Raw genomic sequence first — 69,842 nt, 5'->3', positions numbered from 1 at the left:
TGGTCTATTTATATTTTTGAGCGACCTAAAAATCCGTTAGTATAAATTTACGAATAGTGGATAAATGGATCAACCCTAGCCATTCCCATCCTGACATCCAAGTAAATTCGATTCTACTAGAAAATATTATTGGTTATTTTAGCCTTATTTTAAGTCAAACTTTTTACAATCAATTTCTAGAAATATGTATAATTTAACATCATAAGATTTATATTTTTAAATTTACCATCAGAAATATTTTCATAATGCATAATTCACTTGTCGTTAAAGTAGATGAATTTCACGGTCAAAGATAGAAGCGTTTAACTTAAGACAGCTATATATGGTGATAAGTAATTTGAAACCAAGGTATTATTGAACTTCTGAATCCTAGAATAATTGTTTAGAGTTTCTTCCAATTAGCTTACTTCCATCCTTTATGTCTTCTCATCATTGTGCTATACCAGAACGGCCTTCCTGATAAAGTGATAAGACCATGCAACCAAACTAATCAAGCAGACCCCTCTAAGGTTTCTAAAGAACACTTGATCAATACTAACCTCTTTGCAGGCTATTAAAGTTTCTGGCAAACCATCTCATCATCTTAATTTCTCCCATGCAGGTCACTGTTGGCATGCGGTTTGTCGAAATGTAGGCTTGCTTATGCAGCAACCGGCAATCGCATACTCCCTGCTTGGTATTTGAGTAGTAGTAATTTTAATCGTTGATTTTATGAGTTCTACTAATAGTATAAAAAGCCGTTTATCTACTAATAATATTTGAGGTGTTGGATTATAAAATATAAACAATTTATAGATTGATTTCTACTATCTCTTTCACTTTCACTTAGTACTATTGTTTAAGGATGGGTTCTTTCCCCAACTCACCTCCCTCGCTTTCTGCGCGCATATTTTTCAAATTGCTAAATGGAGTGATTTTTGTAAAAAAAATTCTTTACAAAAGTTGCTTAAAAATCATATTAATCTATTTTTCAAAAAATTGCAAACACTTAATTGATCATAGGAAAATGTGTCGCTTCGTTTTGCATGTACGGGAGAACCTCACCTCCCGAACACGGCCTAAGGATGTTAACTGGCCTCCCATACATATATTTATCTTTGTTTTTTACAAATAAATTGAATATATAGATATATACAAATATCCAAAAAGAAAGTACTTCTCATGGCAAATATACTAATAAAATTTTCTACATCAAGTTAATATATTTTATGTATATTTAAATTTAAAATGTTGATTTTTTTAACAAGTTAAAATTTGATATTTGATTGTATGCATCAAAATCAATATACATTTGTGAACTGAGGGATAATTAGGAAAGATCCCAGACTTATGCTGAAATAGGAGAAATTTTAGAGTAAATTTGCACGAATTAAGACAAAAGTTAGAAGTTCTCGGTAGGAGTGAAGACAAATTTGTCGAAGGGTTGTAACCGACAATGGTATTTATAGGATATGAGAATCGTTGGTACTAAGATATACACGGATTATAGTAACTAGATGGGAGACATGTTTTTATACTGGTTTGGGTCCTTAGGATGAGTAATAGCTCTACTTCAGTTTATATGTATATATTTGGTAAGTACTGCACTAATTACAACGGGGGAGAAAGTTAGTTAATATAATCCACTAGCTATGATCCGCCGAGAATTATCCAGCGACTTGTGATCGACAGCTAGCAACTATCTTCCTCCTGGTTGTCTCTCAATGTGGCTTATGGCTATGGGTAGTGATTCAATGCTCTCCCTTTTAAGGGGGTCTTCTATTTATACAGTTAGGCAACTTCCTCTCTAAGTAGAACTCAAAGAATCCGTGTAGGATACGGGCCGAGTAAACCTTGCCTCCTCCGACCAAACTCTTACGTCTTTCTATTCCCACGGAAGCAATTTTCTTTCTAATCTATTTTATTTTCATATTTGAATATATCTTACCGTATAATATTAGATATGTTGTATTTTTTTGACTGAATAGATATGCTGTATTTTTGGATGTTATGGATTCAAGTATAGGAGGTATGTCTTATCCGTAATACTCACAAAATTCCCATATTATTAAGGAGCTCTGGAACACAATGATGCATTTTCTTACCGGCAGTTGAGAGGCAGTGTCCAATTTGGGCTTCAGAACAAATAAAGAACAGAAGCTCACCTAGGAAAAGGGGCAAATTTCTTATGTGCACATGAGTTTTCATTCAACCCCTTATATGCCTCTAAATTTCATCCCATTCCTTACATACCCCTGAGCCTTTATATTCTGAAGCCTTCTATACCTGCTCTCTTCCTTGACCGTTAGATTTTTCTTAAATAGTCATATTGCCCATCTATTGATCTCATACTTATGTGATACTTACTGTAAAAACGTATAAATGTCAATGTGATAACTTTAATTTATAATAATGCCAAATAAGACATAATTATTTGATGGTAAATTTGAAAAATAGAATTTCAATTTTCATACACAACTAATTTTTTATTAAATTCATACAAGAGTTTCACCAGAAGTTGAAAATCAAAATTATTTTTTCTCAGGTTTAAATTTTGGTGAAAATGCTATATGAATTTCATCAAATTTGATTTGAAGTTTATTTTTATAAAGTAATTTTTTGTTTTCAATTTTTCAGTCTAATAATTCCATCCCCTTCATTTTTCTTACAAACAAATCTTTTTCATATTCAGAATTGTATTTTTAAAGCTAACACGCGAGTACAAGAGAGGGCAATATCATCACTTTGAACAAAGAGTTAACGGTCATCTCACAATCAATTAGCCGAATGTGTATAGAGGAGATTAAAAGTAAAACTCAAAGACATACAGTGAATGTACAAAATTCAGGGGTATAGAACGAATTGAGTGAAAACTCGTGGGAACGTGAGAAAATTTCTCTAGGAAAAATATCTGCCCATATGAACTGCTTTCACCGTCATTTGGGGTGACGAAACAGCACCATGCCAATTGCCAGTTTCTTCAGAGTATAATTACGTATGCAAAAGATAATCTTTTCCAATTAGCGTGTGCATGTCATGAGCTCATCTCACCAAACGCAGGATCAGAAGAAAAGGAATTCTTTTGGTCTTCGGCCCGTACGGTTCCGTATGATGTGTTTGTGTCGGTGTTACAATAATACCAAGCCCTGTCAGATATCTGGAGTTCTGCTAATGTTAATTATAGAAGCATTCTTGCTAGATTCTTGTTATACAGTGCTGCAAACTCATATGCAATCATACCGGCTCAAATATACATCAAGTTAATATAACTGATTTTTGGCGTGGTCTAGAATTTTTTTTTATTCCTAATTGATTTGCGAGTGTGGAGGTCTTTTTTCTTTGGGACAAGGTTTTGTTTTGAGGAACAATTTCATTAGATTTAGGTCATGTAAGACTTTGTTGTGCCCTTCGCTTGAGGGTTTCTCTCTGTCAGAAAATATAGCTATTTGCAGTGTCATATTTATTTAAGAAGTTGGAGACTACGGTTATGTAACTTTTTGTCAATTATGGTTGGAGATTTACAAATAGACTTCAATAATTGTGATCTCCTTACGTTAGGCTGGATTCTTTGTTATTATCTATGGTGTGTTCTATTCATTTAGATTTACACTCTGTTCTTGAGTGCTACTATGTAATAATTGGCTATAGCTCCTTTGAGTAAAGGCCGAGATATTTTATTCCATTATCTAAAAAATTTAAGAAGATATTTTCAGCTTGTTCCCACTCTACAATTCTCACAAAAAAACTCATGTTTTTTAAATGTTTATAATGGTATTTACTGATAGTAAAATCTGTCTAGACCATTTATATTTTCTACTGGCATTAAACTCGTAAATTAATGGTTAATGGTTGAGATCACATCTACTTAGTCATAACACTCCTGTACGTTTTAAGCCGAGCACTACCAAGGTTGTTTGTATCTCGATCCATATCCTAATATCTCACGATACTACGATTTTATTAAGTCAAAAATATACCGATCCCATCTAGTGTCATAATTTTAATAAAAATCTCAATCTTACTATTCATTTCCACACAATCCTATAATATAAAGTATCCCGATTATACGATCCTATAAAATATTATTTAAAATAAGGTAGATTGAAAATAATGTGAATAAATATGCTCAAGTTTACATAAAACCAATTAAACTATCAAAATCAATATTATATGTTTTAATTTCTACAACATATTATATATTTTGTATAAAAATATGTCTAAAATTGAAGATGTTTTTGCAAGTATTTTGGTACATCATCCATGTATGAGTCATTTTTTAACTTCGTTCACTTTTGAAAATACAGATCTGTATTTGAGTCAGGTTAAATCTCTTAAAAAACTCGCACATGTTAATTTGAGATGATTGGACTCCTAATTGCAGCTCATGATTTTCTAGAAAAATATATATCCAACCAAATTCTCAGAGTGAATTTTACCTTAACTAAATTATATACAATAATAAAATTAAAATAACATTCACTCGTTGCAACATACGGATATTTTTTTTTCTAGTCATAGTACAAATAAAAAACGATCCTATATCCAAATAGATAGCGGATTACCTTGAGCACTACTCCAACAGTCCTACTCCCTCTGTCCCAAAAAAAGACAAACCCTGGATTTCCGTGTCCAATGTTTGACTGTCCGTCTTATATGAAATTTTTTATAATTAGTATTTTCATTGTTGTTAGATGATAAAACATGATTAATACTTTATGCGTGACTTGTCTTTTTAATTTTTTTCATAATTTTTTCAAATAAGACGGACAGTCAAACGTTGGACACGAAAATTCAGAGTTTGTTTTTTTTGGGACGGAGGAAGTACTATGTTATTAGCTTCAGGTGTAGAGTTTTGAAAAATCAGAGCCAGGAAGCATGGGACAAAGGCGGTCGATGAACGCAGCTAGCCCCATCATGTAAGACCCTGTTTAGATGAGACTAAAATTTTTAAGTCCCTATCACATTGGATGTTTGGACACTAATTATAAATATTAAACGTAGACTATTAATAAAACCCATCTATAATCTTGGACTAATTCGCGAGACGAATCTATTCAACCTAATTAATCCATGATTAGCCTATGTGATGCTACAGTAAACATTCTCTAATTATGGATTAATTAGGCTTAAAAAATTTGTCTCACGAATTAGCTTTCATTTATGTAATTAGTTTTGTAAGTAGTCTATATTTAATGCACTAAATTAGTATCTAAATATAGAGACTAAAGTTAAGTCCCTAGATCCAAACACCACCTAAGAACGACCATGAGTGCACGGCATCAAAGCGTGACTCACGAGGAAAGTCAGTGGAAGAATGGAAAGCCAGAGGTGTCCGTACTCTTCTTCTACCATTTGAATACTTTGATCACCTCCATGGCCATGGCCACAGTGAACAGCGAATGGCAACACCAGTCAAGATCTCCTATATGAAATTGAACTTATTTTTACAAAAAAAATAAACAAATTATTGCAAAACAAACACCTTTGAGATTCCTTATGTTACACAAAGCCTGAAAGTTGAGGGGCAAAAAAGGGAAGAAGCTCACACTAGGCAAGACACATGTGTTCTTCCCCTCTGTTCATGTGATCTGTTTTGCCTCGCAAGTGACAGATTACCAGAAAAAAACCCACTCTGAAAGTCTGAAACACGCATCGAGTTCATAGCTCCTGCCTGTATGGACAACACGTACTGGTGAGCGAATGACAGATATCGGTACAAGTCCATGATCGAAAGGCCCCATTTTCAAGACCCAAAAAATGAAAAGAAAGGAAATTTGATTCATAACTTCATATCAAGCTCAAGGAAGATCAGCTGAGTTTCATCCAAAAGCTTAAGCTTTTTTTTTTTCCTCTTCTCTCACGAACAGTCAAGTCAAATAAACACAGGCGATTACACGGATGATATATATATATATATATATATATATATCACTTCATCCACAAACACTGTAAACAATTCTTCGTGGAATCTCCTGACGAACAGCAAAATTTCAGTAACTGTTTTGATGGGATTCTCCGCATCTATAACAACATAGTAAATACTGTCGCTTGAATGTTTCGATGTTGGCGATGATCAATATAACAACATAAATATATATTTTGTTTGCTTAATTGGATTCTCGATGGTGATGAACTGATGAATCAGAAATCAGAAGGCGAGGAAGAAGCGCTTGTTGCGGCGGCCGATGGAGTCGGCGGCGACGAGGTTCTTGGCGATGAGCTTCTGCGCCTGCCTGCTCCTGATCTCCACCCTCATGCTCTCCGTCTTGTCCATCTTGTCGTACGTCATCATCGCCGCCGCCTCCTTCTTCCTCCCCGTCTTCCTCCCTCCGCCGCGACGAAGCTTCGACTTGATCCCGTCCATGAACCTCCCCAGCTGCCCCATCACCACCATCTCCTGCAAAATTTTAAGAAACACACAAGTCGATGAACTACATGTACACTTCGAAATTTTGATTAACTAACTGCTAAGTTCATCGGAATTATAGTTACCTGAGCTGAGCAGGACGAGCAGCTGCACGGAGCTGAAGACAATTTAGTTAAATTCAGAGACAAGATGGAGTAGGTCCGTCTGTACCGCAGTGGTGGCCTTTATATATGTACATGTACAGGGCTGGACTGAAGTAGTGATGATGCAAAGCTGAGGTCGCCATCTGAAAACGACGTGAAAACTGAAACCTTGGCTTTTAGTTCCAGCTGAAGGGTGCGATTTTGGATTCGAGGTTTGACGAAATGGTGATCACGAGAGCGTGCCTGATTGCATGAGAGGGATAACAGGTACTGCTAATATATAGATTACGATCGTTGCGTGAGGAATTTGGTTTGGTTTGGTTGCGGTCAAACGGATGCGTCCGCCTGAAACCGGGGGGGTGCATGGAGCTTTTGATCGTCTGTATGTCTCGATCTTCTCGTGCGAAATGGCTGGATTCTGGTTGATTTCTGCAGCTGGGTTCGAATCGAACGGTCGCGTTCTGGACCGGGCTCGATGGGTGCTTCTCGGTGCAGCAGATTCACTAGTCCGGCAGCGATTGCAGTGGCAAGAGCTTTGTGGTGGAGACGAAAAGGGAGGGGCTTTTGATCCCTGAAAATTCGCTGGTTTGAGGTTTCAGATCACGAGTTCTTTTGGTAGTCCAGTGACTGATTTCATTTCGCTGGTTCCATTTGCATTATGTGCTCTCACTTTTCCTAACCCATTTTCCTCGATTTTAGCGCGCACGTTTTTCAAACTGCTAAACGATGCGTTTTTTTAAAAAAAAAATCTATACGAAAGTTGCTTAAAAAATCAAATTAATTTATTTTTGAAAATATTTAATTAATCACGCGCTAATAGACCGCTCCGTTTCCGTGCATACAGTTCGTTTGGGAACAAGCAATATCGAACAAGCCCTTATATCTAACCACAGAGTTATTGTTCAGCACATCTAAAATAGACTACTGGGTGCGTTCGGAGGTGAAGGTGAAGAACTTCACTTCATTGCACGCAAAATGACGCGATTCATTACCACATAATTAATTAAGTATTAGCTAAAATAAACTTAAAATAAATTAATATGATTTTTTTAAAAATAACTTTTCTATAATTAAAAAAGCATATATATATATATATATATATTAGTTGTTTGGGAAAACGTGCACGTGAAAAGCAGGGAAATAAGTTGGAAAGAGGTGGTAAAGAACACGTGTATGATTGTTCAGAGTTACTATGTATGAATCTATTGTTTAGAGCTTTGCTGATGTGAACATGATTGCACTGAGTTTTTATCATCAAAATACCATACACTTACACTGAGATTCTTGCTTGAAAATAAGCCATATTAAAGCATTCTTTCACATGAATCACTTTATAATTCCAAGTTAGAAAATTACGTGCATAAGACCCAAGGGGTATAAAGGAGATATGATGCGGTGGCAAATCGAAACAGGAGCGTCAAGACGATGTGATGCATATAGCACTCTGTTGGAAGTGTTCCAGGCTCTTTCTGGTAGGTGATTGGGACAAGCTAGACAAATTGGCACTAAAATTTGTCCAAAATAAACATTGGATCAATGACACAACCAACAAAGGCTATATCATATACACACTCTTTTGTCTATCATCACTGCCCGTGTCTATCTGACTTGAGATCCTCACATGCGTCGTGGCCGGCCTCATGTTACTTTGTACTAGTTCTTAAAGTTGTTCCACAACATGTCATGTATTATGATGTGTATGCGAGAACAAACGAATGCAATTTCCTATTGTTGTTTGATTTCTCCCTGCAAACTGTTTTTCATCATGGGGGACTTCTTTTGAGAATGATCATTCATTGTTGAGTATGTTTGCTATAGTTTTTTTTTCTTTTGTATTTTAGGAACAAGAGCCACTAGAACGGATACTATCATCTCAATCGGGCGGTAAGCCCCATCTTAATCGGGTACGGTGTCCGTCACAGGTTAGAAGTCACAGATGTGAAGAGTTATCTCAATCGGGCAAACGGCCGTCACGGATAAATCTATCTCAATCGGGCCCTAATTAAAGCCCGTCACCGATAGCTTTGACCCAGACGACTAGTCAAACTATAGCCTGTCACAGATGACCTATCTCAATCGGGCCACAACTAGCGTCTGTCGCAGATGACCCTTATCTGTAATGGGCATTAACTATAGCCCGTCACAGATGATTTTTTTTTGGCTAGCCTCAGGCCTCCCAGGCCAGTCTTTTTTGAAAATAAATTTTATTTTTTTTTGGCTAGCCTCAGGCCTCCTTGGCCAGTCTTTTTTGTCCTCACTCGTGTGCATCTAGGAAGAACTTTTCGGTCGGTCACCCATCCCGAAATTGCTCCAGGCTAAGCACGCTTAGCATCAAAGTTTTTTGGAGATCGGCTTCCAAAAAAGTAGTTGTAACTTGTTGGTACGAGTTTTCTATTAATCCTATTAAGCCCTAGGCCAGGATGTCACACCCCAACATCCCCCATTCATATACATTCATTCACATACACAACCATCAATATATTTAACACAATCACATTCACATAACATCCATTTTGATCACATATTTCATATCCATTCACATATTTCACTAGTAAAACCGAGTTAATTGGATCAAATATATATTTAGCAAGTACTATCATGAAGAGGAAGCAAATCAGACTTCTAGAAAAAATGAATTTTGAATTGAATTTTATAATACTAAATAAACTCATATGAAAAAGCTGTCAAAAACAAAGTTATAGAACTCATAAGATCTGTCAAAAATAAAGCCCGTCACAGATGAGAACTTTAAATTTAATTTTAGGCCGATTTTTGTGTGTCAAATGCAAAAATTATAAACAACAAAATTGTATAACTCATCGAGATGTACAACTATTGTATCGGTCCTTTGTACAAATAAGTTCATTTGAACAATCCAAATTTTGAATTTTCAAAACTTGACAACTTCGAACAAAAATTAGGGTTATTAAATGATTTCAAATGGAAAAGTCACCAAAACCAAAGTTGTAGAACTCATCGAGGTGCAAAATTTTTATTTTGGTCATTTCTCCATCTGACTCTATTTAAACAATTTGAAATTTGAAATTCAAAGTTTGAAAAATTCAAATAGAATTTTAGATCAACGAACGACTTCAACTGAAAAAATCATCGATAACAAAGTTGTATAGCTCATTAAGATCTATAACTTTTATTTTGGTCATTTTTCTATATAACATTTTTTGGACCGTTTGAATTTGAATTTGAAAATATGACCACTTCAAACAACATTTTCAAATACTAAATGATATCAACTGAAAAAGTCATCAACAACAAAGTTGAATAACTCATCAACATTTAAAACTTTTATTTTGATTATTTCTTCATACTACAAAGTGATAGTAACATTATTCACAAAATTGACATATCTCTTATCTGGTTTTATAAACTATAACACATATATGTAAAATTTATGAATAATTTTCTAACATTTTGTCGGATGAAGAAATAACAAAAATAAAAGTTTTAGATCTTGATGAGTTATTCAACTTTGTTGTTGATGACTTTTTCAATTGAAATCATTTAGTATTTGAAAATATTGTTTGAAGTTGTCATATTTTCAAATTCAAATTCAAACTGTTCAAAAAATGTTATATAGAAAAATGGCCAAACTAAAAGTTGTAAATCTTGATAAGTTATACAACTCGGTTTTTGACATTTTTTCCATTTGAAATCATTTACTACCCGTAAAATTATTTTGACTAATAAAATAAATTATTATACTGCACTGAATTATTTTGCTATAGTTCAACTTACAAATATAAAGATTTTATATGAAAAATGGAAAAATATTCATCGGTGTCGGGCTTTAGTTAATGCCCGATAGAGATTAAGTATATAGCCGTCACTGATGAGTCATCTGTGACGGGCCAAGTTGTTATCTCAAACGGGCCTGAAGTTGGTGCCTGTCAAAGATGATGGTCATCTGTGACGGGCCGCAACTTTAGGCCCATTTGATATATGGAATGCTATCTCAATCGGGCCTAAACTACGGCCCGTCACTGATAGGTGTCATCTGTGACGGCTTAAGTTTTATGCCCATCTAACATGTCTGTGCGACCATATTTCAATTGGGCACTTTTCGGTCCGATTGAGATGACTTCCTTGTGACGACCCGCTATTTCTAGGCATGTTAGAGGCCGTCACATATAGAAGGATCTGTACTAGTGAGCTAACAACAATGTTGCAAATTAGAATAATTTATGGAGCATTGCTACATAATTTCATCCCTTGTTTTACTTGGAGTTAACCACCTCGGCCTCAATCCACGTCCTATTATACGGTAGTCATTATGGGCTTATGGCTAGCTCTAATATTAATTTGTACATACTAGTTCAAGAGCAAATATGGTACCCTCACAAACTATACCTTTTTTTCTGGAGAAAGGTCTAAAAAAAAGTTACCATATATAAGGGGCTGATATTATACAAGCAAGCAAAGTTTCAAGATCAAATTCAATGACATATTGAATATATAAAATTCACAAGTAGCCAACAGAATACTGCTAAAATTCAAAGATAAATTGAATATATAGCACATAGATTAAGTATTATTATTTTAAAGTTTGAAATAATAATACTTGACACCAGATTGAAATACTTTTATAACTATTAATGGTATTGCCACAAAACAAAATAACAAGCCAATTTTCCCATATTTGAAACATATGCAAATTTATATGGATAAAAGTGTTATACACATTTCAAAGTCATACCATTTTTGTAACATGTCAAAATCAATAATTGAATAATTCCGATATTATGTTTCCATCTTACACATCAACCTATAGTTGCTTGTTACGTAGGAAGAAGGGGAGGAAGTTATGGTTGTCCTAGTCAAAGGGAGAGAGATTGAGTGAATTTAACACAAAGATAAACCAATACGAAATTTTGGAATTTTTTCCACCTCGTGCATGAATTACCTATCAGAGAGAGGTGAATGAATAGCAGTTACTCATCAATATGTTCTTCTTTTGGAATTGGCTATATGGTATTATGACTTGTGAATATTTTATATCCCCAAATCATTTCAATAGTGGACCGTTCGATCTTAGTCCGATGCTAATTCAGATAGTCCTCCCAATCTATATAAAGAAGGAAACATGAACCCTAGCACTCTACTCACCTCGCCGCCACCCCTTTTCTTCCTTCCCCAAACTCAAGCCCCCTCTCCTCTTGCCTTTACTCGTTGGTGGCCTCTCTTCTAGGCTCTGGCAAGATCGATCCCCTGATGGCCTCTTCTCTAACGAGATCCACTCTTGACGGCTTCCTCTCCAGCAAGATCCGCTGCCCCCGATTGGTATGCCCTTTCATAAGATCCACCCATTATGGCCTTATTTCCGATAATATGTGCACCGATGACCTCCTCTATGACTAGATCTGCCCCTATAACTGTCCTATCTAATAAGATCTTCCCTCGACGGCCTTCCCTACGGTGAGATCTGTACTCAACGGCCTCCCCCCCACCCCCCACCCCCCCCCTCCCCGGCAAGAAGATTTGCCCCCGACATACTCTCCGACAAGATCTGGCTCCAACAGCCTTCCCCTTGGTGAGATACACCTCCCTAACAACCTCCTCTCCAACGAGATCCATGCGAGTTTCCTATCTTATGTGTAAAATATTAATTGCGTCAATGCATACTCTTTTCTAATTAGGTTTTGTCCTCCATAGTCATATCTCTCCCCCAATGTCGATCCTACCTCTCATGAAATCAATCGTTCTACAATCGGCATTATGGTCACCTATAGCTCATCCATTATTTTCCCACCCTCTACCTCCCATGCTCCTAAATGATGGTTTCTCTTCTCACACTTGTAATTAGCATTGCCACTTGTGCTGGAATCGTCATCATAGCCTCAAGTATAATATAAGGTTTTTCCTCTATAGTACTTAGGAATAGGTCTATTATGACTCCCTCATCTTTTTCCCTTGTTTGAATTGCATTCCTCAACCGCAAAATCGGATATAACGCCTCCCCCAACTTAAAAAACCGGTGCAAATTGACTCCTTCGGTGGTTTGAGAAGAGGTTTTTGCCGATGTTATAGTTGACTTGGTCCAAGTGTGCTGATGTGGCAGCCTAGTCTTCAATGGAATTAAAAATAGAAGTGGGTCCCACATGATAAAAATATGGTGGGGGCTAGTTGTCAGCCCCACCCCTCCTCCTCTTCTTCTTCCCTTTTATTTCCCCACCGAGCTGGTGGTGGTCTCAAATTGGGTTGAGAAGGAGGCGGAGCATCGCGAGCACCAGCAGTCGCGCCTATTATTCCCAAGCCACCATCACCACGAGCCATTCAGCAGCAATGACACGTCACCCCTGACAGCTGCGCGAAGCCGCAGGTGGACTCGAGCGATGGGGCCACGCCCAAGCCACGCGGTGCAGGAGAGGCACGCACGAGGACGATGCCGATGAAGCAGACGACGAGATGGGCTAGGGGTGGAAGGATGGGATGAGGAGGTGTGGTAGGGAGGGGAGGTACGATGAGAGGTATACCCCAATGGCGAGGGAGATGAAGAGAGCACGAGAAAAGAAGAGCACCTTGTTCCGGTTGTGGTGCTAGCCGGCGAGCCCCATGGGCATGAACAACAACATGTATGCTGCAGCAGAAACCATCGGTCGACAGGGTCCCCGTCCCACGCGCGAGTGCACCGACGTGCGCCAATAGATCTGGGCTTGCGCGGGATGATGGGAGGCGAGTTCACGATTAGACAGGTGGGGGAGCGAAGAGTTGGAGAAGATCAACCCCTTGCCCCACCCCATCCCACTGTCACAGAGAGGAGGCGAAGGTGTGGGGGGCGTGAGCAGGCGGATCAGCCGCCATCGCAAACATTTCCCTCTCTCCTTCTTCGTCGGTGTTGCAAGAGGCAAAGGATGGGAGGATCAAGTGTTGCCCCGTCCAAGCCGATCCCGTCTCCTCCCACTGTCGCACCCTTTGGCGTCTTGGCCTTTGTTGGCTTCTCGCCGCGCTCCATTTGCGCACCATTTCTAGCCACTCCACTCACCTCACCATAACACGACTAATGGGGCGACAACCAGTGCCTGTGCCGTCGTGAACGAAGACGAACATGGGAGGCTCTGAGTATTTGTGCTCCGTCCCACTGCGGCCGCCATTCGTCGTAAGTCATTGCCCCGCGCTCCTTTGCCAACATCTATCCCCTATCACCCGCGGAGAAGAAGTGGAGACTAAGGAGATAGAATCAGAGAAAAGGGTTGAGAGAGAGAGTGAGAAAGGGTAACTTGCACATGGGCCTGATATTTGTTTTTATTTTTTTTACCCACTGACATGTGGACCCCATTTAGGTTTTATTTTTTAGTGCCATGTAAGCGTCACGTTGATGTCACATGGGATAAAAACCAAGTCAACCCGCCACATAAATATCACGTAGGATGAAACCGCTACTAAAACCGCCGAGGGACTCTATTTACACCGGTATTGCGGTTCAGGGAGGCGATTCAAAGGCTAGAGGTAGGCGAAATAAACTTATATGCAGTACTTATGGTCCAGGAAAAAGTACACCGGAGGTCCCTCAACTTGTCATCGAGTTACAACATCATCCCTCAACCGCAAAACCAGATATCCGGTGTCCCTCTACTTCCAAAACCGTTCACTTTAGGTCCTTCGGTGGTTTTGACTCTGGTTTTATCTGATGTGGCGGCTGAGTCAGCGTGGGACCCACGTGGGTCCCACCTATCAGGATGCCACGTGTCACCCTCTCTCCTTCCCCTCGTTTCACTTCCTCCTCTCTCTCTCTGTCTCTCGCTTTTCTCCTCTACCAGGCCAGCCGGCGGGTCGTGAGGTCGCCGGGGCGAGAAGGGAGAGGAGAAGGCCCGACGGCTGGCGATAGGCGACGAGGCGGCGGCGGCGGCGGCGGCGGCGACGCGGGAGTAGGCCGGTTGGGAGGAGGCCAGCGACACAGAGGCCGTAGGCCGTGCGGGCCGCCGCCAGGGACATCTCCACGGCCGCCGTCGTCTGGGCGCTCACGCACGTCGTCCAGCACGGCGACACCATCCTGCTCCTCGCCGTCATGCCGCCGCAGCACAACTCTGGTATACATGGCCATGCCTTCCTCTTGAACAGCTTGCCAATTTACGATGCCATTTTTATACTGTATGATTGGGCTCTTTGGATTTGTCTTCATGGATGAACTTTCACTAGTCCAATCATGGATTTGTCTTCATGGAGGTCGCCGGTTGCAGAGGGGGAGCAACGGCGAGCGAGCGCGGCAGTGGGCTATGGCGAGCGGCTGGAGCAGGAAGACGGAGCGGGCAGAGAGCGGAGCCGGCCGAGCGGAGCGGCGGGCGAGCTCTCGCACGAGGATGTCGAGGTCGACATCGTCCTCGACCGGCCGCAGCGGCGCCGCCTCCGCTTGCGCTGGGACGGAGCGTAGGATGGCCCGAGGAGGTGGGTGAGCGCGCGGCGGCCGACGGAGTGGAGCGAAGCAGCAGCGGGCGCGCTCTCGCACGAGGATGTCGAGGTCGACATCGTCCTCGACCGGCCGCAGCGGCGCCGCCTCCGCTTGCGCTGGGACGGAGCGTAGGATGGCCCGAGGAGGTGGGTGAGCGCGCGGCGGCCGACGGAGTGGAGCGAAGCAGCAGCGGGCGCGCACGCGCAGCGGGCGAGCACTGCATCGAGCGGGCGACCGGCAGAGCGGAGCGCCGACGACGACAAGCAAGCGCGCGGCCGGCGAGCAAGCGGCCGCGAGCCAGCCGCTGGACCTTCTCCTCTCTCTCGTCGCCCCGCCGACCTCCTCTCGACCCGCTGGCCTCCTCCCTTCTCTATGGTCGCCGCCGTCACCGCCACCGCGTCGCCTGTCGCTGGCCGCCGACGCCCGTTCGTCTCCACGTTCGTCGTGGCGCCACTGCAGGGCCAGGTTGAACCTGCAGCCGGCGGCGGTGCGGCTATTCGGCGCGGCGATGCGGGCGGGGCTGAAGGACACACTCTTTCCCGACGACCCGTTCCGCGGGCTCGGCGGGATGCCACCCGCGTGGCGCGCGTGGCGGGTGGCGAGGTACTTCGTCGGCGGCCACGTCGTCACTGCTGGTGGCGTCCATCGTCGGTGGCAAGGTGAGGGCTTGCGACGACCCACGGCTGTACACGCAGCTCGTCTTCACGTCGGCCTTCTTCACCGGCGTCCTGTAGGCCGCTCTTGGATTCCTCAGGTAACGCGAGATCGATATGATCGATCTCTTCGATCTTTGTGTGTGTTCCTGAGATTTCCTTACTGGTATATATATCGATCTGTGTTTGCTGCAAGGCTGGGGATCCTGATGGATTTCATGTCACGGCCAGCCATCACCGGGTTCATGGGCGGCATGGCGGTCGTGATCATGCTGCAGCAGCTCAAGGGCATCCTCGGCATGACGCACTTCACCACAAAGAAAGTCTCCGCGTTCGTCGTCGGGGCCGTTGCGCTCATCGCCACGCCGTTCGCCGTCCCTTCCGCGTCGTTCACCCGTGACGTCGGGCGCGCCGTTGCCGAGCACGCGGAGCGTGACGGCGGCCATGGACGGGGAGAGGCGAAGGCGGCCCGCGAGGCGGGAGACCGCCGGGGGAGAAGTGGGACCCATGGCGGCGGCGAGGACGCGAAAGTGGAGGAGGAGGAGCGCGAGCACCGGGGAGGGAGGCGCGGCGGGGAGAGAGGAGAAAAGTGTGCGAGAGAGAGAGGAGGGGAAAGACAGGGTGATGACGTGGCAACGCTGACATGTGGGGCCCACGTGGGTCCCACGTTGACTCAGCTGCCACGAAGGATAAAACCGGGTCAAAACCACCAAAGAATCTAAAGTGAAAGGTTTTTGTAAATTGAGGGACATCTTGTATCTGGTTTTGCGGCTGGGAGATGATTTTGTAACTCGATGACAAGTTGAGGGACCTTCTGTGTACTTTTTCCTATGGTCCGCTCTCAATTGAGCCCAGCCTAGCCCAGCTCCTAGCCCAGTAAGGCCCATCAGTTCCTTCCAGAATTCCGACCCAGAGCCGTCTTCTCCTCCTCGATGGCTTCGATCGATCGATCACCATCCTGTACTAATACCCCCGGCCTCACAGGTCATACTCCTCACCCCGCCACCATGGCCGCCGTAGCGCCTCCTCCCGACGGCCTCGACCCGCCGCCGGCGACGCCCCCCACCGCCGCCGCGGGCACCCCGCCGCTCGCCGTCCCCGCCACCAACACGCCGCCGAACCCCGCGACGACTCCCACCCCACTCACGCCAAACCCTAACCCTAGCCCGACGCTGCCCCCGCCCCCGATGTCCACCCCTCCGGTGGTCGCGCCGCCGATGCACTCCTTCGCCCCCTCGTTCCGCCCGCTCGGCGCCCCGCCCCCGCCCCCGCCGCCGCAGCAGGTGCAGGTGCAGGTGCCGCCGCAGTACGGCGGCGTGCCGAACCCGGGGTACCCGATGGCGCAGCAGATGCAGCCGCCGGGGGTCCCCCACGTGATGCCGCCGGGCGCCGTGCGGCCGCCCGCCATGTACGCGCCCCAGCCTGGCGTGTACCTCCAGCAGCCAGGCGCTGCTCTTCCTCCCGGTGGGTCCCTCGATCTCCCAATCATCTCTCCGTGTATATACGTACGCGATGCTCTCGAGGGATTAATGAATGATGATAATATATGTTTATGCTTGGACCCTGAATTGTGTACGATATCAAGGCGATTCGTGGGCCGCGGTGTAGGGAAATCTCATCGATTTGTGTGGGGGGGAATTGGGAGGATTTGCCATCTGGCGTGGTTAAGTGGGAGGTGTTAGTGTTGAGGGGTTGGGTTTGTGAGATGTGGGATACGCTCGCTTGATAACGATGACCGGGTATTTCTATGCTACAGCGGTGCGCGCTCATGCCGGCCATTACTCCCTACCGCGAGAGGTGCTCGTTCATGTTTGATTCTGCAGCTCTAACTGAAGATCTAACCGATCATTCGCTCCCTCACTGCGTGTGGTATGCTGAATGCTTGAATTTGAACTGGTTATATTCTTCATTGTTTAATTGATTACATGCCTTAGTTCGGCTCACTGCTTAATTAGGTTCAGTTTCTTTATGTACTTAGATCCTTCAGCAATGGGTTGTGGCAAAAATGTGCCAAGGTATCATAATTTCCTATCGCTTAAATTTCTTGTCAAGTATTCCTTTTTTTTCTGCTGGCGTGTTTTAATTTTATCCTTAATAAGAAATTTAGACATAGTGACACGTTTTCTTAAGCTTTTATATCTGAGTAGTGCATTGCAATGGTGTGAGCTATCCCAAGTTTTGCAAATAACCAATACAAGTACATTATCCTGTCCATGGGATACTAAAAGGTAAGGCCAGCTTGACTTAGTTGTTTAATTCTTGTTTTATTTGGCAAGCATATTGCTTTTTTCAGTGTTGATTACTATTATTATGAGCTAGCAAACTTTTTTTCTGATCTTCTCTGTACCGTTCCTATTTATTTATCTTATGGTAACCTATTACTTTCTGTACTGCCGTTGCTTTTGACTCCACATTCTTAGAAAGGATCATTGTTTTCACCAAGCATGTTGTTTTCTGTACTGTTACTAATATGGTAGCATAGATGTTTGTTTGCTTGTTTCTGCAGGTATGCCTCGCTACCCTGGACCATACCCTATGATGCGCCCTGGCTTTCCGCCACGCCCGATGCCTCCAGTCGGTGTTATGCCGCTTCAACGACCACCAATTATTCCTGGGATTCGTGGTGCACCTCCTGTGGTTCCCCCTACTGCCCGACCACCTACTCCAGCTGTTACACCTCCTGACAAACCGCCAACTGCAGTTTATGTTGGCAAGATTGCTCCAACAGTGGACAATGAATTTCTCCTTTCACTTCTCCGTGTATGTCTCTTTTCTTGTATTCTCAGAAGATATTTATATTTATTGTTGAGTACATCTAATCAGTTCTGTTGGACTTTGCCTGTCTTAATTTTCTCCCATTGTCAGCTTTGTGGCCCTGTCAAGAGTTGGAAGCGTACGCAGAATCCAAGTAGTGGAAAGCCTGTATCATTTGGCTTTTGTGAGTTCGAATCTGCCGAAGGCATCCTTCGTGCAACGCGGCTGCTCAATAAATTGAGCATTGATGGACAAGAACTTGTGGTATGTGTATCATTATGTATTTCTGTTGTTTGGGGTATTTATGGTCATGTTTTCAGTTGTTATTGACTGATTTATATGCAAATAACTGGCAGCACTGACCTCAATTATTTTCTGATATCATTTGTTATGCATTTACCATCTTAATGTAATTACCAAATTTAGTGTGCTTTTGTGCCACAAACATGCCGTGCCTGAATTCTGTCAATATCTTTTTAGATAGGTTGGGAATGTTCATGGATCAAAACTTCTAAAGATTCTTGTATTAAAATGAACCAAAACACAAGGGAATTCCCCCCCCCCCCCCCCCCCCCCTTAAGTGAGGGCATCCTAGATTTCTAGCTATGTAGGAGTTATTATTAACTGATGGGGGAAGCATCAGGCATTTTTAGATTCATAAGGTTTTTACTTTCCATGCGCCCCTTATACCAACAGGCCCTAAAGAGATAATTGGGTGACACGGAACACCACTTAATGTTGAAATGGTAGTAGATCAACTAAATCTGTAGTGCACCATGTTTCAGTTTGCTGAGTCCTGGCTATGCATACAACCTACTAAGCTAACCATGCCTCTGTTGGCCTGCTACCTACATTTGAATTGAGCTTTAGCACTACTGGTTTCAACAGTATTCTCAAACTAGAAGTTCTGTGTTGCATAAATTCACTATTTGGATCAGGCACCCAGAAAATGAGTTTTTTTAATATATTTTTTCAGACGGTTTACCCTCTGTGGTTTCCTTTGAATAAATGTTTCTAGGTTTTGTAAAGTTTAAAAACAAGTAATAACTACTATGCATCCTTGTGTTCTATTTCAATGGCAAGGTTAACATTAATGATGCCACCAAAGAGTACCTGAAGAAACATGTTGAAGAAAAGAAGAAAGCACAAGAAAAGACCAAAGAAATGGAAGATGGAGGTGGTAGTGGGACTACTGCTGTCACTGGAAATGAATTGTCAAAGCCTGTTTCTGATGAAACAGAGACAGGGACAGGAGATGCTGGTGATAAGGGCAATGAAGAAAATCCTAAGAAATTTGGGATTGTTACAGAGGAAGATTCTAAGGCTGATAAGGATGTTGCTGAAAAAATTAGTAGTATGATTGAAGAGTGGTTAAAGACTAGACCACCACCGCCACCTCCCCCAGTTGAACAATCTGCTGACATCTCTTCCAAACACAAGAATGGAGAGTCTAGTGTAGATGTGACAAAAAATGGTATACTGCAGTTATAATTCCCTTTTATGCTAATTGCATTTGTACATTTGAATTGCCTTATATTCACATGTTGCTGCTGCAGATTCTGAAGATAAGAGTGGCACTGGAAGTGATAAAAGGGCAGTTAATGAGACCGAAAGGATAGAAACTGGGTCTCCTGATAAGAGGAAGGAGAGAGAGCGTGATAAGGAGAAGCGGGACAAGGATAAAGAACTTGAAAGGCATGAACGCGAGCGAGAGCGAGAAAGAGTCAGGAGAGACAGAGAGAAGGATATTAAGTATAAAGAAGTGGAGAGGTTGTACAAGGAGCGCCTCAAGGAGTGGGAATTTAGAGAGAGAGAAAAAGAATATCAAAGACAACATGAGAAGGAACGAGAAAAGGACAGGGAACGTGAGCGCAAAAGGGAGATCATGAAGCAGGAAGATGATAGTGATGAAGAGGACAATAGGAAAAGACGACGAAGGAGCAGTGGCACACTTGAAGAGCGGAAAAGGAGGCGGCTGCGTGAAAAGGAGGAAGACTTAGCAGACAAATTAAGGGAGGAGGAAGAAATTGCTGAAGCAAGGAGGCGAGCTGTAGAGTTGCAACAACAAGCGGATGAAGCGGCTGCAGCGGCAGCGGCAGTGGTGGCAGAATCTGCTACAGTTATGGAGGTTGATGGCGATGATGGAAAGGAAAGAGATGCACAAGACAAACCAGCTGTTGTGGATGTTGGTAACAATGATGCCTTTGCTAGTGGTGTTGATTCCGGTGAGTTTGATTTTTTTTTCCCAACAAGTTATCTCATTTTCTTGGTTATAATTACGCAGTATTATTTTGTTTTCTTGCCACAGGTGTTAATAATGGTAAAGATAACATTGGTGATGACAAAAACATGACACCTGGTGAAATTTCGGATACCAAGCATAATACCAGTGCTCCAGCAAAGAAACTTGGTTTTGGTCTGATTGGCTCTGGCAAGCGGACATCTGTACCTTCAGTTTTTGCTGAAGAGGATGACGAAGATAATGATGATAAGCGGGCAAGACCTTTAGTTCCTATTGATTACTCAACAGAGGAACTGCAAGCTGTTCAGGCCAATTCTTCTACTGGCCAACCAAATATTGTAGCAGCTGCTGAATTTGCCAAGCGCATATTGGTAACAAAGGATGATAAATCTGATGTTGAGAAGGATAGGAGTAGGAGATCAAGTGATAGAACGAACCAAAGGGATAGAGATAGAAATGATCAAGATGTTGGTCGCACCGGTGATGAGAGAAGGGAAAAGACACATGACCGAGAGAAAGATAAGCAAGATAAGCCAAAGTCTGAGAACAAGAATATTTTGGATGCAAAACAATTAATTGACATGATTCCGAGGACAAAGGAAGAGCTTTTTGCCTATGATATTAATTGGGCGATATATGACAAGGTAAAATATATTTGGTGACTTTGCATTCTCAGTGTTCAGAACATGCCTTTTTTTTCTGTCATTTCTTGTTCTTTATTTTTACTACTATGTGCATGCATGTACCTGTTGATGTTGTTACTGTGCCAGCGTTTGTGCATTCGTGTCAGTAAATTCCTTTTTTTAGTGTTATTTTCAACTGTTTCAGATCAAATGGCAGTTGCTGCCTTTCCTTTCCTGTAAATTTCATCATGTTTCTGATTGTAATAGATTCGTTATGAACTCAAAAATATGTTTTCACAAGTACAATGTTAAACATGTTGGTGTGTCTTCATATTGACCATAATTCACAATTAGTTGGTGAGATCAGCTGTCAAATATTTTAGTCATGTTCAATGTCATGAACAAGATTATTAGTTGGCACATTTATATGTAGTATATTTTAGCTTTCCTGTTCCTCCTTTTCTTTTTCCCTTGTGCTATAATCCGCTAACATTGTCAAATCTTTTGATGCAGCATGAGTTGCATGAGAGAATGAGGCCCTGGATTGCAAAGAAGATTATTGAATTTCTGGGTGAGGAAGAATCAACTTTGGTGGATTACATCGTCTCATGCACCAAAGACCATGTCCAGGCATCAAAAATGTTGGAGCTTCTACAGTCAATCCTGGACGTTGAAGCTGAAATGTTTGTCCTTAAGATGTGGAGGATGCTTATATTTGAGATCAAGAAAGTCGAAACAGGACTATCAGGGAGAGCAAAGGCATGATGTTGAGCGATTGCTGTTATTGCATTTTGATTTACTAGTTCCACTGCCAGCTCGCTTGCAGGCTAATAGTGTAAGAATACTCAGCATCTAAATACATTGATCTTGACTCCGGATTTTTCAAAAAGATTAAGAGGTTGAATTAATGTTTATCATTCGTTCTGTTGTATACATGAACCGATAATAATTGCTTCTTGTAACTTTTGAGCTCATTTGGTTCGACTATTAACATCTCACATTGGTCCTGTCATTGCTTAGAGAGCATTTAGAGAGATTGAATTAACAGTTCCCGTTAGTATGCAGAAAACGATTGTACTTTTGCATTGTTTTAAAAGTACTGTTGTTTACAGTCCCATTTGATCTTCTCCAGCGGATGACTGGGAACTGAAAATGTTGCCGTGGCTGAATGGGCGCACAACCTTTTCTGCACTGCCTTCTTCTGCACTTGCAAGTTAAGAGGTATTAGTTGTAGTGCACCTGGAATACGAGGATAAAGCATATTTCTTTTTCTGTATATTCTGTAGCAATATAGTTATCCAAGTCAGAATTGTTCGTATAAAGAAAGACTACGGTTCTATTGGCGGCTAGGCTTCCTGGTTCCTGTCCTTGTAGGTAGGATTTTTTTCCCCCTTAATTATTATGGGAATGAAATTAAATTCATGTAAATCCTGAATTATAGTTCTAACTTATAACCTGTACGTTACTACGGGCGAAGAAAATTACACCTTGTAATACACGAGCATTTTTTGCAGTTAAGTTTATATAAGGGAAAAATCTAACAAATACTTGCTATCGAACGCTACTTATGCCGTTGTTTAAGGTAAAGGTAAGTGCTCCATCAATCCATCGTAGTCCCCATGCGTATGTGGGGGTGTGTGAAATTCTGTGAGGTGTACAAGTTGTAAGTAATCTTGTTCTTGGTGTGCATGCTTACCAATATGTGTTTTAGTGTAGTCGAGAAAAAAATAACACGAGCTCTCACAATTACGATAATATCCTTTTAATGCTGGACGACATGTCTATTGACAACAAATGTCTATCGTGACTTTATCAATCTTAGTTGTTAACATAAACCAGTCTCATCGGGTAGAAGTGCTAATAGGAGAAATTTAACAATATGCCACTCAATAGATGTGGCTTTAATAAAATGCCACCCTCTAGGATGTATTTATAAAAATACTACTCAATAGATGTGGCTCTTTAATAGAATGCCACTTTGAGCTGTTTTGAGACCTTTTTTTTATTTTGTTTATATTTTTTTTCCAGACTTTGCTCGCGAAATGACCGAAATGCCCCTTCCTCACCTTCGTCCTCCTGCTCTTACGACATCGTCATCGTCATCACCGTATTCCTCCTCCGAGGAGAAGTCGTCGGCGTCCTGGTCGGCGACGGGTTTCTTGAGGAGGTTGAGGGTGGAGGAAGGCGGCGCAAAGGGGTCAAGGCAGGCGCGACGGGCGACCTGGTACTAGGGGCAGTCCTTGTTGACGGCGGAGAGGTCAATGCAGCGAGGTGGTCGGCAGCGGCCTTGGTGCTAGCGGAGAGGGTGTCATGGTTGACGGCCGAGGCCGCTGCGGTGGCGTCGACGAAAGAGGGTTTCCTACCCCCGCCCCTCCCCCACCGCCATCGCCCTGTCTGCCTTTTCCCCACCACACCGTGCCCACCGCAGCATCACCGCACGCAAACCATCGCCGTTGCCGGGGAAGAAGTCCTCACTGCCTTCAGCCTCTCTCTGATCCGGGCATGTGAAAAAGGGCATGTGAAAAAAGACTAGGGGTGTTTTTGTCATTTCACGTGAGATTTCTAATTAAAAGCTTCAAAACAACCTAAAGTGGCACTCTATTAAAGAGCCACTTCTATTGAGTGGACTTTTTATAAGGACATACTATAGGGTGTGGTATTCTGTTAAAGCCACCTCTATTGAGTGGCATTTCGTTAAATTTCTCAAGCATAGGGTACGGTCTAGGTGCACCTGGTTCGTTCATAGCCTCTGTTTTAATTTTTTAAAAAAGGTTAATTGGATATATGCCATTGCATATTTGTCAATTTTTTTTTTTAAAAAAGGCATTACTATTTGTGAAATATGTTGCATGCAAGAAAATTTATTAAAATTCAACCCATGCTCACTGTCGTCACATTTTGTCATTGCCTACTTCCATCATATTGCTACAGTCAAGATCAGGCCCACCCATTAGACGTCTTCAACCTCTAGCCAATGTCTCCTCTCTCCCAGTGAAAACCCTAGCATAGCGCCTCCTTCAACTTTTCTCCTTCAGCTATCCTCTTTCCCAATTGATTGAGGGGAATTACTCCCCCCAACTTCCTCTTCAATTTCCCTATAAATCCTCTTTTAATTGGATCTCGAATCATCTTCACAGCTGGATGTCAAGCTAGTCCTTGAAGAGGAGCATGGTGATGAGGTCGTTGGTGGCGGATGACACGAACGACTCCTTGGGAACTTGAGGGCTGTTATGTGGGGAATACCTTTTTGTGCACTGTGAGAGGGTGGGGCTACAATGAGTGCCGAACGCGTGGGAGTGATATCGGCATACTTATCATTGACTACGATAAGATTAGTTTTATCCCTTTAAATTAGCTCAAGTAGTTTTTATCCTTTTCAATGTAATGGTCTATATAAGACCCAAAGTTTATAGAATAAAGCGGACAAGATTGATATATCGAAAATACTTTTTCCTCTTCTTCTATCGAAACAACCACGGCTCCCAGGCGGCGAGGTTATTATTGGCCTCATCCTCCCAATCTCCCATCAAGCACACCTACAGCCTTAGGAGTTGCACTGTTATGGTGCTCCGCCGGTAGTTCCTAGCATCTTGGTCTCAGCTTCCAACAATCATTCTCCACCACAATCCATGTCTGGTGTTTCCAACAATAACAACGAATGGCAACAGTGTTTTGCTAAGGTGCTGGAACGGCTCAACGCCATGCACGACCAAGTGTTGGAAAATCGACCAACAACAACTTGCCCACCATGTCGCCATCAATCGCCTGGAGCAGGGTGTGCGCGATCGTGGGCGCCACCAGACGGCCATCCCAGCGATAATTTTGGTCGCAGTGGCGATTTTGGTTGCCTTTGAACTTGATTACTTCGGTCACGACAATAACTACATGGACCGTGATAGCGGTGACTACAAGGACCAATGATCATAATGTTCTTGGGAATAGGCTGGGTCATCTCATTATCGTAGCCTGTTCCCAATGACTCGTGTCATCTTGTTGGGAAGACACAGTCCGTTCCCAATGACATGACACAACATGTTCTCAAGAACAACAACATATCCTTGGAAACTTCAGTGCCAAGGACAACGAGATGGTCCACGATGTTGGCCAGGGTCATCTCGTTGTCATAGCCCTTGCTGTCAGCTCACCAACATAACCAACTTGTTCACCTTCGCTATAAATCAATCTTCTGTAAATCACTACTAGAAAACATACTTTTACAAACGGCCAAAACGTATTTTCCTTGGTGGCCATTCACCCCACTTACACTTCAAGGCTGGGAAAATACACCATTTTTATAGATAGACATCAGTCCTGCTTGCGAAAATGATTTTCGCAGGTGACCTCTCTATTTTTGAAGGCGCCACAGACAGACAGACGCCCGCATGTGATAATCATTCTCATCGAACAAAAAAAACATCGCCGCCGCTCTCCCCGGCTCCTTCTTCGGGCGTCGGATCTAGGGTTAGGGTTTTGGGAAGGAGAGTGAGGGAAGGGAAGGGAAGGTTGCGGCACTGCTGTCGCCTACTATGACTGCCACTGCCGCCACCCCCTACCCTCCAGCTGGATTTGGGAGGGAGGGAGTGGGAGATCTAGGAGGGGAGAGAGCCACGCCGCCGCCGCCACCCTCCCCTCCTACAACCGGATCTAAGAGGGAGGGAGACAAGGGGGAGACCTGGGAGGGGAGAGTCGTCTCCGCCGCCGCCGTCATTCCCTTTAGTCGGATCTAGGAGTGGGGAGGGAGGAAGGGGAAGGGAGCGCCGCCTCATCCTCCCCTCCTCTAGCCGCCTGTTGTGGCCGCGCTATGCCTTCCCCTCCTCTGGAAGCCTATTATGGCCGCGCCGCGCCCTCCTCTTCTCCGGTTGCCTGCTGTGGCCACGTCGCCTCCGTCGCCGCCCTCCCCTGCCGCGTCAGCGAAACCACCCATATATACTGCCGTAATACCTTGATTGCACACTTTTGAGCATTTGAGAGGTGAAGATCTATGATATTGGGGATTTAGGTATGTCATATAGACTCGACATAGAGTTGAGGGACGGTAGGTGAACTTATTCCTCTTACAAACGCATCCCTTTTTCCCTAGGAAAAAGTACACCGAAGGTCCCTCAACTTGTCATCGAGTTACAAAATCGTCCTCCAACCGCAAAATCGGATACTACGCATCCCCCAACCTACAAAAACCAGTGCAAACTAAGTCCCTCGGCGGATTTGACTCCGGTTTTGTCTGACATGGTAGCTGTCTCAGTGTGGGATCCACGTGGGTCCCACATGTCAGCCTCTTCTTCCCCTCCCCTTTCCACCTCTCTTCCTCTCTCCTCTTCTTTTCTCTCACTTCTCTCCTCAGTTGGGCAGGGCAACCGGCGGGTGGGGAGGAGGCTGGTGGGGGAGGCGGGAGTCCGGCGGCCGGCGACGAGCGACAAGGCGGAGACGGCAACGACGCGGGAGCAGGAGGGCCTCCCCCACGCTGCCGCTACCGCCACTGGTGGAGGAACAAGGTGAGTCACCTCGAGTGGGCTCGCCGGAGGAAGTCAGTGGCGGTGTGGCAGAACACCAGCTCGTGCTCCACCCATCGGTATGATGTGTTGACGAGGCGGGGTCCCAGCCGGCGGCGCACACGTAGCACCACGGACTCCGCCAGCGCGTCATGGCAGACGATGGGGAGAGGCGCGCGGTGGCCGCCGGCGGCTAGCCTGAAGACCCATCCCATACTCCTCCTCGCCGGCTAGCCTATGGTGGCAGCGGCAGTGGCTCACCTCGACGGCACACACAAGGGGATCTGTGGATAGATGACGGCGACGATGCGTCCCTATCGTCCTCGCTCTTCCCCGGTAGCTCTCCCGCCGCCACGTTGCCACTATTGTCCCCGCGTCACCGGCCACCGGACCTCCTCTCTTGCGTTGCCGGCAGCCGGCCTATGCAGACGAGAGGAGAGAGAGAGAGAGAGAGAGAGAGAGAGAGAGAGGGGGGAAGGGAGAATCTGACCTCGGCGGCGCGGCCTCCCCTCTCGCGTCGCAGCCGCCACCGCCGTCGCCGCCTCGTCGCCCGCCACCTCCTCCTCTCCCGCCTCACCCCGGCGACCTCCTCCCCACCCGCCGGCTGGCTTGCCGCTTGCAGAGAAGAAAAGTGAGAGGAAGAGACGAGGAAAGGAGAGGAGAGGGAAGAGAGAGGGTGCTGACGTGGCATCCTGATATGTGGGACCCACGTGGGTCTCACGTTGACTTAGCCGCTATGTTGGATAAAACCAGGGTCAAAACCAATGAAGGACCTAAAGTGAACGGTTTTGTAAGTTGAGAAATGCCATATATCTGGTTTTGCGGTTGGAGGACGATTTTGTAACTCGTTGACTAGTTGAGGGACCTTCGGTGTACTTTTTCCTTTTCTCCAGGGAAGATAGGAGTGAGCCCAGTGGCCCATTCACATTCTCCAGCCCAGCCCGCCAAACACGCACCGTCTCTCAGCCTCGCAGGTTAACCCTGCTGCCTACTCCGCCGCCTCCTCCTCCCCCCGCCTCGCCTCGCCGCCGCGGCCGAGACCTCAAAAGCCCTAAACCCACCCACCCACCCACCCCATCTCTCCCTCTCTCCTCCCTCCCATGGCGCGCCTCAACCCCTCCAAACCCAGCTCCCGCGGAGGCAAGCCGAGGTCCTCCTCCGCGGACGCCATGGCGGAGCACAAGCCGCCGCCGGGGCGGCCGAAGCGGGAGGGGGAAGGGGCGAGCAAGAAGAAGGCCAAGTCGGGCGGGTTCGAGTCGATGGGGCTGTGCGAGGAGGTATACCGCGGGGTGCGCCACAAGGGGTACCGCGTGCCCACCCCCATCCAGCGGAAGGCCATGCCGCTCATCCTCGCCGGCCACGACATCGCCGCCATGGCGCGCACGGGCTCCGGGAAGACCGCCGCCTTCCTCGTGCCCATGATCCAGCGCCTCCGCCGCCACGATGCGGGCGCCGGCATCCGCGCGCTCATCCTCTCGCCGACCCGCGACCTCGCCACGCAGACGCTCAAGTTCGCGCAGCAGCTCGGGAAGTTCACTGGTGCGTGTCCCCCCGCTCGTTACCCATCCCCCAGCTAATCTAGCTGATTAGCTTGGTAATAATAATCTGATTCGCGTAAGCCATTTGATCTATAGAGTGGTGGTTATACTTTCTCGTGATGCTTCTGCTTTGAGATTTTTGATGTTTTGCCAAATTATGTCGTTATTTCTTAACAGCAGTCTATGGGTTGGTTATTTTACTTTAGGATTGTCGTATGGCTCTGAAATCGTATGATTATTGGAGTTTAAGCTTCCTATGTTGCATTGAATCATGCATCGTTGGGCTGAAATATCCATAAGCCATTGATTAATTGATAGCATGCATGCAGCCTCATGTTATTCGTTAGCTTACTTTTTCATTGTCACTGCTGATTTTGTTGAGTGTTCCTCAATATCATACTTATTAGTTGTGTTAACGATATGACACAATCTTTAAACATGATACAACACGTGTTGAGCTGCTTGTGACCCTCAGTAATTTTCCAGTGGTGTTTGTAATGTATCCTCATTATAACTTGGACAACATTTGTTTATTTTTCTAGGTTGTGTCTTTCTATCTGCCAGATAAAATACTATAACAATGTTGATGAGTATATATATTTTCCTTTTTGTAGATCTAAAGATTAGCCTGATTGTTGGTGGAGATAGCATGGAGAGTCAGTTTGAGGAATTGGCAGAAAATCCGGATATCATAATTGCAACACCTGGCAGACTCGTGCACCATTTGGCAGAGGTTGAGGACTTGAATCTTCGGACAGTGGAATATGTTGTGTTTGACGAGGCAGATTCCCTCTTTAGCTTGGGGTTAATCCAGCAACTGCATGACATTCTACATAAGCTGAGTGATACACGACAAACATTGCTCTTCAGCGCCACCTTGCCACAAGCCCTTGCAGATTTTGCAAAAGCTGGTCTACGTGACCCACAAATTGTAAGACTTGATTTGGACAAAAAGATCAGTCCTGATCTTAAACTTGCCTTTTTCACGCTGCGTCAGGAGGAGAAATTAGCTGCTTTACTGTACTTGGTCAGGGAGCGAATCAGCTCTGAGGAACAGACAATAATATTTGTTTCAACCAAGCATCATGTGGAGTTCCTAAATATTCTGTTCCGGGAGGAGGGCTTAGAACCTTCCCTTTCCTATGGTGCTATGGATCAAGAAGCCCGCAATATTCATATTTCAAAATTCAGGGCAAGGAAAACTATGATACTTATTGTGACAGATGTTGCTGCAAGGGGTCTGGATATTCCATTGCTTGATAATGTGGTGAACTGGGACTTCCCTGCAAAGCCTAAATTATTTGTTCATAGGGTTGGCAGAGTAGCTCGACAAGGTAGAAGTGGCACAGCATATACTTTTGTCACTTCGGAGGACATGGCATATTTATTGGACCTACATCTTTTCCTTTCAAAGCCTCTTAGACCTGCTCCAACAGAGGAGGAACTTCTGAAGGATATGGAGGGAATGAATTTAAAAATTGATCGTGCTCTTGCAAATGGAGAAACTGTGTATGGGCGTTTTCCTCAGACAATCATTGATCTTGTATCTGATGGAATAAAAGAAGTCATCAATGGTTGTACAGATCTAATTGCATTGGAAAAGCCATGCACTAATGCTTTCCATTTGTATCTGAAGACTCGTCCAATGCCTTCAACAGAATCAATCAGAAGGGTAAAAGATTTGCCTCGTGAAGGTCTTCATCCAATTTTCAGGGACGTACTTGGGTCAGATGAGCTTTCAGCTCTTGCATTCTCGGAACGCTTGAAATCATTTCGGTAGTTTCTTGAGTTAGCATTACTTCCAATTTTTCTTGCACTTGCTCATTTTGTGTCTTGTAATGGGTCTCATCCTGAATTAATGATTATGCCAGGCCAAAGCAGACGATTTTAGAGGCTGAAGGTGAAGCTGCTAGGGCAAGAAATTCCAAAGTAATCAAGTAGTTCTTTTTTTCAATTTGTGAATTTTGAAAATCATGTTCTTATGTTTCTTCTAAACTTGCAACAGGTAGCTAAATCTAATTTTTCATATACTTTTAGATGTCTGGAATGTAATACATCCAAATGTGACGGATGTGCAATTGTGTAATAGCATTTCATCAGACTTACCTGACATCACCATCTTGGATTGCTTGTAGGGTTCAAATCAATGGCTAGATGTGATGAAGAAGAAAAGAGAAGTGCATGAGGGAATTATAAATTTAGTACATCAAAAGAATAATGTTGATCATGAGCCAAAGGTAATTATTACTCTTAGAAGGACATATGCTTCTTTCTTTAATGGAATGCCACACATCTCCTGCGTGTTTGAGAAGAAAGGACATACGCTTGTTTACTCTCATTAGACGTGGAATGTTTCAGACTACAACTTGGATATTTTCCTAAGACACAAGTTAATTGGATATAAGTTTATTAGATCTTGGAAACTCTAGCAGTTAGGTGTGGCAGTTCCAGTCAGGCCATGAGGTATTAGGCTGACTTAAGGTCTTTAATCAGACCTATACAGTGATGTGTAATTTATGTGAGAAGCTAATCTAAAATAACTCTCTCTATATATACCCTATATAGTTGGAACCAAAAGCTCAACATGCATTGAGCCACATCATCCTAAAAATCCTGATCGCTGGATCATCTGTTGGAGGGTTAGAAGAAGGTCTTAGCTTATGTGAAACTGAAGTTAGTCCTTTAATTCTCCTCTATTCACATGCATCTCATCGTTGTAATTGTGGTACATTCATACAGCTCTATGTTTTAGTTGGAGACTGTTGATTTCCTCAGCCATGTAACTGAAGAGTTTAAGTCCTTTAATTTTATTTTGTTCATCTTTTCTTTTTCCTTAGCTTGCATATCTTTTTAAAGCCATTTATCTGTACATAGTCATCCCGCAGCAACACGTGGGGTATCATCTAGTTATTCTAGTAAATACGATCACTACAGAGCAAGTGGAGATTGTATTTCTAACAAAGCTGACTAATAGAATTTACCATGCATGTTACAAACTGCAGAATATTTCCCACACAACTATTTTGTATATATGACGGCCTTGTGATGTTATCTACTCACATCTGATGTTTACTTCTACCTACGTTGGGAGCCACTAATGATCAGTAAACAGCTAGTTCTGTTTGTTGGGAACTTGGGATGTTTACTTCTATTAGGATGCTCATTAGCTTGAGGTGTTTACTACTCCCAACTTTATTCAGATGTGATATTGTACATCTGTATTATATCTATGCATGTGTGGCTGACGTTTGTTTAGCAATATATGTTCCTAAACATTGTTACATGAAAATATGTAACATCGCAGATGTATATCAACCATGCATGGTAGTGATTGTTAGCAATTGATCCTTCTGCTGTTAGTTTCTCATACTCATTCAGCTGCCCACCTAATGATATTTGCAACCTGTTTATGGGCTCAACTGCCTTACAGTGATGGGGAGGGCAAACAGAACCTTCTGTTTTTTCAGATTAATCGCTTGTTAGATTTTATAATGTAAATGGAAAAACATGACTTGCTAATATGAACACAAATATACTTTTTTCTTATTTTGCCTGTGCTACATTGAATGTAATTCCTTTTTTTTTCTTATGCTTTGAATACTGATTTTGTGATTTTACTTATGCAGGAAGAATTGGTGGAGAACATTTCAAACTGGGAGAGAAAAGGTCCTAAATTCTTTTCTCCCTTTGATTGTCATTGTGCAAGCAATACCTCTGTTATGCTGTTTAACTTAAAAGGGCTTCTTGAAGTTTCTTGATCACTGACAGTATTCCTGTAGAAGTCGCACCATTATCACTGTGATTATAATATTTTGTATTCCATATCCATTTCAGATGTTTGTGGTAATAAGCGGAAGTTACAGAGCTTTAGAGATGAGGAATACTACATAAGTTCAGTGCCTCAAAACCAAGTATGCCTCCTAAACCCAGCATAAAGAATCCCTGCTACAAAATATGTGTGGGTTTATAAATACTCGAATTTCTTTATTTCTTATTTAACAGCTGCCTGATGTAGCTTTTCTTCCTCATTAATTTTTTTACTCTAGCATTTGGAAGCTGGACTGTCAGTGAGGGCCAACGAAGGATTTGTTGAAAATAGGTATGCGCTTGCTGATATATGATTATGACCTTCTGTTTTGAGTCTAAGTGAGCTTTTCTATTGACAAATTTCAATCAGCATAGCAAATAAATTGTGCACCTACTGGGAAAAATTATGCTGTTTATATCAGGGATAAAAGTTTGGTACTGGGAAAATTTATTGGAGCTAGGACAGTAGCTTTGAGCCAGCTTGTTTCTTACCTCTTTCTGGTTTATTTATGCTTGCTTTTTTCATCTCAATCTTTTGGTATTCTTTCTTCAAAGATTCGTGTCAGTTTTGTCTCTGTAAGTAGTAGTGACATGTTTGAATTAGTAGGAAAGAAAGCATACCTTTCCTGGCAGTATGACCTACCTGTCCAACCATTTTTTTTCTTCCCTTGCCTGGCCGACTCAGATATCATGCTATGTTGAATTGTATTTTGTTATAGCGTCTTGGCATTTTCTGCTTTAATATCAAATATCCCTCTATAACATATTAAATATTTGCATGATTCAACCAAAAGTACATAGAACTCCCTGTAGGATCTGCTGTCTTCAACTCTAAGAATTAAGGCTAATAATTTGGATGCACAGTACTTTTGTCCAAACTATGTTTTTATTATTTGTGAAATGAACCTGCAGCCTCGTTGTTTTGCGCCTTAAGTAAAAGCTTAGTGCTATCATGCAGATTGGATGCTGCTGTTCTTGATCTAGTTGATGATGAAACTTCTGGTATGCAAGCACAGAAAACTCGATATCACTGGAAAAAGGTATGACTATTGATAGTGACATTAAATTTGGTGGCATGCAGTTCACACATAGTCATGGTGCTTATTTTATTACTGCAGAACAAGTTTGTCAAGTTAAATAGTGGGGATCGTGTCACTGCCACAGGAAAGGTAAGTGTTGGTTGCGTTAATAATCGTGTTTATGTTGATTGGCATCTCTAGAATGAGTTGAATTGCTTTATTTTGATTTAAATATTCTGTTTCCTTCTAATGTGGTATGGACTTTACAATTGTTTCGCTAGTCATAAATACCCTGGAATTCTTGTGCTGTATCAAATTGAACTGGAAATAACTTAACTGTCGGGAATGGAATTTTAGAACATAGGGGTTCCATTGGAACCTATAATTTATTCTAACATCAATTCTGTTAACTACTATATGCGATAACTCCCAGCATGATTCTCCTCCTGTACTGCATATGAGTGCATTTGGATAGTTTTATCTAAGAACTGATTTGATGGATTCTTGTGATATAAAAGATGGTACTCATGGCTCTGGTAAATATTCGTCTTCACAATATGCTAATCATGACTACTTCCATTTCTCTGAGATTAATTATCATCATGGATTCGATTTCAGTAAAGAAAAAAAACATAAAGAATATGCGGGGAAGTTTGAATTTGTTAGTTTTACTGCTGGAGACTTGGAGATAATGTTTCTGCATCTTCCACGATATTTAGGAGAAAAGTTCCTTATTTGCCATGCAAAGCTAGCAATTTCCTTATATGCCTTTAAGAACTTTCCCCATCCTTTTTATGCTACTCCCATCCGCATTCTGTTAGCATCCTGTTAAGTATAGCCTGAAACTGTGGAATTGCCCTTTTTCCTCCTGACCACCACCTTTGCCTTTCATGTCCTGTACCACCACTGTTTCTTAAATTCCCACCAAGGATTAGAGCAACAGTAACATGATTAGACTAGGAACCAGATTATGAAGTATGAACTCAGGCAAGCACCTATCCTTTAGTACAATTCATGAACTGTACACACACATCGAGGCCAAATGCAGACACATCTATGAAGATATTGCAAGTTGAGTGGTGCGGTTGTGGCCTTAGGCTGCGTTCGGCAGCTCTTGTTCCCAACTACACCTCCTTCGTTTTCCGTGCGCACGCTTCCGAAACTGCTAAACGGTGCGTTTTTTGCTAAAAATTTCTATACGAAAGTTGCTTTAAAAAATCATATTAATCCATTTTCAGAATAAATTAGCTAATACTTAATTAATCATGTGCTAATGAACCACCTCGTTTTACGTGTTTGGAGGGAGAGTTCCCAACTCTCCCTACCGAACACATCCTTAGTGGAGTTCTTCCATTGGTGTGCCTTGATCCATGGCCTGCTCCTCATGCTGGCCACAAAAAAAAAAGGCCAGGGTCGATAGAGCGAGTGATCATCTGCAAGGGTGTCAACTGAAGCAGATGACAATCATGGGCACTTGGGCACTTTGCCATTTACGCTATAGTGCCTGTAATGGCAGCAACTCACTCGTGCTAGCCTGTTAGGATTACAGGAGTTGAATGAGAAAGCATGTAAATATCATCAATGGACTAAGAAGAAATCAGATATTTCGGTGGAATACAAGGAAACTGAGTAAATTTGCACGGGGAATAAGGAGTTCTCCCAATATTTAGTGGTCACTAGTCAATGTGTAGTTTGCCCTTTCCATACGGAGATATGTATGATGCTCTTTCCCATGCGTAGGATCTATTGATATTTTTTTTCCATAATCCACAAATTTGGTTGGCAGGTCATTCTTTTACCTCTTGTTTTCGTGATTGAGATGATTTTTCCACGTTTTGCTTATCTGCGTCACATTGAGAGTTCTGTTTATAGTTCATGTTTTGCCTTTATGTCACTGAATACACAATAATGGAATTTCTCATGTGTAAAATCTGCTACTTTCCTTCTAGATTAAGACAGAAAGTGGTGCAAAGTTAAAGCCAACAAAAACAGGGATATACAAGAAATGGCAACAGAAGACACATAGATCTATCGATACTGGTAGAAAATATGGTGGCTTTGCAGAAGAGGGTGCATCCACGACAGGTAATGCTTTATATATCCTCTTTTTATACATCACATGATCGCAATGCCTTTTTTTGGTCAACTGTTTTGAATTTTATTGTAATTTTTATCAGCCCATTTAATATAGAAGGGGTATTGACCAAAATTGGTTCATAAAGATTATCAGAATTGCCATCTAGTGGGTGCTATAACATGTCAACTTCCCAAGATTCCACTCATAATTTCTCATATGGCGAGCTTATTTTTAATTGACTTCCTTTTTGTGGGGTTTATGAATTACAGATAGTTCTGCGATGATCTAATATATGCTCACTTGCTTGTTCATCCAAATTCCAAAATTATATAAACTCAGCGTCAAGCCATAACTTTTGTTTGGAGCACTAAGTAGGTAGAGCTAAAGCTACTGGTTCACACCAGCCTACCATGGCATAATTTACCCATAGGTCATAGTTGCCATAGTTGTCTGCATCCTTTTTGCATCATACATGTGTAGTTTAATTTTGATTGCAAGTGATAGCTGATTTATTTTCTCATTGATGAAACATTGGGGGATTCTATGGGATTGCGAAAGCTTGGGAGAGATGGCTGGGTAAACCTTTTTTTTTAATAGGATCGAGTAATATGTTTAGCCAATCTTTAGTTGATTTGCAATGTTTTTTTGGTGCAGTGGTCCTTGCACCTGTTCCATTCCTGGTTAGTTTAGTGGTGCACCTGTCACAAATGGTTGGACTTGCATTATTTTGAGGCAATGGTTGAAACTTAGTGTACAAAAATAAGGAGTACCCTGGTGATGAGTTGACCAGAGTTGACTGGAAAATTATCTGGAACCACAAACATTTGAATGGGGAAAACATTGCTTTACATGAACTTTTAGCTGCCTTTTGCAATTATTGTCTGCTTGTTTGTATCTTTCATGAAATTCTGTCAGCATGACTTTCTCCTGTTCTGTTTTGTGCCATAACAACTCTTAAGCCTCTAACGCTGCCTCACGCCATGACACTTTGCAGGTAGCCATCAAAGAGGAAACAGAAAACACACTGCAGCGGGACGGGGGCGTCGCTATATACCGAACGCCGACGTACCGTCCGAGATTAGAAATCCCGAACAAATACAGAAGAGCAGGCAGCAAAAAGCAATGGATATTGCCCGCATGAAGAACAGATCCACAAAAGAGAGTAAATTCCAGAAATTCCAGAAGAACAACAGGAGGCACGATGGACCCTCGAAAGATGGCAAATTCCAGAAGAACAGGAGACCGGATGGCAATGGAAAGAACAGGAGACCGGATGGCAATGGAAAGGGACGGGGGAAAGGCAAAGGAAATGCAAATGGATTTGGTAAAGGGAAGGGAAAAATGAAAGGGAAGGGCACAAGGTGATTTGACGAAGAAAATGTTATCCAAAGCACAGGAGAAGGGGCTACTGCGCTATCAACAGCAGGTGCTGTTTGCCTTCTCGTGTATTCCAGTTTTGTTTGCTTGCCTAATCGTTCCTCTAATTGTAATTCAAAACATCCGAGATCTTACCGAGAATATACTCGTTCGCGTTACTAATTTAAACATTGGATAGTTTTGTCATCTTTTCTTCTGTTTCCGTTTTAGATTAGTTATGTCAATTGGGAAGCAGTTCGTTGCCATTACTTGTGAAAATGCTAGTCTTGCTTTGTTATTATTTTTTTTTCCACAGAAGCGAATCCTTTGATCCGTTTGCACCATCTCCAATGGTCGATTGATGCCTGGACCAGCGGCTGCCGGGAACGCCAGGTGCGTTTCGCTTTGCATTTGCAACCGTCGAATTGGAGCACCACGGCTACGCAGCCATTGCCATTCATTCCCCCTTGCCAAGGTAGCAAAATTCTGTAACGTGACGATCCGTCACCACCCACCCCACTTACCGCTCTTCCTGATAATCAAGAGACGATGATCCTCCTTTTTGTGATATCCTTTTTATGCTGCTTCTGTTGCTGATGTTGCTGTTCCACTGTCATCCAATAAGCTGCCTATATGCAACTTGAGTGATCTACCAGGATTTGGCATGCTTTGGTTGCTTATCATATGCTTTGGATGAGAAGTTTGTCGGGCCAAATCAAGTCGCAATTTTTGGTTAGCAGATAAGTCATTGAGAAGCGATGGCTCCTTTATGGGAATTTTAAAACTTGCTTAATTTATGGGAATTTTATGGGAATTTCATATTCCTACAAAACTTGCTTAATTTATGGGAATTTTAAAGAATTTCTAACATGAGGTTAGACCTCATGGAAAACGTGTCAATCTGTCCCAAGATCCTACAATTCCTATTGAGCATCCAAACAAGGAGAAAGTCCAAATAAGCCCCCTAAACTCTCGATGGAAGTCCGTCTATCATCCTAAACTTTAAAACCGGACATTTAACCCCCTAAACTTTACAGTACCGTTTATATAATCACCTAAGGTGGTTTTGCATAGTGGTTTTTATCTAATTTGTGTATAAGTTAGATGAGTTTGATCACATGACATACACATTGGACATATATATAAAAATTTTGATTTAAATATTTCTTTTTACTCTTTGTTAGCTCTCAATTACAAACAAGTACCAATATAATAATAGTATGACATCACTATATAAGGATAAATCGATGACTTACAACTGATGATATGCAAATATGTTAGATTAGTTATTCAAAGTTGCTCGTTTAAGCTTTCAAAATATGCAAAAACCATCTTTGAGGATAACATGGATGGTATGGCAAAGTTCAGGAGGAGGTTGGATGTCTGGATTTAAAATTTATGGTGTTAGACGGACTTCCATCCAAAGTTTAGATGGGAATTTCAACTTTTTCCTCAAAACAATAAATTTCAACAGTTCCTATGAACTATAATCCCAAAAGATTCAACTAGACATGCTACCTTGATTTCTACGTTTTTCTTGTTCTATGTTTTTGGATTTCTGCATTTCAAAGTAACCCTCAGCTGTGAGTCGTTGACGCTGGACGAAGGCGAGGCACACAACAACTTATGACTAAAAGACCAAATCCATGACGAGCTAAATTTTATCTAGAAAGCTGCACTGCTGGTAATAAAGTTTTGCAATGGAGCTGACTATAGATCATGGTGTGTGAGTCATATTAGTGTGGCCATGGACCATAGGTTTTCCCTTTGGTGATTCGCAGCTCACTAATGCACAGAGCTCTCCTCTAACTAAGCATGGGCTCCTCTTTCCAAGGCCTTTTTGCTCCCCACTAGTAAAATGAGCGTTGTGAGCCATTCTTTTTCCATCATCAATAATAGCACAAATTTTGACCTGGATCAATCAGTGTAAATCTCGCATGATTAGCAACCATTTGATAATCCTGATTTTGCTGACTTGTTCTTCTTCAGCCCTCAGCAGCTAGCAGTGCCCCTTCGTTGGTTGGTTGATGCCATCCAACGTAAGGACTGACCTATTGTTGACGTGGCTAACCAGGGCATGCAATGTGACACTAGCACCGAAGAGACGTACTTAAACTCGTCACGAAAACAGGGTAGCTTATGTCAACATGAAAAGAGTAATTTTAAAAGTATAAATACTGTGATGAAACTATTGCAAAACTACATAGTCAAAAAGATGTATCATCAAACTAGTACATATTTAGCATTAAATTTATTACAGAGCTACATATTTATAATATATCCAAACAAATAAAAAATTAGTAATAAAGTTATCACAATACGTGTTTGATGTCTATTTAATCCTAAAACTGTAACATTTTAACTTGAGCATAATAATAGTTATAGGAATTCAACCTCTAAAATACGTAAATTTGTGATAACTTCATTATTTCATTATTAAATTTGTAGTTTACGATAACTTACATTGTATTTGTTCGATAGTTGATGTAAAGTATATGTAGTTTTATAAAATTTAATCATAAAAAGGATACCTAGAATACGTTTCGATGAGAGGCCTACGGCTATCCTCTCATCCTTAACGTGTGAATAAGAAACACGCATGCGTGTGTGCGTAGTGGTGTATATGGACGGAAGGGAGGGGTTGTGTTCCTCATGTACCCTGTCAAAAAAAAATTGTCAATTTGGTCCCTATTTTTTTAAGTTGTTAGTTGCTGGAAGTTGATGGAATATTTAGGTGTGCGACTTCCCAATGCCCTAGTGGATGCTACTACTAGTAGTCTAGCTAGTACTCCACACAGTTTACCTCATTACCTGTTGTCTCTCAGCCCAGTCATGAGCCATCAGATGGAGGAAAGTCAGAAACCCCAATTTGCCTCTCAAATCACATGGTACCGGGTGATGGCAGCGAGCTGATTGGAGCACACAAATGGTTGATTGGTTGTTGGGCCTGAATAACTTCCAATTTGTGTCACAATTAGGCATATTCGACGCAGATTATATCTAGATTCGATCACAAAGTAGATTGGTGACTTGGTCTCACGCAGCAACAGAGCTATGTGTGTGCACAATTTCTGTGTTTTGCTCATATTTACACGCATGTTTAGCTTTGTCAACACCAAATTAACCGAAAAGGATTAGTGATTTATGACAGTACTTACATGTGGCCGTGCAATGCTTGCTTAGAGTACTTTTCTTTTTTTTTAAAAAATAATGGAATTGAATCTAGCCTCTACATTTGCCCCCCCCCCCCCCCTTTTTTTTGTGAAATATGCTTAGATTTTGGTTGACATTTATTTCCATTCCATATCATGTCATCTTTCATTGACATGGTGATGGAGGTATATATTGATGATCCAGGTTCCAATGTATAGAAATAGAAGACAGTTGCATGAAAAAAAAAAAAACAAAGTTGTATAAGTTTCAGCATTGCTTAATTGATCTTCCATGGGCAGCAAACTGTTGATAAGAATAAAGCCTTTAAAGTCAAGAATACATGCATAGTTATAGTGTCCTACATGACACTCCTCCATACCATTCCTATTCAGCAATACGGCGCAATTTATTATGTTTTTTCATTCTTTTTAGAGGCAAAGTTTCCTTAGGTATCATAAAATCCATAATACATCTGCAGCTCAAATTGACTTGGATTGTCAATGGTGAACATGCCATTGTCCTGAAAACTGTATTGTTGAGCCCATGTAGGTACATTTTTTTGAACAATTATCACATAACATTGTTCTGCTCTTTCCTAGCACCATCACATTTGTTTAAGCAAAGCTTGTTTTCTTTTGTTTATCTTGGCCGTTTTTCCCTCTTAGATCCAGTGGCAATGCGCCATTTGGTCAGACAGGCAACTGAACAACCCAATAGAAATACTATAGCCAGATAACTTAAACAAATAAAGTAATTGTCACATCTAGATCCAAAGATTTGTTATTGCTTTTTTTTTTCACATCTAGTACATCATACAACTGGACAAAGTCAGATCTGTTCCTGATATGGAAAATACAATCTCAACTCCAAAACCTTCTCCTGCCCAGATGTTGAGCACCCAGAAATGCTGAAAAGGATTCTCTACCAAGAACAGAAAGGTAGTAGCTTCTCTTCAGTAAGCAAAATAAAAAGGTCATCAAGATAGGGTAGAAAAGGATTGGAGCCTTTTTAGTCAGTGGAATCATATTTTGACTGCATCAACAGCTGCCGCTGCTGCAATCCTGAAAGAACATGTGGTTGGCTAAAGACATGACATTTGGGTACTTTGGTTTCTTCAAGAATGTGGAATCTAAGCTAAGATAAGTGGGTGGTTTATTAAAAGATGTATTCCTTTATCCTGAGTAGCATAACAACTATTCCTCATGTCATCCAAAGCATGGCACAGGCAAGCAAAAGGGCATCTTACTGTATATTTAGTTCAATGATTTGTTCAAGTATTCAGGTAGGGCACTTAATTATTTAACCCATCTCATCTACACTTTGTTTATTACAATGAAATATCTGGGGTCGTCTGATGTATATTTATTTCTCTTCCTGGACAAAAATACTAATAAGAAATATCTCTGTCAACTGCAAGGCTGTAGAGAAAAATATTCAAAAAGAAAACAAAAATTTGCGCTTTCTCTGTAAATACTTTTATTCCTTCTTAATACAAAGATGCGCCCCTCGCGTATTCCCAAAAAAAAAAATTTGCGCTTTCAGCTTAAATAACTGAGACTAAAATACTGAATTTATCTGAACATAAAAAAAATCCATCAAGCATTTCACTATGATGTGTGATTTGATCATTCACCAATTTGTCAGCTCGTTTTCTACACAATTCATTATTACTTGTTATCACAGAGCAAAGGTAAAGAAAAAGCTAGTCATCATTTTTTTCATTTGATCTCATCTGCTCAAAGAAAATGCATGGAAAAACATGTTCTGATCCCCAAATATCAGATCATATCTGTAAACTACATCTAACAGAAATGTCATCCACTGTACTTGTACAGAATACATTCTGGAGAGCATTTGTCTGCTCTCAGTTGAAACACTGAACTGCATCCACTTGGGAGAGAACTGAATTCCTTCTCTCCTGTCATGTTCATGACGCAGTAACTTGTTCCTGATAGAAGTGAGCCATGAGCTATCAATTATCATGACATGGACAATACAAATCCTAGCAGTACATAACCGGCTAAGCATGCATCCTACTACCGTGCATTATCCACCACTGTACTCTTTTCTGATTGAAAACCAAAGAGTGACTACAAACTCTGAATTCGTCCTACATCGCAATCACTGAAAGTCTGAAGTAAAACACAACTAGGAGAGTACGTAGGAGAGATCTTCTCTGAGCCACGGAAACGAATTGGCTTCTTTTTCTTTAGCAACTGGGGAGTGCATGTTGGCCGACAAAACTAACCAAAAGTCATAATCAGGCGCCCTAAGTAAATACAAACCGAGAATGGTTAAGCCGTATCACCTCGTACAAGACTTTTGTAGGGGATGGATGGGTGTGGTGTACAGGGGGCCCTCACTAGTCACTCAGCATTTTGTCCTGAGCGATATTTATATACCTTTATATAATGGATGTCTGCTCTGGAAGAAGTGTAGTGTTTTTTTTTAAAGCAAACTGGGGCGAAAGCTCTGGAAACTCCCATTATATGAAATGGGTTCAACGTTAAATTATGAAGAATAGGATGAATTGAAATATCGTTGATGTGACAAAACTCAGCACAAAGAGCTAACTGGATTGTCCTAGTGGATAAATCAGGAATATGGAAACAAGAACGACAATTGAGCCAGAGATTGAAATTTCGCTCCGAGATAGATTTATAGAAAGATAACTAAGAGTACATCTAGTTTACAGGAAAGCACCTTGAAACTGAGCAAATTGACATAAGATCCTAAAATAAGGAAAGAAGGACTTCTAAAAAAAGGTAATCAAGTCCCTTCTCTACTTCTTCCACAAAGCCGACGACGGACGATCCAACTAGTTCGATGGCAAAGGAGAAGATGAAATTGTGGCAAGATGCAAAGAATATAGCCAAAAAGCGAACCCAAAAGGGCCTCCGCGGAGAAATCTAACATTGTGCCATTGTCAAAAGTGGGTTTTACTGAAATGCCATTTTGCAAAAGGGATTCGATAGAATACCATTCTCAGCCCATAGCAACACGTTAGAATATTATCTAGGATTAAATTGCCCTCCATTCCTTTTCTTTCTCCCTTCAACACCATCCACGCTCGCTGGCAGCCACAGTGCACCATTTCCAAGGTTGTGGACGAGCTCCATCATCGTCGTCGTCGCCACCGCTTATACGCTAGCTCCGGTTCCCTAGCCATCGCGGCTTTCCGGTCCACCATTGATGCCCGTGAAGAAGAGCATCGCCCTTGTAGATCTGCTCGCTATACAAGCAAAGATCAACAGACACGACCTCCTCACAGGTAAAACTAGAAGACTTAGAGCTACAGGCTCTGAAGATGAAGGCGTCGGTGATGTACCTAGCGGACACCGACCGGACTGCATATGCTAGAGTAAGGGGTCTATTGGAAGCAACGAAACTACCCTCTGAGTCATCTCCTAAGTGTAATTGTTGCTAGTTCTAAGGTCTTGGCTTTTGGATTGTGTGATTTTCTTTTTTTTTCTTTAATGAAGCCATTGTTTTAATTAATTATTTATTTATAGCCTTTTGGATGGTTGTTTTATCGTGTAGATTATGCATAACCTCGAAGAAATGATATATCTTATGTTTATCATTTCATGGCATAAACTTTCCGCAACAACACATGAATAAAATTTTCGTCTGGTTATATTTTATCAAAATATATGCAGTCGATTTTCTACATAGAATAATTCAGGGCAAGTCAATATATTGCCCCAACTCGACCCACACTATCCATAATTTTGGATAATTCTTTTTTGCCAACACACATCTATTTACGATCAAACATATCCATGAAAAAGTAAATACAGGGTACTCCAAATACCAGGGGCAGCATGGTTTTCTTTCACCAGCTCATCCAAATACACACATCATCATCAGCTGAGGTAAGGCAAAAATAAACCCATTCTCCCACCATGCACTGTGAACCAGTCATTTTTGCTCCTACAAACACAAAAAGTCAATTAAGTAAAGGTTAAACACTTGAACCCCCGAGTTTGAAGCTGCTAACTTTTGTCCACGTCAGCGCCGATCGAGGTCGCCGTCTGCGCGTGCCGATGACGTCCCTGGGTTTCCTAGCCGTTTCGAAATTATCAAAATGCGCCTAGGGCTAGCGGCTGCACGCAAGCCGCTGCTCATTCGCTGAACCAGCCGACTGGGAAGAAAGCGACCAATTTGTACTACTTCTGCTGCAAATTTAAAAAAAAAAAAAGAGATTATTAATTTTGATATTATTATGCTAATGTGAGATTAACGACGGGAGTGGGTGGAAATTAGCTAGCTAGCTACCGGCTTAATTAGCATGCATGGGCAGAAATTTTATAATTTTTGGCTGCAACTAGTTTTTGCTCATCTATGTGCCAATTAAATAGAAGGATATTCATTTTAAAAATATGACTATCAGGCTATCTTATTAGGTCATGGGGACCTAACAAACATCAAACAAGGCGCTGATATGCTGATCTAAGGTTGTTTTGGATTTTACTTCAAGTCAACAAGCAGATATAAGGATGGAATAAATTAGGTAAAAGTGACAATACTTTTAACAATTTAACTATTGAAAAACTGGCATAATATCGTAAAACTAGATATCAGTATCAAATTATGACAAAACTCAATATTTAAGCTATACATATTTAGCGGCATTCTATTGTAACACTATAAGTTTTAAAAATTCCATTAGGACAAATATGGTAATAATCAACCCTTAAAATGTTTAGCCTTTTTATTTGATTTCTTAATATTTTGTTCTACGATATTATGGCTAAAATATGTAGTTTTATGATAATTCCAATGCTAAATTTATAGATTTATTATATATTATATACTTAAAAATCAATAATTTTGTCGAAATACTGGTAGAATTGTGAAACTTACTCATAAATATTTATATTAAAATTCAATAATTTTATCAAAATATACATAGAATTGTGAAATTTACTCATAGAAACTCAGTAAAAGAGACATGTATTTCGACTAATAGAACTTTTGATGAAAAAATATATGGGTGACAACCAATAATGATCACTATACATATAGTTTCTTTACGAGAGCGTTTCTCACTTGCAATGAAGCATCCACTTGGCTTACAAGTGAATGTACAATTGTACATTAAGTGCATGCCCCCTACCATATTTTATATAAGTTAAATCTCACAAACCAACAATTTGCGATCCAATAATTCTGAATTATAGCTGAGACTGTCCCCTGTGAAATCTACGAAAAAACAGATATAACTGTGAGCCTACAGTCCTACACCCACATAGATTATCAATCAGACAAAAGATAACAATTTCTTTTTTGAAAGGAAACAAAAGATAACAAATTGCAAAGGAGGGAATTGAAAGCCAGCTCAGGGATTAGGAATGTGAGGATCATATTTCTTGACATATCCTTTTAGCTGGGTCCCACGTGTCATGTGACAAGATACATATTCTTAGTGTATATCCAAGTCTATGCAATTTAATTCGCAAAGCTGATGACAAAAAAAACATTACTAATTTACTTCAAGTGTGACAACCCTATCATAATCGGAAAAAGGAAAACAGTACCCATCATCATCAAACTTAGGCTTTGTTTAGTTCCAGAATTTTTTTTACCAAAAACGTCACATCGAATTTTGGATATATGCATGGAGCATTAAATATAGATAAAAAAACTAATTGTACAGTTTGCATAGAAATCACGAGACAAATCTTTAGAGCCTAATTAGTCAATGATTAGTCATAAGTGCTACAGTAATCTACATGTGCTAATGATGGATTAATTAGGCTTAATAAATTCGTCTCATGGTTGCGAGTTATGAAATTAGTTTTTTCATTCGTGTCCGAAAATCCCTTCCGACATCCGGTCAAACATCTGATGAGACACCCAAAAATTTTCTTTTCGCGAACTAAACACACCATTAGGTATATGTCAAAAAAATCACAAACTTAAGCTGATAGAAATATGCACTAGACAAATGCATATGGTCTTTTATCATGCTAGGCTGTATGCACATATAACTATTATTTTCTTTTTCTTCATTTTTTAAATTGTGCTACTGGGGGAGTACTATTTGGTAATCCAACATAGTTGCCCTCGCTTAAACCTAACAAGTGTCTCAAGATCCGCGATCAGTGGCACCTTAGATCCCTCAAACCACATTAATTAACACTAAGATGCCCCCAAATCCCCCAATTAGGAGGCAAAGCCACACGCTAATCAGGGGCATTTTTGTCAAATCCATACCCTTCCCTTGCCTACATAAACCCAACCCCGCAGTGGCTCTCAACTTTAGCAACAAAATTCAGAAGCCAAAAAAATCCCAAAAACAAAAAATAATAAAAAAAAAAGAAAGAGAGAGACATTTCGCATCTGCTGCCCTGCCTCCTCTCCCATCACCTGCCCATTTTTTCACATTGAGGCCCCTCTGAAAATATTATATTTACAACTAGGTCCCTGGCCGGGCCGGCCGGCCACCGGAAGGAGCACCTCGCCGGAGAAGGCTTTGTCTCTTCTTTTTCTTCTCCTCCTCCTCCATCGGCGGCGGCATGGGGTTCTCGCTGTACCCCATGAAGACGTCGACGCGCATGCTGTGGAGCACCAGCTTCTTCCGCCATAAGGTCGCCTCCTCCTTCTAAGCCCACGCCCTCTCGGGCGGCGGCGGCGAGCCGGCGGCGGAGCGCGCGGTTGGTAGGTGCGCGTGCGTGCGTGAACGAGAGAGCAGCTTCGAGATCGGGTTTTCTTGGGTTCTTGGAGAAGGGAGGAGAAGAGGGGGAGGAGAGCATGGATCCCGGCCGCGTCGTGTTCGACTCCGGCGTGGCGCGGCGGGCGTGCCCCGGCGGCGCGCAGATGCTTCTCTTCGGCGGCGGCGGCAGCGCCAACAGCGGCGGCTTCTTCCGAGGTAAACAGAGATCCAATAGAGATCGTCGTCGTCTCCGTCTCAGGCGAGTGACGCGTGTTATAACGCAGGCGTGCCGGCGGCGGTGCTGGGGATGGATGAATCGCGGTCGTCGTCGTCGGCGGCGGGGGCGGGGGCGAAGCGGCCGTTCTTCACGACGCACGAGGAGCTCCTGGAGGAGGAGTACTACGACGAGCAGGCGCCGGAGAAGAAGCGGCGGCTGACGGCGGAGCAGGTGCAGATGCTGGAGCGGAGCTTCGAGGAGGAGAACAAGCTGGAGCCGGAGCGGAAGACGGAGCTCGCCCGCCGCCTCGGCATGGCCCCCCGGCAGGTCGCCGTCTGGTTCCAGAACCGCCGCGCCCGCTGGAAGACCAAGCAGCTCGAGCACGACTTCGACCGCCTCAAGGCCGCCTACGACGCCCTCGCCGCCGACCACCATGCCCTCCTCTCCGACAACGACCGCCTCCGCGCGCAGGTCTCCCACTGATTTTTTTCACCCTTCTCAATTAATTAATTACCGCAGTTAATTTCTTGTGATCGAAGGACCGCTCTTTTAAAATTCGAACAAGTTCGGGGGCTTCGGTGCAAAATGGTAGTACCGTAGTTTAATTTTGTAAAAATAGGCCCCTCCTTTTGTAAAAATACAACCGCACTTGTAAAATAAGATTCCACTTTTTGGCGCCTTTTGATTGGATAGCGATCAGCGGCGACCCACAACTCGATGCGTTTTTTTAAGTTTTTTTTAAATCAAACTTTTTAAACAGTGGTTAGGAATCTAACGAACATATTTATGCTCGTTTCCCAAAGTCTAAGCACCGCTAATCTAAGCAGCACATGCATATTTCTCTTAATTTTTTTTAGAATATCCTGACGACTAGATGTACTCTTTGTTTTGTTTTTTCTCAGCTCGTGTAATCACGTGAATTCATATGGTTGCTCCGTTTCACAGTTGGCTACTGCTTCAGCCGCGGTCAATTGAAATTTAGAGCTTATTTTTAGAATTAATTTAGAGATTGTTTCGTCTTTGTCAGCCTTCAGCCTTGGCTTTTAAACGCTAAAACTATTTTTTTTCAGCGTAGGTCAAGTGCCTTTTAACTTGTAACCCACAAAGAAAAAAAAAAGAAGCCTTTCAAGCTGGTGGGTATTTCACCAAGCTAGAACAGATGTTTATTTGTCCAATCACTTTGTTTTTTTGTTAATATCATGTTCATGTAAAAAATAACGCAAAAATGTATTTTTGTTCAAATTACTAGGCAGAGCTTCGTGAGTTTAGTTTAGTGTTTTTTAGGGTCTTGAGTTTAGTTGCAACAATGGTGAAAGCATCATCCTTATTTTTTCAATTAGAAGTTGCAAAAATGGTGAAAGCATCATCTTTATTTTTTTCAATTAGAAGTTGTTGATCTAAATTCTAGAGCATGTTATTTTCTTAGTGAGGAAGAGAAGTAGAGAACATCATAATTTGAGGAATTTCTTATCTTGATATAAGGAGTGACCATGCATTCATGTTTTTCCTCAGCGGGTGCACATTTGGTTAAGATTGTCATCGTTTATTATCAGCAAGCGATATATATTCTGTATCAAATCCAGGGAATCTACAATAAACCCACCTAACATGTTGTTAGAGGGGGCTTGATTCTGTTAGCTGTGTCATACTGTTGGATTAGCAACCGCAAACTAGCATGTTCTTGCTATCCCAGTAGTATAAACTTGGGCACTTGGAATCTCAACGGTGGTTCAATAGTTGATCATTGATCAAAACTCAAATTAAAACTGGTTAGACTATGGTTCACATGCATGGATGTAAAATTCATGTCACTCTAGATGTACTCCCTCCATTCCAAAAAAAGACAATTGTCCAGATTCATTGTATTAGGAGGGGTCCCTTCCTAGGTTGGCTTTTTTTAGACGGAGGGAATACGTCCCAGGACAGATATACCGAAGGACAGGAATTATGTACTGTGAGATTGACTTTGGAGAACATAGAAGCAGTACATGATAAGAAATGAAAGAGTCAACCAGGGAAATTTTGAAAATACCATTAACATTTTTCTTGCATAGTACTAGCATTAATTTCTTTAAAGTCCACTAAACACCAACAAAAAAAAAGTAAAAATGAACTAGGATACTGAATTAGTTCACCTTCACTTTGCATTTTGCAACAAGAAAAATAGTAGATCTAGCTATTCTTCAGGTGCTTCACACAAGTCATTTTTGTGTAATGCCTCGAGTTGTACACGAGCATCACATGGTGTGTCTTAGACTAGACTTCACGAATCTTGAGGCTAGATCACACACATGCCTGCATGTACCTTGGCCGGTGGATCAGATTGAGACAGCGATGCCGGCCAAGTGATCAGCATATATGCTTACATTGGGGGTACAGTGTCAGCATTGGATCCCAATGACTTCTTGCAAAACCTATGACATAACTGCATATTCATAGGAAATGATATCATGCCTTGAGCATTATCAGCAGGGGCGGATCTACAGTAGTATGAGCGGTGTCAGGCACACCGACGACTTTCAGCAAAATCTATAGCGAAACTGCTTATCCACATATTATAACACTATGATATAAATATAATTAACATACTATGACACCGATAGACACGTTATGACACTAACGAATCGGTTTTCTGGATCCGCCACTGATTATCAGTAATTCAGTATATTGTGACACAGGCAGGGTTTAGTATTTTGGTTTAAGATTTTGGGAATTTCGGATCCCCTGGCATGAAACTATTTCTCCTGAATTTACTTCAGATTTTTGTGAATTTACCATAATTTGATCAAATTCAGCCAAAATCTTTCCAAATTTCAAAAATGTTGCCCCCCTTTCTGAATAGTCCCTCACTGTAATGCTTAATGTCACAGGTAATCTCATTAACCGAGAAGCTGCAAGACAAGGAGACGTCGCCGTCGTCGGCGACCATCACCACCGCGGCGCAGGAGGTCGACCAGCCGGACGAACACACGGAGGCCGCGTCAACCACCGGCTTCGCCACCGTCGACGGCGCATTGGCGGCGCCACCGCCCGGCCACCAGCAGCCGCCGCATAAAGATGATCTTGTGAGCAGCGGCGGCACCAACGACGACGGCGATGGCGGCGGCGCGGCCGTGGTGGTCTTCGACGTCACCGAGGGCGCCAACGACCGCCTCAGCTGCGAGTCGGCGTACTTCGCCGACGCCGCGGAGGCGTACGAGCGCGACTGCGCCGGGCACTACGCCCTCTCGTCGGAGGAGGAGGACGGCGGCGCGGTCAGCGACGAGGGCTGCAGCTTCGACCTCCCCGACGCCGCCGCCGCCGCCATGTTCGGCGCCGCCGGAGTTGTGCACCACGACGCCGCCGCCGACGAGGAGGCGCAGCTCGGCAGCTGGACCGCCTGGTTCTGGAGCTGATCGATGGAAGCATGGAGCATTGGAGCCATGCTATCAATGAATGAATCAATCAAGTGACCTTGAGACCCTCCTCTCCGTCCTTTCTTTTGCCCTATTTTTAATCGCTGGTATATGTTAATTATGTGCAATTAAAGTGTACGTGTTTTGTCGTAAGTTGTGTTTGTTCAAATTGTATGTTTTGAAGGTGTCATGTATTCATACACGATATGATATATAGACGGGATCATGAATGATACTCGGAAAGATTGGAATAATTCCTTGTAGTGTTGACCAATAATAAACATTTACCTCCGATAAGATGTTTTTATGATTAGAAGAAAGTCTTTAAGGTTAAACTTCACATTGGTTTCTTATAAAGCACATTCTTGATAGAACCTTAATACTACATTGCATGACTTAAATCTGACCAATTGTTGGTCAAAATATGCAAAGTTGGTTTGTTTTAAATATAAAAAAGATGCCATATATACTACTCTTGTAAATAATGGCATGCGTCCGCTGCAAACCGGAGTTTATTATGGTGTTCTTGTCAGGGAAAGACAGGAAGCTTACACGTAAACTCTATTCTTTGGCGCAGGAATATTTCAGACACAGACCAAATGTTACAGGTGGCGTGGCTAGCTCAGAGAAAGAGATTTATCAATGGTAATTGCAGCTGTTAGGGTGCTTAATTAACAGTAGACGATGACAATTCTGTAAAGAAAATTGGTGGTCAACTCTTGTATGGAAATGATGAGCTAATGCAATTTGCAACCAGCGTACGTACGTCGAACGTGACTGCGTGTTTTACAGGCGATAAGATTAATCTCTAGAAAGAGATCTAGAGAGACAGAGAGAGGATAACCTGCTGACCTGATCTCTAATTAAGCTAGCCAGTGAACTCTCTGCCACTTGTTCATCTTGCTTCCAAGCTACAAATTGGCGTCTTAATTCATTTGGTTTATAATACATTTGTGGTGGTTTAGATAGAACCTTTGGTTTAACATCGTTTGTGGTGGATTATACTAGTAAGCTTTTTTTTAACACCATGCCAATTTCAGTGAATAAATAACTGTTTATACTAGTAATTAAGGTCGTTGTCAAGTTGCTGCCTACAGATTATCTTAATTTGGCATCCGCCATTATATTTCTCGTGTCATGGGCGGGGGGCAGTATAGGGTCATGGGTGTACAAATGCATGCCCACCCAAGTTTTTTTACTAATAGTCAAAGCTACGGTATTTCTGTCAAATTGTACTACTATAATTTTGACCAAATAGATGGATTTTCACTTGAAACATCAATTTCACCTCATTAAATCACATGTACAACTATTTGTCCATAATTTTTCGCTACAAAGACCTTATTATTTCAGCTCATTAATCAGTTCTGTACACCCATGATAAAAAAATCCTGCCTCCTCGTGTTCAGACAAAATGTCTCCTAGTGTTTAGAGAAGAAAACACAGCCAGATTCAGGTACAGAAAAAGCACACAAATTGCTACCCTGACGGGCAATATGGGTAGACCTAGACCGGTACACACAAGTGTTGCGACTTGCGAATATTTACACAAATATAAATCATACAGCAGCGCATGCAGTTATCTCTTCTTTTTTTTTTTCAGTTTAGTTCAGGGCCTAGGCTTCTGGTTTTGTACTAACCCAAATCTGAGGGAAACGGTGATACTGTACATCCGGGTGCGGAGGGAGATGGATTTTTTTATGGTGGGCCTCGCGCAACGTTCCCATTGAGTATAGCCCAGCCCAGAGAATTAGAGGGCTTTTTTGTGGTTGGCCTATTTGGCGGACCAATGCACTTAGGCTATGTTTGGATAATGGGAAAGGAATAAGTTCACCGGAAGTCCCTCAACTTAACAACGAGATTTTTTAAGGTCCCTTAACCACAAAACCAGAAATGTGTACCCCTCAACTCACACAAACCGTTCAAAGGAGGTCCCATGGCAGTATATGTGGGTGGTTTCACTGACGTGGCATCCTAGTCAACAAAAAATTTTAAAAAGTACATAGGGCACACATGTCAGTTGCACATTTTCTTTCTTTTCTTTTCTTTTCCTTCTCTTCTCTTTATCTCGGCGAAGGGCGGGCAGCGTGCGAGCACGGCAGCCGAGCGACCGCGGGCAGCGGCAGCTGAGCGCGGCCTGCGGGCGAGCGGCCGAGCACGGCGGCGGGCGAGCGGCCGAGCACAACGGCGGTTAGAGCAGACGAGCACAACGACGGGCAAGCAGACGAGCGCGAGTAACCCTTACACCACAACGGCCATGGCGCCCCGTGCCGCAGCTCGAGTAACGTCCATTAATTCTTCTGTCACATACAGATAATCTGGTTCTTTAATTTGTCTTTGCTTACCGTGATGAGCTCTGAATTTGCAGCCAATGGCGGGATCCATGGCAGCCTCACCGGCATCAGCATCGGCGTCGGTGTCAGCTCAACGCAGAAGGTGTGGCGCAGCCTGCAGGCATTCGGTGACATTGCCTTCGCCTACTCCTTCTCCAACATCCTCATCGAGATCCAAGTGAGTGAGACTGACACCATTAGCTACAAAGTTAATTTGCTCTGTTTTTTAGGCGAAGGTGATGAAGAGCGCGACGAGGCTGAGCGTGGTGACGACGACGGTGTTCTACATGCTGTGTGGGTGCATGGGCTACGCGTTGCCGAACAACCTCCTCACGGGGTTCGGGTTCTACGAGTCCTTCTGGCTGCTCGACGTCGCCAACGTCACCATCGTCGTGCACCTTGTCGGCGCCTACCAGGTGTTCGTCCAACCAATCTTCGTCTTCGTCAAGCGCTGGGCGTCCTGCCGGTCGCCGGACAGCGCGTTCATCGCCAAGGAGCTCCGCGTGGGGCCCTTCGCGCTTGGAGTTCGTCTACCTCACCACCGTCGTCGTCATGCTCCTCTCTTTCTTCGGCAACGTGGTGGGCTGAGTAGGCCGGCGGAGCTCGCCCACCGCCACCACGCTCCTCCTTCGGCCACCTCCGCCGTTGCGGCCCCCTCCTCCACCCGCCAGGCTCGCCCGCTGTCCGCTCTGCCCGCAGCCCGCTGCTCTTGCCTTCCGCTCGCCCGCCGCCAACCATCACCGCTCTGCCCGCATCCTGGCGCCGCTCCGCGCTGCCGCTACTCCGCCCGCAAGCCGTGCTTGCCTGTCGCCGCTCGGCTGCCGCGCGGACCCGCCGCCGCGCTCGCCCGCTGCCTGCCCATCGCCGCTCTGCCCTCTCCGCCGCCGGCCTCACTCACCAAAGAAGAAGAGAAAGAGGAGATTTCAGAGAAAGAGAAGAGATAAAAGAGAAGAGAAGGAGAGGAGAAGAAAAAAAAGTGCTACTGACATGTAGGCCCCATGTACTTTTTAAATTTTTTTTTGCTGACTAGGATGTCACGTCAGCGAAACCACCCACATATACTGCTATGGGACCTCCTTTGAACAGTTTGTGTGAGTTTAGGGGTACACATTTCTGGTTTTGTGGTTAAGGGGCCTCAAAAAATCTCGCTGTTAAATTGAGGAACCTCCGGTGAACTTATTCCTAATGGGAAATGAAGGGCGGGATTAGAATTAGGAAATGAATGAAGGGCTAGGTTAAAATAAGGTGAAGAAAATGGATGGATATGATTCAAAGTTACCCCTTCATAGGTGGGAAATCATTTCCCTTTCCCATTATCCAAATGGGCCCTTAGGAATAAGTCCACTTTACATCCATCATCTTTTCATCGAGTTTAAATCACCTCCCCAAACTGCAATAGATATCTTGACTCAACTTGCAAAACCGGGTTAAAGTAGGTCCTCCGGTATTATAAAAGGTTTGTTTCGCTAACGTGACAAATGAGTCGGTATGGGATTCACATCTAAGGCACACAAAAAATATATAAGAAAAGATGTAGGTCCCATGCTGACTCATTACTGCTTCTAGCTCCTGACTTGTTTTCTTGTTGGATCTGCTACCGATGGTAATGGGTACTGTAATTTCTATTGACTAATTGGAAATAGTGTTGCGGCAATTGGAATAGTGTTGCACACCTCGGCAGATCGAGCAGATGGAAGCTTGGGAGCTCGTGGACTCATTGCGGCCCAGCCAAGCTTGGCAGCCCAACTTGCAGGACTGCGGCCTGCTGGGGTGGGGGTGTCTGGGCCGCCGGTAGATGGGCCAAGCGCACCAGCCACTGGGGCTGTGTCCGGGAGGTGAGCTCGCGCACGCCGAACGAAATGACGCATTTTCTTTATTTTTTAATTAAGTATTTATTATTTTTTTAAAAAAATGTATTAATATGATTTTTTAAAGTAATTTTTGTATAGAATTTTTTTTAAAAAACACATCATTTAACAGTTTGAAAAGTGTCCGCGCGGAAAACAAAATATGTGGGTTGGAAAAGTTGTGAAAAGAACTCAGCTTAAATGGATAAAGAAAAGCAATAACGAAGTTTTTGTTTAAAAAAAGGATAGACAAGCCACTTGATTAGACTATTATGGTGAATGGTATTTCCTTATAAAATCGGATTATTCAAGTAATATTTTGTTTAATAATCCGCATAATAAAAAGTCAAAAACTCATGTCACTATATTTTCGGAATACCATATCCTAATCCACGTCTGTTGTGTTTTAGAAAATACTGACAATATCCTCACTTTAGTTGGATTCACGGCGGATCGGACCGGACTCCCTACTTGCTTTCAAAATACATTCTTGTCTGTAGTTTATAAAATTGATCCAACAAAAAAAATATCAGGTATTACTATTTTTTATACTTCTAAGTTCTAATTAAAGCCAACACAGAGAGATCAAAACAACCAATAAATCCTTAAATTGATTCTAGAATTAAGTTCTGGTCCCTATGGACCAAAGCAGATGTATAGATATTCAATAATTTACCTCCTGTTGAGTACAAGCATGTTCTTCCGTACAAATGTAATTTGTGATGACAAGAAATGACATGCCAACCAAAAACATGCATTTTTTTTGTGTGTTAAATAAGCTTGTAATGCTAATACTAAATATGGATTTGCATGTACCGTCTGATTTACTCAAAACTATAATAATATGATAAGTAATAAACAAATATTCCACTTAAAAAATATTCTTAAAACCAAACGTTAACATTCAAATTCGCTTTGAGTTATAATCTGAAAGAGTGTCAAAGCAGGGCCTTGTTTTTCTAAATTAATTGCAGTAGCCAGTATATTATCTGATCTAATGAGAAAGGACGGATGGTTTTTTTTTTTGGCTTTAAAGGACAGATGCTTTCTTTCTTTTTTGGCCTTTAGGGCATTCAATTATATTTCAAAGATTTTGATGGGTAGCCATTACAACATATTTTCCACCAGGAAATTGCTATATGTAAGGACGTTGATGTTCCACCGAGCACCTACCATGATGAGATCATTTAAATCACCGGTCAATCATATGTCACGCATGATTTCATTTCATTTCATTTTCTAGCGAAATCCATATTATATATATAGTATGAACACCAAGCACAACCACACGGAAGAATCTACATATAAATTGTTATTTGTCCCTCCGTTGTTCAAAGTCTTCTATAATAAAGATTCATCGAAATGAAACACATGACCTGAAGCGTGTCCAAAAACGAAAAAAAAAAAAAGATGTCTTCGCGGCAGAAGCTGGACTTGTATTTTTGGCTCGTTGATGTTGGGTTAATACCTTAATGGAACTTTATACGTTGTAACATTATTATGATACGCTTCGGAGAAGAATCTGCCTAATGCCTGTGTGTTTTAGTTGGTTGTGTTGGATTGTTGGGGTTTAGCAGAGCTAATTAACTAATCAAGGATTAAACAAGAAAGCAGCTTTGATTATGTCATCAATCTATTCGCACTGTCTCACGCCCTACAGACATGGTTGAGAAGACAAGCCTATTTTGTCACAGTGCTTCTTAAATCTTACCCCTCCATCCCATTCTAAAATATAAGAAAATAGTACTTGGTAGAATATATTATAATGCTGCAAATCTATAAAAAAATAATCATGAGCCGCCTCCATCTCAACACTGCAAAATTTTGAGAAATTGCACAAACTGCAATTAAAGCGTGTGTGAATCAGAATTGAACAAATTAATCCCCCGAATGCTAATTAAGAGGTTTGCGTTGAATTCAAACCTAATTTGCCTGAGTACTGAGTTCAAAATCGAGCTTAATAATGAATAAAAACAATAAAAAAACACGCCCACCGTGGGGCTCGAACCCACGACCACAAGGTTAAGAGCCTTGCGCTCTACCGACTGAGCTAGACGGGCCTTTGTTCAATTTTGTAATTTTAATTAAACATCGTATTTTTTACCTATACAAACAGACTATTTTCAAATACTGGCCTGAATCTTCAGAAAACAGTAGGTCAGCATTGCAAGCAACCATAACTTGCTGAAGCAAGATACTATGATCGATCGAGCGAACATCATTTTGCTTTTTCAAACGAGACCTCCAAAGCTGAGGTTGCTCGCTTACGCCTTCATGAAGAATTGCATGTACCACAAGCAAGAACAATCCCAAACAAATTCAGTCAAGCAACCTATCAAATTGTACTACAATAACAAATCGACATCTTTTGCCCGGAGAACACTTGACAGATAGGAGAAAAATGCAGAGTTGCAAACCACTTTAGTCACTCGTACAATTATACATTATTGTGTCTGTACAACTATACACACATAAATAAATGTACATGCGTGCGTGTATCACAGTGGAGTAAAACGAAAAATCAAAATCCATCCCTGCTCTTCAAAAATTCAAGCCGGGACAGAAAATATTTACATCCCCAAAAAATCCAAATTCAAATGTACACCGTATATACCACAAAGCTCGCGCGCGTACTATACGATTCTCCCAAAAAAAAAAAAAAGGATTCGTGTACTATACTCGAATGACACGGTCGCCGGCCGGCGGCGCGGCCACCGGCGGCTGCCGCTGCTCGTAATGCCGGTGGATTTCGTTGACGAGCCACCTCGCCTTCTTGCTCCCCTGCGCGCCGCCGTCGGCGATGAGCGCGTACAGCGACGGCATCAGCCCCGGCGTCTTCCCCAGCAGGGCGACCACCGCGTCGCCGCCGTGCCGGCACAGCGACGCCAGCAGCGCCGCGCAGTGGTCCTTGGCCGACCGCGACGCCGACGCGCCGAGGAAGTCGACGAGCCGCGTGACGAGCGCCGAGCTGGAGAGGACGGCCGCCGCGCCGGCGGGCTGCTCGGCGAGCCTCGCCAGCAGCGCGACGGCGTCGTTGGCGAGGTCGTCGCGGTCGCCGGGCAGCAGGGACGCGAGCGCCGCCACGGCGCCGGCGGACACCGCCCTGCCGTGGCCGCCCGCGCCGCGCTGGAGCACGCCGTAGAGGCTCACCAGCGCGTTCTTCCGGCCGCGGTACGCGCCCTCCCGCACGAGCCGGACCAGCGTCGGGATCGCCTCCGGGATGCGGCTGATCTCATCGCAGTAGCCGGCGTCCGACGAGAGGTAGAACAGGATCGCCGCCGCGTTCTGCTGCGCCTCCACCTTGGCGGCCACGCTCACGGCGTCGACGATGAGGCCCAGCCCGCCGGCCTCGACGAGCGCCCTCCTGCCGGCGGGGTGCTTGGAGAGGTTGAGGAGGCCAGCCACGGCATTGTCCTGGACGGAGGCGTCCGGGGAGGAGAGGAGGTGGAGCAGCCATGGCACGGCGCCGGCGTCGACGAGGCACGCCCGGTGGAACACGTTCCGCTTCGACAGCTTCCGGCACTCGTACGTCGCCTTCTTCTGCTCCTCCGGCGTGCCACGGCACAGCTTGGACACGAGGAACGCCACGGCGAGGCGCGCGCCGCCGGCCGCCGCGGCACCGAACGGCGAGGCCGTCTTGTCGACCGCGCACCGGTGCTTGCTGCTCGGCTCGTGGAGCGAGACGCCGCTGCTGAGCAGCAGCTGCTCGACGATCCCACGCACCGCGACGTTCGGCACGACGTCGGCGCTACGGAGCTTCTCGCCGGTGACGGGGCACGTCCGGCACCCGCTCTTCACCCACCGCTTGATCGACGCGCGGTCGTAGGTCTGGCCGGTGGCCAATGTCACCGGATCAGTCATCAGCTCCAGCGTGATCGGGCATTGCAGCCCCTCCGGATTGATTCGCGCCAAGTAGCTCGCCGCCCTCGGCGCCGGCTCATCAGCCTTGCCGTAATCAATGCGGTCGAACAGGACGACGCGGCAGTAGAGCAGGAACGCCATGAGGCCGCTGATGAGCACGAGGTCGTTGTCGTTCTCGCCGCCGGCCTCCAGCCGCTCGAGCATCTCGGCCTCGAGGAAGGACACCTCCTGGGAGCAGTCCCACCAGCTGGCGACGCCAACGCGGCCGAGCACCAGCCTCGCGTCCTCGGCGTCCGGCGTGGCGCCGCTCCTGAACCGCGCCAGCATCGACCGCACGCTCCGTGCCGCGCGGGAGTCCTCCTCGTCGGGCCGCACCGCGGCGCGCCACGCCTGCTGCGACACCAGCGCCGCGAGCTCCCTGGCGTCGTCGGACGCCGCGACCACGCCGGCGGGGAGCACGTCCATCGCCGCCGCCACCGAGCCGAGCACCACCCGCAGCTCCGACGCCACAGCCTCCGCGTTCATCAGCACCCACATCCGCGCCCCCTTCCTCCCGCAATCCTCTAGCAGGAACCGCATCTTCTGCAACGCCACGTGCAGCTCGGACATCCCCAGCACAGAGCCACCGGGGAGCTCCGCCGCCGCCGCCCACCGGACCTCCTCGAGGAACTCCCGGAGCAACCCGGCGACGCGCACGGCCACGCCGACGCCGCCCCGGAGCGCCGGCAGCCTGTCCACGTCGCACCCGTCGGCGACGTCGGCCGAAAGCGTGGCGAGCGACGCCAGCAGCGTCCCGGGCGAGATGTCCTCGCATGGGCACACCGCCGGCATCGCCAGCATCCGGCGGCGCGGCAGCGGCGGCGGCGGCGGCGGCGTCATATCCAACACAGATCGGCAAACCCAAAATTACCTAAGCGGTGGAGAAGAAGAAGCGCGCGATCTCTCTCTCTCTCTCTGTCGTGTCTCGCGGCGGCGAAATTTGGAAGGCGAAGCCACTTATAGAGTGGCGCGCACACGTGTTGCCCGAGGAGGATAGATGGCTCTGATGCTGACACGTGGCGATCCGCACGGGTGGACGGCGGCGGGGATGCTTCGCGGATGGGGGAATCTCGTGATGATTGATGGCGACTGGCAGCTTCGTCGACGATGGCCCAATTTAAACAACAAACTTCTTTGCTGTTAACACGAGCTGTCAGTGCTAATTACTCCTCGGTTAGAGCTTAATCACATCCGTGACGATGAGAAAGGAAGGGCGTGGAAATGGGTTAAAAAAAACGTGAAAACCTTGCGAATTTGCACGCAAAAAGGCACGAGATTGGGTTGTATTTTCGGCGAGGGATGAGGCGCGCCGAATATTAGCGAGCTGATTTGGGAAGGAACCACATATACATTTGTCGATAAATTTTCTTCTAAAAATTTGATAGATATAATTATAGATAAATTTTCTTCTAAAAATTTGATAGATATAATTATAGTACAATCATAGTGTAATTACACTGTAACTTACACATAACTACAGTATAACTTCTATATAAGTTTCATGTAACTTTGAATATTTAGATCTATTACAAGATTTGTTTTGGTGATGAAGAAAAATAAAATCACAGCACACACATATGTGTAAGAATTTGTTCGCACAACCTCTATTTTACTGAAATAACATATTACGTAGAGATTTTAAAAGTTATATACAAGTTACACTATAGTTATAGTGTAATTATATGCAAGTTACAGTGTAATTATACTCATCTGTCAAATTTTTAGGAGAAAATTTATCGACAAATACGTAGCAAAATCGTTTGGGAAAGAGGAGAAAAAAAACACACGCACGATGCATTCTTCCTCGTGTTCAATGCTTTGGAAGTGGCACAATTACTCGGATTCGCTCATTTCAGGCAACTCGTGTTGCTGTCGTCGCCGCCCAGTGAGGCAGCGAGCATATGTGCTGGTTTAGGCGGTAGGGTTGTGGGGCCCGGCCCAGGTGGGGCCAGCTGGTCGGTTGCGGACACGTGGCCGGGACCTTGCTCGCTGGGCTCACGTGGAGGCCCTGGTCCCAGGAGGAAGGCGAGGGGGCCCACCTGGCCGACACGGTGAGCCGCCCAGGTGTCCGCGAGATGGCACGTTCGCTTTGAGATTCGGGCAGCGGCGACCGAGCGGTGGATTACCGCAGATTCTGGCTGCTGTTGTATACGAGTATACGGAGCTGAGCTGACCATTTGGACGTCCGAGATTATCGTTGATATTCATGATGGGGCACCTGGTCATGGGTAATTAAGGTCGCTCCTAAGTCCTAATGATCACCTGTTAAGCGACGTTGACAGGGGTCTACTAATTAAGTAATTAACTACTCGGTGATAATGAGTGTATAGTACATACGACTGGAGTAGTACTACTACACGTGTTTTGCTCATCATGAGTGGCTGGGCTCCACCGCAACAGGGCCCCTACACGGAAAAAAAAAATCGCAAACTACTGACAGTCCCAGCCCTCCATCTAGAATGGTGTTTATGGCATTAACTACATTGCCATGTAGGATTTTTAGTTTATGTGCCACTATATTAATTAAGAGAGAGAAGAGAGGAAGAAACTGGGTCTCATGCAAGACACAGTTTCAATACGAGAACCTATGCACTACACACTATCAAGTTTTGCATTGGGAGAGAATAGTGTCTTCATAATAGATGAAGAATAAATATGATTGGTAGATAAGAGAGATGATGTATTTATTAATGGCTCACTTTAAGAAACCATGGGTTGTATAGTGTAGTTTCTATTATGATGTCTTATTGACATGACACCTGTCACACCCTAAAAATTTCAAATATATAAATTGTTGTTTAATTGGAATTATTAGAATTGATTTTAAAAGCCCAGAAGAGAAGATCTAATTTTAAATAATAAATTCCAATATAAAATGGGGCTAGATAAAATTTTATTAAATACTTTGCTTAATTCTATAATTCCTAGATTTTTTCTGGGATTTATTTGAGCTAAGGAAGTATTTTTAATAAATGGAATTGCATTTCATGAATAATTTAAATGGAAAAAGGTTTTTAAAAGTCTCTTTTGGCTTTGGGCCGAAAGTCGGCCCAAAACCTTCTCTCTCTCCTCCTCGGCCCAAGTCGGCCCAGTCCGCAGCCGCCGTTCGCGCGCGTCCGCCCGCTGACAGGTGGGGCCCGCCTGTCAGACTCGTCGTCTTCCTCGCGCCGCCGCCGCCCGAAACCCTAGCGCCGCGCCGCCGCCGTCTCTTTCCAAATCCGGCCGATCCTTTCCGTTTCCGGTGAAATCAATAGAGGGGAAATGATCTTCTCGATCTCCTCTACCTTTTCCCTTTTGGAACTTCGGCTAAAATCGTTTGGAAAGCGGAGGATTCGATCTCGAATCGGATCGGTCTCTCTCCTCCGAACCCTAGACTTTCCTTCTCGTCGCCGGCCGCCGTGGGCCTTCGCCGCCGTGTTCTTGCCCCTATAAAAGGATCCCCGGTGTCTCCGCTACCCGTCGCCACCCTCGCCTTCGCCTCTCGTTGTCCGTAGAGCCCTAGCGCCGTGAGTCCTCGCGCCGCCATCGTCGCCGCCGCTCCAGCCGTGCGCCGCCGTCGCTCCAGTCGTCGCCGTCGCTCGGGAAGGCCACCGTCGTGGTCGCCGTCGCGTCGTCGTCCTCGTCAGCCCCTTCGCCGTCGCTGTCGACCGCCGGAACATCGTCGCCGTCGTCAAGCCGGAGGTCGCCGCCGTTTCTTCCTCGTCGCCGACGTCGTCCGGTCATCGTCCGCCGTCGCTTTGGTCGTCGGTGAGTTCGCCGTGCCGTCCGCTACCCGTAGGTGCTCTCCGTTCGCGCCGCCACGCCGTCGTTCGCCGGCGAGCTCGCGCGGTTCGGTCGCCGCCGGAGATGACGTCATCGCCGACGTCATCGATGCCGTCCGCCGTGGTCCGGCCGTGGACCGGTCGATCTCGGCCGTTCGTTTTGGATGGATCGATCTCGGCCGTCCGTTCCCGTGAACCGTCGCTGTGCACCCGGTCCACCGCTAACCCTAGCCGCTGACGCAATAAATCCTCTTTTCCTTTTCAAAAATAATTCATTATTGCGTCATAATTCAATTAAAATCCATATAAGTGTTTTAATCCGATTTAATCTTTAAAAATTCATAACTAATTCATCTTAGCTCGGATTTAGTTGGTTCAAGTCTCTAAATTTTTCTAAAATTGAGACCTACATGTTAAAAATATCCACATGTACTGTTCATGCTTGTTTATGTGCTGTTTTGGTGTTTTGCTCTTTTCTGTTTAGATTCCGACGTTTCCGGAGAGTCCGTTTTCGCAGGAGAAGAATTTGAAGAGTTCCAAGGCCAGCAAGGCAAGTCACACAGATCCCAAACAACCCCTTTGAGCATGTTGATCCCGTTTAAAGCTATTGTTTCTATTCAACTATTGCATTTATTTTCGAATGTCATTGGGTGGAATTAACCTATTGTTTGTTATAGCCCTTTTGTTCTTGATTACTTTATTCCTTGATACCTTGGGTTCTTATAAATTGACTAGTTGAGCTTTATATATTGGTTCAGCTAGATATTAGATGTGATTGCTTAACCATGCTTAGAAACTTTAGCACACTATTGGGATAACTTATGACTCACTATTATTTAATGATGGCTTAATGATAACTCATGATGGTTAATCATGATTGGTTAATTAATTAATTTGCCAACTAAAACCTGTTAATGGTGGGTTGTGAGCACATGGTTTTGATGGTCGTGCTCATGACAATTAAGGACCGGTTCACGAGTTTCGGTTGTGAAACATTAACCGTGCCAACCACAAGCCAGCGTGGGCAACGGCTTTACCTTTTGTATAGCATAGTTCATTGCGGGGCACCAGACTGAGAAGTGGCAGAGATAAGCCCACGGGGGTCGCTGGGGAGTCCATGCCTTGTTTATAAGGGGGTGATTATGATCCAGGAACGGTGCGCTGTGGTGGATTGTGTTGTGCGAGGGGTACTGTCACAGCTCCTTTCTGAGGTACCGTGGTGGTATCAAGGCGCATGGTGACATGTCGTGGGGCTGTGTCTTGTGGGTACAGTGGTACACCTCTGGCCAGAGTAAAGCTATTCGAATAGCCGTGCCCGCGGTTATGGGCGGGTTTAACAATGTCTTTCGTGATTAGTCTCATACCTCTCATCATAATAAAAGATACTATGACTGGTAATAATTTGATTAGCTCCTGGTTTGGAATGGTATATTCTTGGTCTGGAGATAGAACTGTGCAGCCGGGGTTGGTTGTTCAGAATGGTTGGGCCTATGCAACAGGGTATGTTGTATACCGTTGGATTAATATGGTTTAATTATTACTCAACTGTTTTACTAAATTCTGAAATGTTTATTAAATGCTGTTTATGCAAATGAAACCCTATTATGCCATCCTTTGTTATCTTGTGCACTTGCATATTTGCTGCGTGGCTTGCTGAGTATGTCATATACTCACCTTGCAATCATTCATCAGAGGAGGAGTTCTACAGTGATGCTGATGGTGTGGAGGATTAGGTGTAGCCCTGGTCAAGCTGCCTGTGGAGTGGAATCGTCTGCGCCGTTTATCTTATTTTCCGCTGCTTAGATCTTTATTGATTGAGAGGAACTATCTACCTCTGAAATGACATTTTATTCGCTTATTAATTAGAGTAATAATTGTACTCTATTATCAATTTGTTATTGTGTGCCTCGGCTGATTCCTGGACGAGGGTTCGCGCACATGTAAGCGTTTGGAATTTTGGATAGAAATTCCGGGCGTGACAACACCATAGACACTACTTATTGACACTATGGGTTGGGACTGCCCTGATAGCTCAGTTCGACACTTCGACATGCTGGGGGTAATAAACCCAACTGTTTTATCATTATTTAAAAAAAATATGGAGCTAAAATTTACTCCCTCTCTGTCAGGGTTACGGGTAAGATATACCCTCTACCCTTCAATATACATCACATATCGATATGGTATACTTGCGCGCATACGGACGTTTTCGGCATAAGTTAAGGAAATTCATTATGGAGTTCACAGATGTAAGGAGTCCTACTCGGATAGAATTGGGTCGTCATTGTATCGTATCGGGTCTGATGTCTCCGAGTCTTACTTGGAGACCAGTTGACCTGCGGTATAAAAGGGACCCCCCGGGAGGACCTAAGGCATCGAATCTTACCGCCAACACATCCACCACAGCCTACGAAGCCGGAGCTTACAGGAGCCAAGTCGCCGGGTGATCTAGTCGAATCAACTCGACTACGATCTCGTCGGTCTCGTCGAGTTCCACTATTCCCTTTTGTAATCTGTGGTTTCCATCATATAATCCCATATCAACTGGATTAGAGCTATTACCTATCAAGGGCCTGAACCAGTATAATCTTTGTTTTCTGCCTGCTTGATGTCGTATTACGTAGATCCTCGTACCAGCATACCCAATACCCTCTATATCCGGTCTACGAGTATCCCCCGTCGACAGTGGCGTGCCAAGTAGGGGGACTTGGTGCTCAAGGTTCTACTACTGTGACATCCAGCTTCGTCGACAACAGCGTCAACACCAACCTCAACCAAGGAGTTCCTACTTCAACAACACTGGTGTGGACTCAAGTCGACGAAATCGTCTTTCTGGTTTACACCACAGTGCTGATCTCAGCTAGTTCGCCAATGGCCGGAAACGAGAACGCAGTGGCTACAACTCAGGGGGACTCCATGTCGAAGGATCCTCCCGCCGAAGCGGAGATCGGAACGTCGACGACATCCGAGCCCGAGGAGGATCCTAGTGCGGCCAAGCCTTGTCTTTCCGACAGGAATCTCGAGCCGACGAGGATTACTTCCGAGGTGACAAGGTCCTGGTGTCCTATCCACAAAACCAGAAAACACACCTTGCAAGCCTGTTGGGTTTTTCTCAACGTCCATGCTGAAATTCGCGCCTGCAAAGAGCGTGGAATTCAACGTACCTCTCCAACTCGTGATGTCTATTGTCATATTCACAAGACAAAGAATCACGACCTCTCGAGCTGCAAGGTCTTTCTCAGCGCCATGAAAACGTCACCTCCTAAGGTCCAGCAGTCACGCATCCCCCTCAGGGATTAGGACAAGGAACAAGAAGCGACGTTGATTTCAGATCGAATTGTTGGGGTAATCGACATCGATCCCCACGAACCATCAGTCTTGCACCTGCTCGAAGACTATGGATCATCGCCAACGAGTACGCCACGCGAGGTATTGGCTATCGACGAGACCGGCACGTCAGCGCGCACCAATGCGGAAGCGGAGAATCAAGTGACTACACTGGCCCAGCACATCAGGGCCGTCAACGCAATACTGGATACCCCCTACGATCCCGTTCTGAACGATGATCTCGCACGATGGACATAACGATTACAGGAATCATTGACCAACCTCAGCAACGCGTTCGAAGAGGCCGCTGCTGCAGAGCACCCGGAACAGCCACCAACTGGCGATGCTAATGGTGAAAACCCTGAACAGCGGGAATCGACTCATCGAGCCACCCCTCCACCTCGCGGCACCGGCGATCTCCGCGATCACCTGAATGGCCGCCGAGAGGCGCGACGCACACGAGACAACGAGATCCGTTCCCGACATCGCGTCTCTTCACGACGTCACGATAACGAAGAACGAGGAGGTCGTTCGAGCGAAGACCGAGACCGTGATAACCGCCACAACCGCCGCGATCATGACGATCGCGAACGGTGGATGCTAGGCGATACTGGTCGAGGACGTCGCTATAATGACAACGATGATGGAGATCGGCGCCGAGACAACAAAAGGGCGACGACGACAGGGTTCTCGAGAACCCGGCCGACATCCTCGTAATCGCACGCCGGAACCAAGCGACCCATCGTCATCGTCATCATCTTCCTCATCCTCATCATCATATAGACATCCGCGAAGGACGTACGATCGCCGACAACCCACCGCCCCCAGCGCTGGGTGTAGAGCTTTCGGTCGTTCACTTCGAGATGTCCGATGGCTTAAAAGATTTCGACCAGGAGCAATAGAGAAATACGATGGGAGCACCAACCCAGAAGAATTCCTTCAGGTTTACTCCACGGTACTCTACGCTGCCAGAGCGGACGACAACGCATTGGCGAATTACTTGCCAACTGCATTGAAAGGCTCTGCGCGGTCATGGCTGATGCATCTTCCCCCTACTCGATTTCTTCGTGGGCAGACCTGTGGCAGCAGTTCATCGCCAACTTCCAAGGAACTTACAAGCGCCACGCGATCGAAGACGACCTACATGCGTTGACACAGAACCTGAGTGAATCCTTGAGGGATTATGTTCGGCGCTTTAACGAGTGCAGGAATACAATCCCCGAAATCACCGACGCTTCTGTAATTCGCGCTTTCAAGTCCGGTATCAGAGATCGCTATACTACTCAGGAGTTGGCAACAAGGCGCGTCACGACTACTTGGAGATTATTTGAAATTGTCGATCGATGCGCTCATGCGGACGACGCACTGAGACGCAAGAACGACAAACTGAAGACCGGAGGAGAGAAGAAACCAGCCAAGGACGCACCTGAGTCAAGCAAGAAGAAAAATGGCAAGAGTGGGAAAAGGAAAGCTCAAGCGGAAGTTCTCGCAACAGAATACGTGGACCCTCCCAACCGCCCAGACCCACAAGGCAGCGACGCAAAGAAAACATGGTGCCCTATACACAAGTCAGACAGACACTCTCTAGAAGATTGCCTCGTCTTCAAAAAGTCGCTCGCAAAACACATGACATTGGAAAAAGGCAAGCGAGTACGTGTGGTCGAGAAGGACGCTGAGGCGGCTACTCAGGAATCAGACTCAGCATATCCAGACTCCGATCTCCATGTCTCCCACATCTTTGGAGGTTCCACAGCATACTCCTCAAAGCGAGAATACAAGAAGGTGGAACGTGAAGTTTGTTCGATGTGGCAGGGGGCTGCGCCAAGGATGAAGTGGTCCGAGAAGAAGATAGAATTCTCAGAAGAGGACCACCCCAAGACTGCGGTCATCGCAGGGCGATATCCGATCATGGTCGAACCCACTATTCGGAATATCAAGGTCGCACGAGTTCTGATCGACGGCGGTAGCTCAATCAACCTTCTCTTCGCCAGCACCTTGGACGCGATGGGGATCCCACGAAGCGAGTTGACACCCACCGATCAACCCTTCCATGGAATCACTCCTCAGTCATCGTCCAAACCATTGGGCAAAATTACGTTGCCTGTGACTTTTGGCCAAGCAAATAACTTCCGAACGGAACAGATCACCTTTGATGTCGCTGAATTCGATACAGCATATAATGCCATCATTGGGAGAACTGCACTCGCGAAGTTCATTGCCGCATCTCACTACGCGTATCAAGTGCTCAAGATGCCGGGACCGAAGGGAACAATCACTATTCAAGGGAATGCTAAGCTGGCAGTGCAATGCGACAAGCGGAGCCTCGACATGGTCGAGCACTCGCCCAGCCCACCTGCCACAGCTAAGCCACCCAGGAAAGTGAGCAAAACAAACAAGACGCCGAAACCGGACGGTGCAATCAAGATCGTTCCACTCTCCAGTGCCAACCCCGACAAGACCATCAAGATCGGGGCATCACTAGGCGAGAAATAGGAACTCGCGCTCATCACCTTCCTCCGCGACAATGCTGACGTGTTCGCTTGGCAGCCGTCCGACATGCCAGGGGTACCCAGGGAGGTGATTGAGCACAAACTTATGGTGCGACCCAATGTCAAGCCAGTAAAGCAAAAACTGCGAAGATTTGCACCAGATCGAAAACAAGCCATACGAGAAGAACTCGACAAGCTTCTCAAAGCCGGTTTCATCAGAGAGGTACTCCATCCAGAGTGGCTAGCCAACCCAGTCATGGTGCGGAAGGCCAGCGGGAAATGGAGAATGTGTGTCAATTTCACCGACCTCAACAAGGCGTGTCCCAAGGATCACTTCCCTCTTCCTCGAATAGACCAACTGGTGGACTCAACAGCCAGTTGTGAGTTGTTGAGCTTTCTCGACGCTTACTCCGGCTACCACCAAATCAGCATGGCGAAAGAGGACGAGGAGAAGACAGCATTCATCACGCCGTTCGGGGTATTCTGCTACGTTAAGATGCCGTTCGGACTAATAACCGCAGGAAACACTTTCCAGCGCACGGTCCAAGGTGCACTTAGCGACCAACTCGGAAACAATGTCGAGGCCTACGTCGATGACATTGTTGTCAAGACCAAGATAAGCGACTCATTGATTGACGATCTGCGGGAAACGTTCGACAACCTTCGACGATATCGCCTCATGCTCAATCCAGAGAAGTGCACGTTCGGAGTACCATCGGGCAAGCTGCTCGGTTTTCTCATCTCTGGCAGAGGAATAGAAGCAAATCCCGAAAAGATCAAGGCAATCGAGAATATGAAGTCGCCTACAAGACTCAAGGAGGTACAGAAGTTAACCGGATGCATGGCGGCACTAAGCAGGTTCGTCGCTAGGATGGGAGAGCGAGGACAACCTTTCTTCGCTCTGCTAAAGAAGCAAGACAAATTTGTATGGACACAGAAAGCCGAAGAGGCATTCATTGCACTCAAGCGCTACCTATCAAATCCCCATGTACTTGTTGCCCCCCAACCTAATGAAGAATTATTTCTCTATATTGCCGCCACGCCATATTCCGTTAGCACTGTCATTGTTGTCGAGAAAGAGAAGGTGCAACGACCAGTCTACTACGTCAGCGAAGCTCTCCACGACGCAAAGACAAGATATCCACAGATCCAAAAACTGCTCTACGCGGTAATCATGACATCAAGAAAGCTACACCACTACTTCCAAGCCCACAGGGTCACAGTTGTATCCTCCTTCCCTCTCGGTGAAGTAGTGAGAAATAAAGACGTTGTCGGCCGCATTGCGAAATGGGTAGTCGAGCTAAGCCAATTTGATGTCCGCTTTGTGCCACGAACAGCCATCAAATCCCAGGTACTTGCCGACTTCGTAGCCGATTGGACTATGCCTAATAACAGGTCAGACAACCAAATCGACAACGAAACGTGGACAATGGCGTTCGACGGCGCACTCAACAGCCAAGGAGCAGGGGCAGGATTCATCTTGACATCACCTTTGGGAGATCAATTCAAGCATGCAATTCACCTCAACTTCAGGGCGACCAATAACACAGCCGAGTACGAAGGACTACTCGCCGTGATAAGAGCTGCAGCTGCACTCGGAGTTAGGTGACTAATTGTGAAAGGGGATTCCGAACTAGTCACGAACCAGGTGCATAAAGATTACAAGTGCTCTAGCCCCGTGTTATCCAAGTATCTCGCAGAAGTCAGGAAGCTGGAAAAAAGGTTCGATGGGATCGATGTCCGACATGTATACCGCAAAGACAACATCGAACCGGATGATCTTGCACGGCGTGCAACCAGACGAGAGCCACTTGAACCTGGCACCTTTCTGGACGTCCTGACCAGGCCATCAGTGAAAGAGGCAAGCGGCGAAGATAGCCCGGTCGCCCCCAACATCAGCTCGGGGGTTACAGAGGCACAGCGCCGTTGCCGATATCGAGACCACAGACGACTGGTGCACCCCACTCATTAAATTCATAGGCAGCAAAGAGTTGCCCGAGGACGACGCAGAAGCCGAGAAAATATCCCGTAAAGAAAAAGTCTATTGTATGATCGGCAACAATCTATACAAGAAGGCACCAAACGGGGTACTCCTAAAATGCGTCTCTACCGACGACGGCAGACACCTCCTTATCGACATACATGAAAGCATCTGTGGGTCACATGCCGCCGGTCGGACATTAGTCGGAAAAGCTTTTCGACAAGGGTTCTTCTGGCCAACCGCCCTCAAAGACGCTTGCGTACTTCCATCAGTACTATGGGCCGTGCGTACCACACCGACAACGTCCAACAAGGCGACACCCTTCTTCCTCTT

The 69,842-nt window shown here is 44.3% G+C and overlaps 6 protein-coding genes, 1 non-coding gene and 1 pseudogene across 19 annotated transcripts; 5 read left to right on the top strand and 3 right to left on the bottom strand.

Moving 5' to 3' along the window:
* Window positions 1–5,869: 5,869 nt before the first annotated feature.
* Window positions 5,870–6,619, bottom strand: LOC127782652 (uncharacterized). Its single transcript, XM_052309921.1, has 2 exons — window positions 6,472–6,619; window positions 5,870–6,376 (listed from the first exon to the last, which is right to left on the bottom strand). The coding sequence occupies exon 2, from the start codon at window positions 6,371–6,373 to the stop codon at window positions 6,128–6,130; it is 246 nt and encodes an 81-aa protein (XP_052165881.1). The 5' UTR covers window positions 6,374–6,376; window positions 6,472–6,619; the 3' UTR covers window positions 5,870–6,127.
* A 7,500-nt stretch (window positions 6,620–14,119) lies between these two features.
* LOC127781638 (hapless 2-like) lies at window positions 14,120–16,265 on the top strand. 4 transcript variants are annotated; one of them, XM_052308636.1, is made up of 2 exons: window positions 14,120–14,531; window positions 14,682–16,265. In XM_052308636.1, exon 2 carries the CDS (start codon window positions 15,399–15,401, stop codon window positions 16,263–16,265), a length of 867 nt encoding a protein of 288 aa, XP_052164596.1. In that variant the 5' UTR covers window positions 14,120–14,531; window positions 14,682–15,398. The 4 variants fall into 4 exon arrangements, with proteins under 4 accessions (XP_052164596.1, XP_052164595.1, XP_052164593.1 ...); XM_052308635.1 differs by having other exon boundaries at window positions 14,121–14,531; window positions 14,668–16,265; XM_052308633.1 differs by having other exon boundaries at window positions 14,121–14,531; window positions 14,641–15,372.
* An 85-nt stretch (window positions 16,266–16,350) lies between these two features.
* LOC127781636 (RNA-binding motif protein 25) lies at window positions 16,351–22,707 on the top strand. Of its 10 annotated transcripts, none has more exons than XM_052308626.1 (9): window positions 16,867–17,007; window positions 17,300–17,412; window positions 17,522–17,558; window positions 18,026–18,303; window positions 18,409–18,561; window positions 19,381–19,771; window positions 19,854–20,522; window positions 20,606–21,183; window positions 21,676–22,093. In XM_052308626.1, exons 3-9 carry the CDS (start codon window positions 17,549–17,551, stop codon window positions 21,925–21,927), a joined length of 2,331 nt encoding a protein of 776 aa, XP_052164586.1. In that variant the 5' UTR covers window positions 16,867–17,007; window positions 17,300–17,412; window positions 17,522–17,548; the 3' UTR covers window positions 21,928–22,093. The 10 variants fall into 10 exon arrangements, 9 of the variants coding, with proteins under 9 accessions (XP_052164583.1, XP_052164586.1, XP_052164584.1 ...); XM_052308632.1 differs by lacking the exon at window positions 16,867–17,007 and adding an exon at window positions 17,691–17,771 and having other exon boundaries at window positions 17,034–17,412; window positions 18,050–18,303; XR_008019035.1 differs by lacking the exons at window positions 17,300–17,412; window positions 17,522–17,558 and adding an exon at window positions 22,295–22,707 and having other exon boundaries at window positions 16,351–17,007; window positions 18,050–18,303; window positions 21,676–21,997.
* A 5,012-nt stretch (window positions 22,708–27,719) lies between these two features.
* LOC127782191 (DEAD-box ATP-dependent RNA helicase 29) lies at window positions 27,720–36,986 on the top strand. Its single transcript, XM_052309265.1, has 11 exons — window positions 27,720–28,190; window positions 28,804–29,965; window positions 30,061–30,118; window positions 30,325–30,426; window positions 31,816–31,855; window positions 32,024–32,100; window positions 32,236–32,288; window positions 32,955–33,036; window positions 33,115–33,165; window positions 34,965–35,100; window positions 36,087–36,986. The coding sequence occupies exons 1-11, from the start codon at window positions 27,752–27,754 to the stop codon at window positions 36,455–36,457; spliced, it is 2,571 nt and encodes an 856-aa protein (XP_052165225.1). The 5' UTR covers window positions 27,720–27,751; the 3' UTR covers window positions 36,458–36,986.
* Window positions 36,987–42,793: 5,807 nt separating this feature from the next.
* LOC127783089 (amino acid permease 4-like) lies at window positions 42,794–53,999 on the top strand (annotated as a pseudogene).
* Window positions 45,860–50,206, top strand: LOC127782180 (homeobox-leucine zipper protein HOX5). The gene is made up of 3 exons (XM_052309255.1): window positions 45,860–46,475; window positions 46,544–46,947; window positions 49,347–50,206. Exons 1-3 carry the CDS (start codon window positions 46,358–46,360, stop codon window positions 49,869–49,871), a joined length of 1,047 nt encoding a protein of 348 aa, XP_052165215.1. The 5' UTR covers window positions 45,860–46,357; the 3' UTR covers window positions 49,872–50,206.
* Window positions 54,000–56,038: 2,039 nt separating the features above from the next.
* On the bottom strand, window positions 56,039–56,111 carry TRNAK-CUU (transfer RNA lysine (anticodon CUU)). The gene has a single exon. It is a non-coding gene; the product is annotated as a tRNA-Lys (tRNA).
* A 449-nt stretch (window positions 56,112–56,560) lies between these two features.
* LOC127782680 (U-box domain-containing protein 19) lies at window positions 56,561–58,863 on the bottom strand. Its single transcript, XM_052309945.1, has one exon. It carries the CDS (start codon window positions 58,789–58,791, stop codon window positions 56,725–56,727), a length of 2,067 nt encoding a protein of 688 aa, XP_052165905.1. The 5' UTR covers window positions 58,792–58,863; the 3' UTR covers window positions 56,561–56,724.
* Between the last annotated feature and the right edge of the window lie 10,979 nt (window positions 58,864–69,842).

The sequence above is a fragment of the Oryza glaberrima genome, chromosome 8, assembly GCF_000147395.1.
Source record: "Oryza glaberrima chromosome 8, OglaRS2, whole genome shotgun sequence".
Taxonomy (NCBI): domain Eukaryota; kingdom Viridiplantae; phylum Streptophyta; class Magnoliopsida; order Poales; family Poaceae; genus Oryza; species Oryza glaberrima.
The sequence above is the reverse complement of the archived record's forward strand: the minus strand, read 5'-3'. Positions and strand labels throughout refer to the sequence as shown.

What these genes read in the sequence shown, in the direction of transcription:
- LOC127782652 (XM_052309921.1), bottom strand. Translation starts at nt 6,373, where the DNA reads ATGGTGGTGATGGGGCAGCTGGGGAGGTTCATGGACGGGATCAAGTCG.
- LOC127781638 (XM_052308633.1), top strand. Translation starts at nt 14,181, where the DNA reads ATGCCACGTGTCACCCTCTCTCCTTCCCCTCGTTTCACTTCCTCCTCT. An exon ending in GCCGCCGCAGCACAACTCTG is followed by an intron (nt 14,532 to 14,640) that starts GTATACATGGCC and finishes AACTTTCACTAG; the next exon opens with TCCAATCATGGATTTGTCTT.
- LOC127781636 (XM_052308623.1), top strand. Translation starts at nt 16,476, where the DNA reads ATGGCTTCGATCGATCGATCACCATCCTGTACTAATACCCCCGGCCTC. An exon ending in TTGATGGACAAGAACTTGTG is followed by an intron (nt 18,562 to 19,380) that starts GTATGTGTATCA and finishes TTCAATGGCAAG; the next exon opens with GTTAACATTAATGATGCCAC. An exon ending in TGCTAGTGGTGTTGATTCCG is followed by an intron (nt 20,523 to 20,605) that starts GTGAGTTTGATT and finishes TTCTTGCCACAG; the next exon opens with GTGTTAATAATGGTAAAGAT.
- LOC127782191 (XM_052309265.1), top strand. Translation starts at nt 27,752, where the DNA reads ATGGCGCGCCTCAACCCCTCCAAACCCAGCTCCCGCGGAGGCAAGCCG. An exon ending in GCAGCTCGGGAAGTTCACTG is followed by an intron (nt 28,191 to 28,803) that starts GTGCGTGTCCCC and finishes TCCTTTTTGTAG; the next exon opens with ATCTAAAGATTAGCCTGATT. An exon ending in ATGTTGATCATGAGCCAAAG is followed by an intron (nt 30,427 to 31,815) that starts GTAATTATTACT and finishes TTACTTATGCAG; the next exon opens with GAAGAATTGGTGGAGAACAT.
- LOC127782180 (XM_052309255.1), top strand. Translation starts at nt 46,358, where the DNA reads ATGGATCCCGGCCGCGTCGTGTTCGACTCCGGCGTGGCGCGGCGGGCG. An exon ending in CAGCGGCGGCTTCTTCCGAG is followed by an intron (nt 46,476 to 46,543) that starts GTAAACAGAGAT and finishes GTTATAACGCAG; the next exon opens with GCGTGCCGGCGGCGGTGCTG. An exon ending in ACGACCGCCTCCGCGCGCAG is followed by an intron (nt 46,948 to 49,346) that starts GTCTCCCACTGA and finishes TTAATGTCACAG; the next exon opens with GTAATCTCATTAACCGAGAA.
- LOC127782680 (XM_052309945.1), bottom strand. Translation starts at nt 58,791, where the DNA reads ATGACGCCGCCGCCGCCGCCGCCGCTGCCGCGCCGCCGGATGCTGGCG.